The sequence below is a fragment of the Arvicanthis niloticus genome, chromosome 17, assembly GCF_011762505.2.
Source record: "Arvicanthis niloticus isolate mArvNil1 chromosome 17, mArvNil1.pat.X, whole genome shotgun sequence".
NCBI classification, from domain to species: Eukaryota; Metazoa; Chordata; class Mammalia; order Rodentia; family Muridae; genus Arvicanthis; species Arvicanthis niloticus.
In genome coordinates this window covers 59,961,632-60,023,413 of record NC_047674.1, presented here as the reverse complement: position 1 = coordinate 60,023,413, position 61,782 = coordinate 59,961,632, and the positions used below count along the sequence as shown (strand labels likewise).

The 61,782-nt window shown below is 41.6% G+C and overlaps 2 pseudogenes; both read right to left on the bottom strand.

Moving 5' to 3' along the window:
• Window positions 1-8,696: 8,696 nt before the first annotated feature.
• On the bottom strand, window positions 8,697-9,237 carry LOC117722281 (rRNA-processing protein FCF1 homolog pseudogene; annotated as a pseudogene).
• An 8,745-nt stretch (window positions 9,238-17,982) lies between these two features.
• On the bottom strand, window positions 17,983-25,001 carry LOC117722280 (gem-associated protein 8 pseudogene; annotated as a pseudogene).
• Window positions 25,002-61,782: the final 36,781 nt, after the last annotated feature.

Here is a 61,782-nt window from a genome sequence, read left to right as displayed (position 1 = left end):
GTCCCCTAAACCATAATTGTTATGATCAGACCAGCTAACTTCTCAAGGAAAGCAATATATTTCATATGTGTGTGTGTAAATATATTTTTCATGCATATATATTCATATATAATATATTCACATGAATACTCATATTATATTATATATATATATGAATATATACAGCAAGCATATATATACACACAAGGTTGTTCAATATAAATCATTTAGCTCATCAAATTTTTTAATACCTCTATGCCTTTAGAGACACACTATATGGAATTGTAGAAGAAAATGCACAGTATAAATGATACATTCTTTCATCTACCAAAGAGATATACACTTATTTGCAGAGTTCTTTTTGTAAGTTCTACTGGTGTCCTGTTCCATAGAGCTATTTGTTGACCATACAGGAAAATACTCTAAGAAACCCATCATGATTTCAAATTCAGCATATATTTTCCCCTATTTCAAACGTATAAGCTCAGTAAAACAAAAAAGTTTAAGGTGTGCTGGGTGGTTGTGGAACACAGCTGTAGTCCCAGTACTTGTGAGACAGAGGTGGGTTGATCTTTGAGTTTGAGACCAGCCTGGTCTATATAGAGAGTTCCAGGACAGAGCTACACAGAAAAACCCTGTATGGAAAAACAAACAAACAAAACGTTTAATGCCATGGACATAGTTTGGAGAGAGAAAGATGGAGAGAGAGAGAGAGAGAGAGACAGAGAGAGAGAGAGAGAGAGAGAGAGAATGTTTGCATGCATGTGTGTACATGTGTAGTCATATGTCACATGGTTGCAAGTATCAACAGAGGCCAGAAAGAGGGAGTCATATCCCCCAAAACAGGAGTTCCATGTAGTTGTAAGCTACCTGGTGTAGGTACTGAGAACTGAACCTATGTCCTCTTGAAGAGCAACAAGTGCTCCTAGCTACCTCCAGCTTTCCAATGAACATATTGCTATATCCCAAATTACAGCATATCCGTGACCAGCCATTATTACTAGGGTAATACTCTTTTGAAAGAAGAACATTTTTCAGGCTTTTGATGCTGTTATTTCTAATATTGGTTTTTGTTGTTGATGTTGTTTTTCCTCCTTAAATTTGTTTTGTTGATGTCCTACCTTTTTTCTTTCTGAGACTGGATAAAGAGTCTGTTTGGTCTGGGAAGGCATTTGGGTTTGGATGACAAACGTAATCTCATTAAGCACCAAACTTAAAACCCATAAGTGCGAGATCCACTGCCCTCCTGTCCATATCCTGTGGACTCAGCCAGAGCTTCTCATCTGTGTTCATTCTGTCCTAGAAGTTGGCTGGGATGGAGGTTGGGTTGGATGAGAGTTTTACACAGTCTGTGCCCTGCAGTCATGCTCCCGTTCTAAAGCTGCATCAAACATAAAGCAAACAGCATGAAGGTACTTTTCCCCTGTGCTTGGTACAATGAGACAGCATTGCTCGACACACTAAAAGCTCACAAAAAAATAAGAAACGGATTAGATAAGAAGGTTATTATTGCCCTGTGGCCTAAAACTTTAAGCTGGTTCACATATGTTTCCAATAGAATCTTTAATTAAGATGCCTTTCTTACTAATGTGCTTTGGCAATTATCTATATGGTGATGGACTGATATTTTCTCGGCAAGGTAATAAAGAACCTCACAGAAACGTCTTAATGGGTCACTTCTAGAGTATTTTCTGCCTTTGAATTTAATTTGCCTGGTTTTCATGAATGGCCTGATATTCAACAGAATGAGGTTGGGGTGCACCTTGATCATACTTCAGGATGAGTGTGGTTAGGCAAGAGACTTCTATTCTTTAAGAACTCAGTAACAGAGTTCCCTCATCCATGTCCCACTCCTTTGACAAGGGCAGATGAAGAGTCTAGTACACTTAGCTTGTGACCCTTTGACAGAAGAGATGACCAGCATGGCTCCACTGCCCATGTCAGATGTGTAATTACAGTGACAGACATAGACCTGCATGGCCAGGAATCAAACATAGGCCTCTGACATGTGGCAGGAAAAATTCTACCTCTGAACCACCCAGGCACTTGGGGTAACAAACATGGGCCTTTAAGTGTAGGAAGGACCCACACAGCACTAAAACCGGCATAGCAGAAACTCAGCTTCACCAGAACCTGTGAGAAGTTCTCACTGTTAAGGGAAATGTGCTGATTTTTGGGTGAGAGAATGAACTTTGTGCATTAAGTTACAATGAATATCATCCTTTATGCTTTCATGCCCCTCCCCACAAAGCCCAGCTGACCCACTATGCTTTTCTCAAACCCTCCTGGCTTTGCACTCCTTCCAGGTCCCATTCAGCCTCTACTTTCCATTGTGACATACAATCTAGCCAGTTTATTTCTTCAAGTGCATTGAACTAAGTATAAATGAAAATACAAATCACCAAAATATGAAGATGCCATAAAAGCAGTGTCTGTGGGAAATGTATAGACACTGTGTAGTGTCTCACAGCAGTGTCTAGAGGAATGTATAGACACTGTGTAGTGTCTCACAGCAGTGTCTAGAGGAATGTATAGACACTGTGTAGTGTCTCACAGCAGTGTCAGACATTGTGAAGTGTCTCCCAGCAGCATCTATAGGAAATGTACAGACACGGTATAGTGTCTCAGAACAATGTCTAAGGGAAATGTATAGACACTATGTAGTGTCTCAGAGCAGTGTCTATGGGAAATGTATAGACACTGTGTAGTCTCACAGAATTACCTGTGGGAATGTATAGACACTGTGTAGTCTCTCACAGCATTGCCTCTTGGGATGTACAGACACTGTGCAGTGTCTCACAGCAATGTCTGTATGAATGCATAGCTAGTGTGCAGTTTCTCAGATCAGGATCTATGGAAAATGTATAGTCATTGTTCAGTGTCTCACCTCAGTGTCTATGGGAAATGTATAGATACCATGTAATGTCTCACAGCAGTGTCTATGGGAAATGTATAGACATTGTGTAGTGTCTCAGAGCACCCACTTTTATCTCTGACTTTATCATCCTCCTCAGAGTCTTCCCTCTCTTCTCAACATACTCTGAGTTGGTATAAGGAAATCCTTAGATCTTGTTACAATTCATTGTCAAGTAGAACCCCAGCCTACTCACCTTTGCTGTCTAAAGCCTTTCCTCCCTTTAATAATGCCTCTGGTTTTTTGCCTCCTCTTGCCCTCTATGCTTCTCCCAGGATGTGCCACGGTAATGATAGTGGTTGTACACAATAGCTGTTAAGTATAATATTTGGAAAGTCTTACATTCTATGCCCTTGATTGGAGAATTCCTGTCTTACACCACCCTCCAATAATTTGCCTTCCCCATTAAAACTTAAACATAAAAGTGTAGTTGTTTAAAAATGTAAAGTGGAAAGGATTTAAATGAACAAAAATTGAAAATAAAAGAGAATCTTGTTTCTCTAAGACAGACTTAGATAGAAAAATAAGGTGAAAGAATGGAATGAAATAATTGGTTTGTGTTTGTCTATCCAGATGGGTAAGATCTGGAGGCATGCAAAATACGGTAAGGTAAACACAGACATTGGGGACCCTTCATTCTAGTTCCCATCTGAGATACTAAACAGACACTTCTGGTTAATCAATCTGAAGCCAGCCATGAGAAAGTCTTTCTGATATGAGATAGAAGTAAAGGGAGGGTCAAGTTTAGTTCTCCAGCATAGGCTCTGAACCTCGCAGACATGGACAAGACTCATACGTGTCCACAGGCTTCTGAAGACAGTAGACACTGTGTGTGACAAAGTGGGCCAGGAACATACAGCCGAGGTTCACATCACATATTTGGTCCTACGGTATTAGGTATTTATCACTGTCATTCGGAATGTTAGCAGGACTAGAGGAAGCCCAGATGGTACCAGCTCAGCAAGGAGAAACAGCTGTGGTCTGGCTAGAGCAAGACTGAATGGATACTTCAAAATGACCCCCAGTTTGGACACTGGTCAGCATGCAATCCAATCAGAGACTAGAGGGCTTGCCCTTTGAGGACTGTGATTCAAGAAAAAGCTTGATAACACAACAAAGACCTAAGAACTCTTTGTCCTTGATGATAGTACTTCCTTCTTGTACAACCAGATATTATGATGAGGGAGCATAATAAGACCCAAGAATTGGAGAAGTGTTTGAAAATCATCTTCTTTAAATTTTATGCCACTTAAAAGAAAGGTCCAGGATAGTACTAAAGATGGCCCCAACTGTCTGCTCTTTGGATGAAGCTTATGTATGCATACTCAAGATAAACATCAGTGTATATACTCCTGTGACCCACAGCAACTGCAAAACCAAATTTCTATCACCTCTAAAGTAGGTAGGGAAGTTGAGCATGGTAGCACTTGGGAGACAAAGTCAGACAGACTGCAATGCAGTCAAAGCCTTTATGATCTACACAGTGAGTTCCAGGACAACCAGAGCTACATACGGAGACCTTATCTTATTAAATTACGACGATGATGATGATATCGATAGGTGAAGGAAATCAACAGGTTCCATCCCTTTAGATAGATATAAAAGGATGTCTCCCTCTGCTCAGTATCCACAATTTATTGGCATTCCTTTTGATTTTTAAAATTTATGTACATGTTTTGAGGATTGCTTCCTGGTGAAAAATCTGCCAAACATGTTTGTAAATAGTATCTCTTGCCCCTATTCACACCAGCACCTGTGGGACTATAGATGCCTTTTTTCTGACATTTGAAAGTATTAAAACAGCTCTGGGGCTGAAGAAAACATTTTCCCTGTAATCTCTGAAAAGTTTAGTTGCCAAGGCGACAGAGGCCTTAGCGACCAGGTAAGCAGGCCTTGGCTCTATATTCACATGGTTATTCAGTGAAAGAACAAATGTGAAAGGCGGGGATGATTGGGGGGAATGGATGTTAGGATTTCCTGCTTCTTAAACCTAATGTCTCTTTTATTATATAATTACAGGAAACCCAAACTTACCCTTTTAAAATAGAATAGTTTTTAGAAACGATTTGCAATCTAGTCTCCATACCACCTTGATCCATTTAAATGCACACGCCATCTTCATGTCTGTCATCCATAGCAAAACTAAACACTAAATACTTGCAAAGGCTTTAAAAGATGGCAGAATAAATAACCCCTAAAAGTATACTCCGTTGTCAAAGAAAGTGTGCTGATTGAATGAGAATGTCCCCCATAGTCTCCAGCATTTGAATACTTGGTCCTCAGGTGGTAGCACTGGTTGAGGATGTTTAGATGGGGCAGCCTTGCTGGAGGAAGAGCACCACTGGGGGCAGGCTTTGAGATTAAAAGCCTTCTGTCACAGGGCTTCTAGTTGGCCCTATCTAGATTGTGCTTGTAGTTAAAGACATAAACTGTCAATTTCTTGCTCCTGCTGCCAGATCTGCTGGTTGCAACTATGTTTCCAGTTGTGATGGACTCTTATCCCTCTGGAACTAAAAGCCCAAATAAACTCTTCTTCTCTGTTGCCTCGGTCATACAGTTCTATCACAGTAACAAAAAGTAACTCCAAAACCACAAAAAGTATCTCCCTCTGCCTCTCCTCCTCCCTCCTTCTTCCACCTCTCCCTCTGCCTCCTCCTCCCCTTACCTTGTAGGGGTGAAGGGAAGACAAACAATACCACCCTAATCCAGAAGGACAAAGAGGTTGACTGATTGGAACAAGAACACAAACACAGTTTGTGATTTCCAAGATCTCCAACCAGTCTTGCTGTGTGAATGACAAATGCTGTTTGTTCCATGCTGTTTCAGCATTGAAGGGTTGGTTTAAAAAATGCAAGAAAAACTCTCCAACACTGCACTAACAACTGGTCTTAGATGTTAACCTTCAGGCATCAAAGGGAGAAAGGTTGAAAAAGAGTGGAGGAAAGATATCATACCAGCTAACAGCAAATTTATGGATGAATAGGCTTGGGCTTGTATTACTAAACAAGACAACGGTGGTGATGACATAGATAAGGATTTTCATATTCTATAATTTACTTATTATATTACCATGAACCAGTTCTTACTGCCTCATCCAATACAGTGAACTCAAGTAGTTCTTCATATTGTCTGTCCTGATTGAAATGGTCTTCCTTGGATTCAAGGAAGACAAAATACTGAAAGAGAAAAAAAAGTGAGTTTTTTTCTCCAGCCAGAAGCCAGGTTGTCTCCATAAAATGACATTTTTATCTATTTATTTCCTATTAACTTTAATGTTCATAGATGTTTGCAAAGAATTCAGTCTTGTCAGCTGGTTCATGAGGGGGTTTGAGGCCATATAACTATACTCTACAGGTGAAAAGAAATCACACAATTTCGAAAAACCGATTGAATACTAATTTCAGTCTCTTTTAAAGAATTTAAAAAATTCTACCGTGACTTATAGGCATTTTAATATTTTTAAATCACACGGTTAAACAGTAGAGCCTGTCATTGCCAGAAAAAAAAAAAACAAACAAACAAACAAACAAAAACTATTACTTGTCTTTACTCTTTTTTTTAAAGCTGAATTCTGGTTTGTTTTGTTTACTTTCAGGCAGAATCTAAGCCCGTAGCTCAGGATGTCCTCAAGATTGCAAAAGCCTTCACTACCCCATCCCAACCCGCAATGCTGGGATGATAATCAGAAGACAACACATGTACAGCTATAGTTCAAGTTCAAGTCCAATTATGTTTGCAGGCTCCAGCCAGCGTATATGGAACCTCTGTGCTCACAAGAAAACTATGTGGACCATGGACACAGGAAACCCTGGCTTGTTCTAGTGAAAATTGAAGAAGTAAACAAGAAGTATATTAGAATTATAGCAGGTACTTAATACATAATTAATTAAGTAAAGCGTAACTGATGCTGTATAAAAAGATGTCATTTCATGGCCATGTAACTCTTAGTGATTTATCTTCAAAGTTGTTTTGTAAAGTTTAGAATATTAACTTAAATTGTTTTTACCCTCTGTAATTGGCTTAGAATCCTATTAGTGAGATTTCTCTGTTAAATAAGCATGTTACATGTAACAACAGGGTTAGAGGGTGTGAGGTGTGAACACAGGCACGTGTACTTCAACTTCATAGCTAAAGATTACACTCAGAAAGTCATATAGCCACGGAAGATCATAAATGTACTAAATAATGACATCTCATAGTTCGTAGTGAAAAGTAATTTTGAGGACTAACACTCTGATAGAACAGTTCCCAAAGGATTAAAGTCAATGAGTTCCTAAGCCTGCTTCAATACTTTAACTTCTAACCTGAACTTGCTGTCCCATAGGACATTTTGTCAACACTGCAATCCAGACTTGTGTTGCAGCAGATGCTGGCCCAATACTAGTGCATCCAGAATAAGTCAAGAGTCCTTTTTACATAACCTTCCTTTTCCCTCACATAGATCAGAATTTTCAATTAAACTCCTATTTAATTTTTCTCTTCCCTTTAGAATACTAAAAGGGATATTGTTTTCTGATTCTTCTTAATTGTTCTCCTTTTTCCTGATCCAAATCAATTGAAACATCATAACAGCTTCAAATTAATTACACTATTTCCCTCTGCCTGGATGGATATGTACATATCTCAGAACTCGGTGACTGCACTCACATCACTAATAACGCAGGAAGCTCTTTGATGGCTGAGTGCTTACACGGGTCCAAAGCAACCCACCTTCCACACCGTGTGGCTTTGCGTTTCAAAGCAAGATGAAAAAGGCATTGACCATTTGGGTTTACTATGACTAAAGAATAAGAATCTATTATCTTTTTAAAATTAATCTAGGGCTGGAGAGCTAGCTCAGTGGTTTAGAGCACTGACTGCTCTTCCAGAGATCCTGAGTTTAACTCCCAACAAACACATGGTGGCTCACAACCATCTGTAATGGGATCCGATTCCTTCTTCTGGTATGTCTGAAGACAGCTACAGTGTACTCATACACATAAAATTAATCTCGTCTGAAGAGAAGCAAATTTGACTCAAAAGCAGCATTTCTCGGGTTAGTTGAGCAGGTTCATGGTCACCTCTGTTGAATATCTACAGTGAGACAGTCAAGTCACCAGGCTTCAGATGCTCCTGACTGTTTCACACATGCCTACAAGGATGTGCAAGACTAATTTTAAAGGGAAGCCATTTTAGAACATCTGGACCAACTTAGAATGGATGTTTGTTTATTGATTTGCCCATACTGTATGAGGTGGAATCCGGTTATCATGTTGTCAAAGAAGAAAAAGACCTAGAGAATTAGTTTGGAGATCAAAACTTGTTCTTTGTCCTTGTCTCTAAAATAGATATGGCAGAGTAGCTTTGGTGACCAGGGAAGGCTATGTGCATAGGAAACATCTGTGGTATCCAGCAATACAGGGCACAAATGTCTGTTTCTACTGTCAGATGTACTGTGGAGTCTTTTACAATCGATTTTCTCACAATAGGACTTTATTATTTTCAGACCAGTTTTTAAAATTAGGGTTTTATTTCTTTCTTAGAAGAAAAAGACCCAGTACCCAGAGAGAATCAAAACTACCCAAAAAATCTGCCACGTCTTTGTTTTCTCTTTTGCTGTTGTGTAGTTGGTGTTGGTGGTAGTTGTTGGTTATTTATTTATTTGTTTGTTTTTAATACCTCTGTTATCTCCTTTTCTTTACTAAAGATATATTTGTGTATATACATTAAAGTTAAATTAACCTGCAACATAGAAAAAGAAAAAAATAACAAAGAAACAAAAGTTAGGAATTTTATCTTATAAGAATTAGAATCAATACCCATTTCATCCAATATCCATTTGATGATATAATATGGTTAGAAATATACATGATAGGGCTCTAGGAATCTTCTGGATTCTTCGTTTAGGGTACTGGTCAACCATGGCCACAGTATAACATTTACGCTGAGTTACTTTCCTCCCCAAGCAGTCATCAGCATAAGTTCTTTTGTGTGTCCATGGCAACCAGTCAAATCATAGATCCTTGGCTATCCTTAGTGCCACTCAATATTTCTGCCCCTTTTCTCAGTTTCTGCCATTGCACAATACAAGGAATACACTTGGCATATAAACAGCCTACCGTTGATGGTCCCAAATCCAAATCCAGTTTAGACTTGCTAAGAAAGTTGATAAAGTTGGTGTCAACAAGGATGTGGCAAGGTGGACCCAGCTGAGTGCTGTACTAGAAAAATAATCAGGAAGGCTGTTAGGAGACTTCTCTTCCCTTCAAAACACTGGTGTCTTTCTGTTCTTCCGTTCTAAGCTTTAAGCTGCCAGCTTTCATCCTTTTCTCTAATCTCTCATCTCTTGAGACTAAGCATTCAATTTACAGCCACACGTTTTCTTGTTTTCTTTTGCTTCCCCCAGTTCATGTCACTCTCCTTTTTCTTTCAGAATCACCTCAAGTTTTATTTATTTTTACACGCATTTATTGCTTGATTTAGGGGTTCAAGGGAATGAAGTGCATATTTTACATATCAAAGCAGACCTGGCCTTCAGGTTCTCCCAGCATTCCTCAGTACCTACCTGACATACCCTGTCCCCAACCCTGAACTTTCTAGCCCAGAGGCTAGGCTGCCTCCTTCCCCCAGAGGTTCTTCCCTCTATATAATCCAGACATCATTGGTCTACCTCTTCTTCCTCTTCCTCTTCCTCTTCCCCTTCCCCTTCCCCTTCCCCTTCCCCTTCCCCTTCTCCTTCTCCTTTTCCTTCTCCTTCTCCTCCTTTTCCTCCTCCTCTTCTTCCTCTTCCTCCTTCTCCTCCTTTTCCTCCTTCTCCTTCTCCTTCTCCTTCCCCTCCTTCTCCTCCTCTTCCTCCTCCTCCTCTCCCTCCTCCTCCTCCTCCTTCTCCTCCTCCTCTTACCACATGAATGCCATTTCTTTCTTTCTCTCTCCCTTTCCTGCCCCCTTTCCCATTTCCCATGGAGACTCTCCTGGACTCAATCCTTGGGGCCAGTGAACTCACCCAGCTGAGAGCAGCTTCCCAATAAATGTGCCATTAATATTACTATTGCTTGTATTGGCTCATTTCACCAGCGGCAAAGAAATAACCTGTCGTTTATGTCTGTGTGTCTGTGTGAGGGTATGTGTACATGTGAATGCAGGTCTTTCTTCTCAGAGGTCAGATTAGGTCGGTCTATCAGATCTACCAGAGTTGTAAATCACCCAAATCTGGTGCTGGGCAGCAAACGAGTCCTCTGAAAGTGCAGAAAGAGCTCTAGACATCAATCATTTTTCTTTAATTTTTTTTTTAGATTTATTTATTTTATGCATGTGAGTTGTTTGTGTGAATGCATGTATGTGTGCCATAAGTGTGTGAGGTTCCTGAGGAGGTCAGAATAAAGGATTGAATACCCTGCACCTGGTTATGAATTGTTGTGAACTACCCTGTGGGTGTTGGGAACCAAACCCAGGTCCTCTGAAAGAGCAGTAAGTACTCTTAACTTCTGAGCCCTTTCTCCAGCCCTTCCCCAATTATCTTCCAATATAACAGCTAAGCTTATAAAAGAATGAAAGGAAATAGCAAAATAAGTAGGCAATTTTTCAAGGCACACTATACTATGATCTCTTTTTATTTGAAAGCTGAATTAAGCTCTTGGGGGTGGGGCATTGTGGGGAACAAGGCTCTGGGCAGCTGCCACAAGTGCTATTGTTTACTTCCAATTAGAAAGTTATGCAAATCCCAGAGAACTCCCAAAACAACCATAAGGGCTACTTCAGGCTTCACAAAACCCATAATCCACTATTACACTGTTTTTAAATCAGAAGTCCTATGTTCCCTGGTCCTATTAGATTATTAGAGAAATGTTCTCTCATTTCTCAGTAAATGGAAAGCCGCTTTCAAATAGAAACTCAAGATAAGACTTTAAATGTAAAGATGCTTGAGGAAAGCTGCATCCATTTGTCTTTCTGCTTCTGCTGACTGAGAGCCCATTATTTCCTGGGGAGTATGCTTGACATCATATATGCACGCTACAAAGGGAAGAAAACAATTACACACACACCTGAGATGAGCAGGCAGATGAAGACAAGGAATGAGAAAGGTCAGACCAAAGACTTGAGTCTGGAATATTCAAAAACAGCTTCTCTCTGCTATTTTTTTTTTCCCTACGTTGGTCTTTGTATCTCATGGAGGGGAAACTCAAACCTGAAATAAGGCCATACACACCCAGAGAGAAGAATAAAATAAACAAGTTTAATTAGAAATGAACCATTGGTATTCTGCTTCTGCCAAGTGTTTGGGTGGGTTCCCGCAGAAGACAGCTGTATCGTTAATATGAAATTGCTAAGTGTGGAAAGAACCCTGAATTATCTATCCTGTACTAACACACTTCTTCACCATCCTAAAAAAAAAAAAAAAAAAAAAAAAAAAAAGACACAAATATCTTGGGCATGATGACCTTCTAATTCATCTTCAGACCTATAAACATATCCCTTAGCCTCTAAATAAGCATGTCTGCTCACTCCCGAGACTTACTGATCAGCCAAGGGTAAGAATTAATTAAAGCTAGTCCAATAGATGCACATCAGTCTTAATTGTCAATTAACAATATGGTTCATCAGCCTGCGATAGGAAATCTATTTGTAACAACTGATGGCTGAGTTATAAAACTTGGTTATTTGTTGTTATTGTCTCAAACTTATATTTTGGACAGCAATTAAGAGACATGAGCAAAACAAATAGAAACATAAAGCTTTATATACTTCTATGGTTTAGGGTGGGTTTTTTTATACTAAAAGTAATGTTGGAATTTGTTATACAAATATAATGAAAGTTCACTAACTAGAGAACCGCAAAGCAATGGAATCACAAACACACTCCAACAAGGAAAAGATACTTTCTCCTCCCTAAAGTGTGACGTGGCTTGTAAAACCACAGATTACTATTCATAGGGCATGTTCTATCTGGAAAGTAGAAAAAGAAGAGACAGTGACCAAAAGTGCCACATTCAAAAGTGAGACGCAAAGACTATGAGTGAGACATACACAAGCTTGGCAGAAAAATTCTCTCTGGTTATCATGCTGAGCTCTGAAGAGGTGTCTTGTTAGTGTGGGCTGGGCTGGGCTGGGCTTTGTTGCTGTTGTTTTTTGATCGCCTGTTTCTTAGATATGTTGGTATGAGTCTTCTGGGACTTTGAAACTAAGAGGTGAATGATAAGTTCATAGGGGAGATCTGATAGCTTGCCTTAGCATGAACAATTATACAAAAAAAAAAAAAATCTATTCTAAAAAATAAAGGAAGGTAAGGCCACTGCAAGACACCTTTTAAGTGCTATGATGCAAGCTAAGAGAGTTGTCATGTGACTATTCATGGTGCCTAGTATGTGCTCAATAAATATTCTACTGGTCAACAATCAGGCATTTTTCCTATAAAAATGGGGCTAATAAAAAGTAAGTTTCTAATTTTTGAGACCCTTCTATATGCCAAGAGGTTTACTTGACTCTGAAAAGTCTTTTTCTTTAAAAAAAATATTATTTATTAGTAAGAAGTTGCCCCCATTCATTCCTCGTGTGTGTTTGAACTCTACTGTGCTCCTTTGGCTGTGTTCAGGAAGGAAGAGGTGCTCGTTCCTCTGCTTTTTGCTCCTCCACACGGACAGCTTCCATGCTTTATATAATTTCTCTCGCATAACATCCTCCTCTTCTGCGCTAATCGTATACATTAAAATAAAACAGCAAATGCGCTGAGTGAAGTACACACTACAAAGTGCTACTTGTGGTATCAAGCACTTTTAAAAGTGTATAATATTTGTATCAGGTCATCAAATACGTCCCCTGCTGCAGGAGAGTGCTTTGTTCTGGGCTCTCCTCTGTAACTGGTTTCATCTCTCACAAGAAAATATGCTTATCTCTCCTAAGCCATTCTTACATAATCTCAGGCTTGCCTCTGTTATTATCCATAAGGGAAAACAGCATCATCCTTTATGTGTGCAGAGGAGTCCTCAGCAAAACATCCAGACAAATGCATCTGTCACAGTAATGTTCTCCTGCGGTGTGTTGGGTGCAGGTCTTCGAACGCCTTTGCTCTCTGCAAGTCCCAGCTAGAATTCCTTTAAGAATGTGGATCCTCAAAACTGCCCATTAAAGGGAGGCTCTGAGTGTCGCTGGATGTCTTCCACCATGGCACTTTAAAGAATTTGTTAAAGAGAGGGAGAGGGCAAAGTCAGTAGATCAGTACTCTTTAACTGGCAGATGAACATGTGCTTGGCTTTAAGCCAAATGAACAAAGCTGATCTTAACTGACTGGTGCAGTCCTCTTGATCTCTGAAATTCCTCTTTTTCAAATACTTTACAACATTTAAGTATTCTTAGGATATATATATGGACTAGCCATCAGAACCATCCTTTATGGAGTATTTAAAGTGTTTTTTTTTTTTTCACTTTAAACAGTCGTCATCCCACAAAATATTATTTTAAGCTTGAAGATATAAAGGAGAAACCCAGCATGATGATTCATGTCTTTAAGCCCAGCACTCAGGAGACAGAGGGGCAGATGGATCTTTGTAAGTTTGAGGCTAGCCCCTTCTACGTAGCAAGTTCGGGGACAGTAGGGACTACATTGAAAGACCTTGTCTCAAACACAAACAAACAGATACAAAGGAAATAAATTAGTTATCCACAGTCCTCAATAGAACTAAAGAAAAGATTCAAATTTGATTATATTGTTCCAAAACTTTTGTCTGCTCTCTATGGCTCCCAGATCTTCTGTATTCCTTCACCTCAACTATAAATCCTGAGTGGTGTGTGTGTGTGTGTGTGTGTGTGTGTGTGTGTGTGTGTATGTGTGTGTGTGTGTGTGTGTGTATGTGTGTGTATGTGTGTGTGTGTGTGTGTGTGTGTGTGTGTATGTGTGTGTGTGTGTGTGTATGTGTGTGTGTGTGTGTGTGTGTATGTGTGTGTATGTGTGTGTGTGTGTGTGTGTGTGTGTGTGTGTGTGTGTGTGAAGTTGTATGTATGCCCATGCCAGTGGGGGCTAGACAATATCTCCACCTCTGTTTCCACATCTGTATCTGTACTACTTAGCACTTTCTTGGGGCTTCGTTCCTTTGCTTTTGTTTGTTTGTTTTTGCATGGCCCCCAAAACAATACCACTTGGAAGTTACTATTTCCAGCTCTGCTGTTGGCAGAGAGGCTCCCACGTGGCTGGTGCTCAATCAGTTTCAAACAACAGCTCCTGCACATCCTGATAAAGCAGAATGTGCCTTCTTCTTTATACTTTTAATGTCTTTACGGGCCTCTTTTCTGTTAATTGTTTAATCACAAATTTCTGTTATTGCTATTTACATGTTCTTTTTCAACTTTTGAATACAGTTTTATTTCTATTTTGTGCAGCTCCCAGAAACATCAAATTAGAAGCAAGCCTATTGTCTTTCCCTACAATCTCGTCTCTGTTAGGGATGAAAGACTCCACGGAGGAGGAGCCCTGGGAGAGGATAAAGAGTAAGAGAAGCAAGTGGAAGTCTTAGGAATTCTACCTTTAGGCCCGGAGCTTCGGGGGCCCAATTCATTTCCCCACCCCCAACCCCCGTAAGAGAAAATATCTCCACACCTATTCCTGTCCCTGAGCAAATCAGAGGGCTCATAGAGTGTATGGAACTCTGATGGGCTTTTGTGTGGGGTTGATGAATTGATTTGCTGTTTTAAGGAAAAATAGACTCATCAGTCAGTCAATAAAATTAGACAATAAAAAACATCCTGCCCCAGACAATGAAGAGTTTAAATACATCCAGCTAATGTTGTTGGTATTTTATGGTAAACCCTGTCCCATACAAATGTGCCTCTGCTTCTAACTCTACCCACAGACTAGGTAAGAGAGAGAAGCTGACCAGAGACCTGACCGGCCATGCCCCCAGAGGATTTGTCTTGCCTTTAACTTTTTCCTTCATTAATTTCCTTATTTATTCACATTATATTCCATCTTCCTCTTCTCCTCCAAATCCTACCCTTACAAACCCTTCATCCTCCGTTACCCCCTCAGGGAAGGGGAAGTCCCCTTGGGTACCATCCCACCCTGGGACATCCAGTCACAGTAGGACAAAATGAATCCTCTCACACACCAGGCAGTCCAGTTAGGGGAAGGGCATCTGATGGCAGGCAACAGAGTGAGAGACAGCCCCTCTCCAATTGATAGGAGATTCACATTCTGCACATCTGCTACAAATATTTAGGAGACCTAGGTCCTGCCCCTACATGCTCTTTTGGATGGGGGATTCACTCTGTGAGCCCCCATGGGCCCATGTTAGTTGACTCTGTAGGTCTTGTGATGTTCTTGACCCCTCTGTCTCGCTCATTTATATCCCCAACACATCCATAAGTCTTCCCAAGCTCCAATCTGATGTTTGGCTGTGGGTCTCTGCACCTGTTTCCATCTGCTGCTGAGTAAAGCCTCTCAAGAGACAGTTGTGCTAGATTCCTGTCTGCAAGCATAGCAGAGTATCATTAGTAGTGTCAGAGGTTGGCTCTCTCACATGGGATAGGCCTCGGGTTGGGCCAGTCATTGGTTGGCCATTCCCTCAGTCTCTGCTCCATTTTTATCCCTGTGTATCTTACAGGCAACACAAATTTTAGGTTGAAGGTTTTCTGAGTACATTAATGTCCCTTTCCCTCCACCGGTGTGTAATCTTTCCCTACTCATTTAAAATCTGAGAAGTTCTTTTTAAAAAAGAAAATAGACTCAATGTTTCCTTTATAGATCAGTAAGTTCTAGGAAATAAAGTAAGTAAGAAGTCCACTGTGCTGTAGATAAAGCTGGGTGGAAACATACTCTCTTCCTCTCACAGTCTGTACTCTGGTTGATATACGGCCTGTTTGGTCCACTTACAGCATCTTTACAGTTCCTGTGAGCTGTAGGGCTGTCCCCTTTGTAAGCAATGGTAAGGGAAGGTAAGTGGGGTATATCTGGGAATTTGTAACCCAAAAGTGTTTATATTTATGCCTACACACACACACACACACACACACACACACACACACACACACACATATGTGTGTGTGTATGTATATACTTGAGACAGGATCTCTCTTTGTAGCTCTGGCTGTTTTGGGACTCACTATGTAGATCTGACTGGCCTGGAACTCACAGAAATCCACCTGCCTCTTTCTTCCCAGTGTTCAGATTAAAGGCATCTGCTACCACGTCATACCTGGCATGGTGATATACTTAAAAGCCTTCTGTATTAAAAGTAAAACTATTAATACCTTCTTCACACATCTAAATTTAATTAGCTGAATACTTTGAGGCAAATTATTTTAATGTCGTTGACCTGGGTTTCTTCATTCGTAAACTAAAGACAATACATTAAGTTACTTTGCGTTCTTCCCTAGTCCTAGGAAACTGTCCTTTTATGTGGGAACCACAGGCATCAGGGACGCAACCTATGCACAGTTTCCTGTTTTCATGGGAGTGGGAGAAGAAAGGCTACTGTCACCATAGTCTATACAGTAGATGGGTGATCTTGATTGTTTTAAATAATGAGATTCTAAGAGAAAAAGAACACAAAATCAAAATGAGATGGTTAGTTCAATCTTCTGGTGGTTGGGTTTACTTTTGTTTTATTTTGTCTGAGACAGATTCTTACTGTGTATGGCTGGCTGGTCTAGAACTTGCAATGTAGATCAGGCTGGCCTAGAGTTCACAGAGATCCACTTACCTCTGCCTCCCAAGCACTGAGACTAAAAACATGCCCCACCATGCTTGGATTAGTTCACTTCTATTAAATGAGAAATTAGCAGAAAAAAAAATAGTAATTGACTGACCATCCTTGCAAACTGAGTGTGTACAGGGTTAGTCAAGTTAAAATGAGGTCATTATGTTGAGCGTTAGTCCAACATGACTCATGCCTTTATACAAAGGAAAAATCTGACCACAAAGACAGGCATATAAATGTAAAAACACAGAAATGATGGCAGCTACAAGAAGGTGGGAAAGAAGCTCCGTGCTGTCCCTCCTACACCTTCATCTTGGACTCCGGCCTGCAGGGCTGGAGCCATGTGCCTCAGTTCTTTTACCATCAAGACTATGGAGCCATGATGAACCCTTGTGGAGCTCTAGCAAACCAATGTACCTCCTCACACCTATTCACTCCAGAATAGCCTGCCAAAAAGGCCCAAGGCAGAAACAAACTAACACCCCTGGGAGCTTGCTCCCAAGCTGGCATAGTCTGGCTGCTGCTGCCTGAAGCAGCCAGTCTCCAAGAAACCAAGGAGCCACTGTCCCAGCTATTAGCAGAGGCAAGTGTTGACTCATTCTTGGTAGCTTTTCTGTATCTTGAAACCAGGCCTAAAACTAGATACCTAGACTACAGAACTAAACACAAAACAATTCAAGATCCTTATTCCCAGGGATCAAGAATCCAAAATGGCAGTACCAGAGCATCAGGGTAAGCGGGGAACGTAACTGTGAAGATCATCCCCATAAGCCCAGCCCTGAGTGGTGCCACTGTGCCTGAGAGACACTGATGCTTCATTCATTTTCTTGCCTGGATGTCTTGGTTGGATTTCTATCACTGTTGAAACATCATGACCAAACGCTACTCGGAGAGGAAAAGATTTATTTCCATTTTACTTTTTCTTTTTTTTTTTTTTTTTTACAAATAAAGTTTTATTGAAACACAGTCACATTCATTTGTTTATTCAGTAACAATGGCTGTTTTTATGTTATGAAGACAGGGTCAGGCAGCTATGACACAGACAACATGGCCTGCTAAGCTCCAAGTATTTACTCGAAGGTCTTTTATAGAGCATGTGGGCTGACACCTAGCTGAGTGACAAGTGCCACTTGTCTTACTGTTCACTTGCATCGTTTTCAGAGGGATCCAAAGAGCAACAGTCTGAGAAAATATGCGGACAGAAGCCCAGTGTGGGCGGTGCAAACCTATAAGCTAGCATTTGGGAGGTGGAAGCAGGAAGATTTAAGAATTTGTAGCTAGCATGAAAAGTGGTCTAAAAAAATGTAGAAATAAATGACATGTGGCTTAAAGCTTTTATGACATTTCGGACAGTGTAAAGAAGGAAATTAAAAATGCAAAACAATAGGCAGTATCTCTGGGCGATAATTTCAATGAACTGGACTGTTACAGAGAAAACTGTGAGCCAGTGCAATACATACAATTGTCACTTTGCCAGTGAACATTCCTTGTGTTGGCAACAGTATACCTCCTGCTGACAGAATTATAAGTTGCTGACAGACTGTATCCACCATAGTAGTATACAGGCCTCTTTCTCTGAAAAATGTCCAGGAGAAATAAAGAGGGAGAGGCTAGGAACTGTGAGGCATTGCCTAGGGTCTCAGTGACCAGGACTCTGAACTTCAGGGGAATGACAGGCCACTACTTCGGCTGCTTTCTGTCACAGTGCTTGTCAAAGCTCAGCTGCATAGCAGTCTCCGTGGCCAGAATCTTGGGAGAACTGTTCCCATACAAGCGTTTCATCTCTGCTTGGCGCCGCTCCCAGGCCTTCTCAGATGGGGGCTCCACTGGCCTGTGGTGGTTGGTGTACAGGCCACGGACCGAGTTCACATCATCATTCAGGCGCTCCGCGTCCAGCTGCTGCTGTGCCGGCTCTTCTCTGAGCCTCTCAGTCTATGTGAAGTACTGGCGGAGCTCCTCAGTGATTTTCATATTGCTCAGGTCGCACTCCACTTCATCATCTGAATCCGACTCCAGCTCGTCCACTTCATACAGTGCTTCATTTTCTCCTGTGGATGTCTGGGTTCTATTGCTGTTACGCAAAGACTGCCCATGGGGTTTTGAGATGGAAATCAATGTAGAGAGACTCCTGCCGTGCCATGTGCTGTCCTTGAGAGTTCTAAGGATGCCAAGCCTCATAAGCAAGAGAGTTCCAGGGAAGACCTCCATGAGGAAAGAACTATAGGGAAGTGAACTGGAATCCCTGAACTTTTTGTAGGCATTCTGGTGCCTACATTCTGGTGGCTTTGCATCCAAAGCATTGCATGATGATAATGTTGCCAGTATCTTGCATATACTGGGTGAGAATACCAAGATGAAGTAGACCTCCATTTTGAGGCCACTGCTGTTATCTCTGAATGCAAAAGTCCAAATGGGAACTCTGGGCATGTAGCTTGAAGATCTCTGGGCAGTGGGCAACAACGGACCTAGTTCTCGTGGTGGGGAAGAGGATGAGGCAGGAGGGGGGAGTGACACAGGGAGACATGGAGGGAGGTGTTACCTCCCTGTTTTACTTTTTTATCACAGTCTATCATCCTGCAGGAACTCAAGGCAGGAATCTGGAGGCAGAACCTGCAGCAGAAGCCATGGAGGAGTGCCACTCACTAGAATGAGCCATTGTGGTTGGTACTGAACAAGTGGTTCTTGGGTGAGTAAGCCATAGGAAGCAAGACAAGTCTGTAACATTAACTAGCCCAAATCACCAACACATCCAGTGTCTCAGTTGACAGGCTAACTCAAGTCTGAGATCATATCATCCAGGGTCTGGAATGCCTATAGTCTGAAATGGAGAGGAAAATCTATGATGTCTGATATTTCCAAGAATCAAAATTGTAAAAGAGTAAAATGCTGAATGTTGAAATCAAATATTCAAACAGTTCCTACTGGGGCAGGGAAAGTCATACAACTGGACAAGAAAGTTCAATACGCAGTAAAACAATAACAAAAGTGAGTTTGAAAATGTGTCACCTGCCTGCCTGGGCTTTTCTTTCAGTTGTCCGAATAGGAGGAGCTTGTAACGGTTTAAATTCCTATTTGGCTAAATAAGTGATTAATTCAGAAGTAATGGATATGTCAGGGAGGGTGAGACGCGCACAGTGATGATAGTCCAGTCATAGTATTGTTTCCACCCAATGTGCAGCCTGTTCATGATGTGTGAATGAGAGGATTTCAAACACTTACCAAACCACAATCAATCTCATAAAGAACAGAGCCACAAACAAGGTCACTGAATAGTAAGGGGAGTCACACCCTACGAGGAAAATGGAGAATACTCATAGACATTCAAGACTGCACTGCACAGCCCACTGTACAGACGGCCTCCAGGTCACTGTCCGAGCACTCCTCTTGTGATACACTGAACTATACGTAATTATGTTAAATTTTCCTTTCTAGTTTACTATCCACTTTCTCTCTGCATTATCATCAATACCCAAGGCATATATAAAAACACTTAAAGGGTTAGAAGTTATGTTTTGTGGTGTAGTATTTTGTTTTGTTTAGATTTGACTTTGCAGACATAAGTCATCAGGATTCACATCACGTTGCTTTGAGGATTTAAGGGTAAGCATTGTGGACCTTCAAAAAACCATGGGCATCCCCTTAATAAGAACAGATGCTGTCCTAGTGAGCATCCTGTTGCTGTGATAAATACCACTACCAAAGCAACCTGGGAAGAAAAGGATTTATTAGGGCTTACACTTTCAGATTGAATATCTTACAACTTCCAATAACGATCCATTATTGAAAGAAGTCAGGGCAGGAACTGAAGTAGAAACCTGAAGGCAGGAACTGAAGCAAAGACCACTCTGGAGCACTGTTTGTTGGCTTTTTCTTTAGGCTGAGCAGCAGCTATCTTTCTTATACCTCCCAAGACCACCTGTCCAGGAGTGGCACCGCCCACAGTGGGCTGGGCCCTCACACATCCCTCAATAATCAAGACAATGCCCCCCCCCCAGGGACTTATCTACAGGCCAATCTGTGGAGGCATTTTTTTTCTCAGGCGACATTTCCTCTTCTCTGATGGCTCTAGCCTGTGTCAAACTGACATGAAACTAAGCAGCACAGATGTGTCCTTTTGTGCATCTATTTATGTGGAAGGTAAAATTACTCCCCTGCTCAGTTCTTCAAGCAGCTGCATAGACACTGATACTCCAATGTGGGTTTTGCTCACTTTCATCAGAAGACAGGCTGTCCCTCAGAGCATTGCATGGGAGCATACTTCCATGTAGGGTATACACAGTTTCCAACTGTGTGGATTGATTTGAGTATTTTCTTTTTTGATCTATTTCATTTTGTCAATATGGCTCTTCTGCTTGAACTTTAACTCTTGTTAGTATATCTGAGTGTTCATGCTTACAAAAGTTATATTAGTATAGCCTACTGAATTGTTCAAAATGGTCACAACATATTCTGTGCACTTCTGTGTGTGTGAAACAAATTCCTCTTTTAAAAATATAACACATTTGAGAGTGTAGATTTAGGATTTTCATACATAGGATTGTAACAAACTATGCATGACATTCAAGATTGTCATCCAGGTTTTGGAGCAAACTTGGCACTGTGTGTCTAAGATAAAGACAATATAAGCATTGCCCTTTAAACTCCAAGAGAAAGACTTCACTGTCTGAGAGTAAAGCTGGAGTAGACCCTTCACAGGATGGACTGAGCTCTGCTAGGCAGTTATTAAGACAACCAAGAAGACATGCTACACACAGAGCATATAAATTAAACACAAAAATGCACATCTTAGAAACATGGACAGCCTCAGTAACTGTAGAGACATATGAACCCTTTGGGGAGTAAGTTTCTATAGTGAGTGGTTGTAGGTTCGGTGAGATGCTTCAGTGGGTAAAGGTGCCTCCAGGCCTGACGACTTGACTTTAATCTCTGGAACCCATGTGGTGGAAAAAGAACTACTATATTTTTTTTTCTGGCTTCCACAATTTCACTGTGACACATGGACCCATGTATATACACACACACACACACACATGTACACACACACCACAAAAATAAATAAATAAACAAACAAAATACCTCCCAAAAGGTGGTTGTAAATCAAGAAGCCTTTTCTTCCATGACTGGAGTGCCAACAGTGTTTACTTACACAGAAGATCCAAAAATAACTGAAATACAAGAGTCACTGCAAATTTATTGATATGAATCTGACAATGAATGGGACCCTCCTCTAAGATGTTTGTGAAACTATCTTACCAAATATTTCTTAACATTAAGAATTATTTTATTCCCATGAGGAAAAATGTACATGAAACCCCCTCTTCCTTTGGTCCTTCTGACAAGCTGGTACTTCCTTTGATATAGCATAATGATTTACAATTATTCATTATTACTGCATCTTCCCCAGAAGACTGTGAATCCTTTACAGTGCTTTCTACCTCCGCATCTGGCATAATGCCTGCTTCATGGTGAGTGCTTAGTAAATATTTGTTGAATGATTTAATAGAGATTGCTACTATGTGTGGTTGATTTTGTTTAAATACTTCTGACCAATCTAATCATAAAGGAAAGGTGTTCAGGAAAAAATTTGAATGAAAAAAGAAAAAGGCTTCCACAGAGACAAGGTTGTTGATAACAGCTAATTGAAATATCTTCAGATCTGCTCCATTACCCTTACCCATGATGCTTTGCTTCTGCTGGTTTCATCATCTTTCAATTCCCTTGGCCTTCTGGTATGTGGTTGCAGTTACATAGCAACATTATTTTCTTACTCTTGGCAATGGGCAATTTTCCAGTGGATCCACCCTACAGAGATGAAGATGAGGCCCCCAGGTTGTGTTTCGCTAAATCAACACCATGACAATGTGGGTGTAATAACGCCCTCCTGTGCAAAATGTCTTCCCCAAGTTCAACACAAGGATGTGATCTTCACCCCCTACACCTCGGCACTTTCTCTACCTGTCAACTCTGAAAAGTACTTTCAGTGTTTCCCTGTTGTCCTGGCTTGTCTGAGGTAGCTCTGTGTGGATGTCTGTGTGTACACTCATCCATCCATTCATTTGTTTCTTTTGAGAATAGATTTGATGGAGCTTTAACCTTGGGGCTCACTTCAGAGTGTGGATGTAGGAAGCATTACCACTGCTGAGATGCTTTGTTGTTTGGCTTTCAAAAAAGAAGCACTCTGACATAAAGGGTTCTAACTATTTATGTCGATAAAAACTGCCTGCAACAGGGGCTGGCAGGTGGGAAGGTTTTAGATGGGGTCATACTGTGTAGTGGTATGTGAAGCCATACCCTGACATCCAGTGGACCAGAGCATCCTCCAGCTGCATCCTGGGCTTCACGGCACTTACAAGGAGCGATCTTTAATCATTTTGATCTCAAAGCAATTGGAATCAGGGTGAACGGCAGAATAGAGTTTTATCGTTTAAAAAAAAATGTATTTCTGTGTATAGTCCCTTTGGCAGGAGACGGAAGAAAAGACATTTCTTGATAAAGGGAGTGCAGCAGACTAGATGGGAGCTGAGCATGAGAATCTGGACCTCAACTAGGTGCTTAGATCAGGGGTTCACTTCCTCCATCAATCAACATCCACCAATGAAAATGGCAAGATTTCAAAAAGATTAAGCAAAATAACACCCTTAACAAAAGGACACAAGTACTAGTTAACAAAATTATCAGGATGGGTTTGGATCCAGATGCGGGAAGTGATTTGAATTCCACTTTGCCCAGCAGTCTTGGATGTAACTTTTCTTTGCCTCAGTTTCTACATTTATAAGGTTGTGCAGAACTCATGCCCAGTATGAATAAGAGAATAACTAAATAAAATGTTTGACTGAGTGCCTGGTGTATATGATAAGCCCTCAGTAAATGTAGAATGCTATTGTTGTTACTACTGATGCTAAGATAATTCAAACAGCAGGATCAGGCTTCTCTGGGAGAAAGGAAAAGGGGCTTCTTATATAACCATGGTACAATAATCAAGAGGGAAACTGATGTTGGTACCATGCCATTCAGATGCCCCATTTTTCTGTCATTTTTTTTTCCACTCTGTAACTCATTCCTGAGTTGTCTCTTGTATACAGTTGTGTGTTGTCTTAGTCTCCTCCAACCTCTTGATGTGTCACTGACTTTTCTGATGAGGGCTTACTGAAGTGAGTTGGCCAGGTAATCTGTAGAGCATCTGGGGCTGCTTTTGGTTCTCTAGAAATTAGTCTGTAATTAGACGTAAGGAAGAGTGTCATGGAGACCCCATGTCTCTCAGAGCAGGTGCTCATTGGCTCTAGATCTCAATGTTCTTCAAAGCTGGGAAGATAATCTCATTGGACAAATCTCTTCTAAAACTTTAATGTATACACTAATTAGTATGTCCCTATTGGTGACTTTCTTTAGTTTTCTTTAACTTGTTTTGAGTGACAGATGTGTACATATGTCATTTGTGTACAAGCATCTAAAAGGGCCAGAAAAGAGTGTCTGAGCCCCTGGAGATGGAGTGACAGGAGGCTGTGAGCTACCCAGTGTGATGCTGGGACCACACTTGGAACCTCTGGAGAAGCAGCATGGGCCCTTAACCACAGAGCCGTCTCCCCAGCCTTACCTTTATTCGCTAATTAATTCCCTCTAATAACAATGTATGTAATATACAATGTCTTCTGGGAGCTTTTACCTAATACAGTTACTCTTTATCTTTTTGTGGCTCAAATTGTTATAATTTCATCCACTGGGGTTCATTTTTATGTCCTTGACTTTTCTTCCCCTCCCACTTGCTCACTTGCTGAAACTGAGGTCAAGCTCAGCTCTTCCTCTGGGGACTCCCATCATCTCCTTCCTTCAAAGAATGGTATTTAGAAATCAAGCCCTAGGTGTGAAATGTTTTCTGGCTACCAGGCCTCCTCAGGGGTACATTTGCAGTAATCAATGACCACAGACATCTACACATCTCAATTTTTGCATCTAACTCTACCACTATTCAAACAAATGTGAGCTGACGCCAGTGTCTCTGAATCTAGTATAGTACATGGCAAACTTCCTAGCTCTCCCTTGCTTCTTTACAAACTTCTTAATCTTGAGAAACCTGGCCAATTCCTTCCTGTAATGTGTGTATTAATACATTCACTCCTACAGAACCACTAACCAATATTACTGTGGGAGACATATTTATCAAATGAGGTGAACAATTTCTGGACTGTCCCTTTTGGCTTCAACTTCTACAGTTGCAGTTACAATGCTGGTCTCCAAAGCTGCGCATGTCCACCGGCTTCCTCACTCTCTACTACCTGCAGTTATTAGACTCCGGACTTACCTGTCAGTCTGTGCTCCTTCTCTGTTTCCCCTATCACTTGGCTTGTTAAAAATTGGATAAATAGTTCACCCTCTGTGAGGTGCGGGTCTATAGTTCTGAGGGTCATATCTTTATCACTAAGTATCATTTGTAACTCAGTCCTCATTCCTTCATGCTTCTGCTCAGTAGGTTCTATCTGCCCACACCCGACTTCTGTCCTTTTTTTGTTGCTGCAGTTTTGCCTTTTCCAAAACACTGAACAAATGAGGTCGCAGTACATATGCAGATGTGTGTGTCTGTCTTCCATCTTGAAGAAAGTGCATCTAGAACTCATTCATGTTGTCACGTGTGTCGACAGTTGCTTTCTTCTTACTGATGGGTATTAGCATATTTGTTTCTCCATGTTCCTGATTTTAGTGATTACACGTGAGTCTGTTGTAAACATCTATATATGTGTGCAAGTGTGAGTATCAGTTCTCGATTCACTTAGTCATTACCAGTCATGTGCTCAGTATCTGCTTAATACTTAAAGTCCATAAACTATTACCCAAAGTATCTGTCCCATGCTGCGTGCCCACTAAACTTCGGGTTCTCTCTGCTCACCCTCATCTTATCCATGGCATTGGGGCTGCCACTTTTATGTCCCTTTGGCTATCCTAGTATAGTGATATTTCATTTTGGTCTTTACTTGTACTTTTCTAAAAACCCATGATTATATTTATACTTTATATGTCATCTTCAATAATGTGTTGGTCGCAATCTTTTGCAACTCTCTCTCCCGAACAGCAGTGAGGATTGAACTTAGGCTCTCCCACATCCTCTGGAAGCTTTGTACCAGTGAACTGTACTTCCAACTTTAGCTACTTTTAAGTGAACTGTTTGGTTTTATTGTTGAGTGTTAATGTTTTGTCATGTCATGTGTGTTGAATTTTAAGATTTTTAAAAAATATCTCATGAGCGTATCTTATTGGGAGTGCATCTTGCAAATACTTTATTCTAATCGTTGGTCTTTTTATTTCCATTCTGTAATTAGTGTTTTTCCTATACTACTGGTAAAGCCTCAGTGCATTACACTTTCTCTTATAAATCGGGCTTTTGATTTCATAACTAAAATACTTGGCAAACCAAGGTCACATTAACTTTGCTGTAGATATTTTACAGTCTCATATTTTATATGTAAGTCAATAATCCATTTTCAGTTGTTCACATGTACCAACTTTTTTTTTTTAACAAATGGATGTCAGATTCTCCCTGGCCACTCATGGAAAGACCATTCTCTCTACTGTAAGCTTTCTTTATGGACTTGCTTAAAAACATGTGGACCACATCAACGTGGGTCTATCCTGAGCCTCACACTTAATTCCTGTGCCCGAGTTTGTCTTTCTGCCAGTTCCACACTGCACGTGTCATCCCAAACATGCTTTCAGTCCCTCTCTTGGTCTCTGCTGTAAGGTTCACTTTACTTTGCATTTGTCATACTGTGGTTATTGGAAGTTTCTCGTCTAATGAGACTCTTAGCCCCGAAATAGCTGTCTCATACTTGAAGTTAAGCATTGGCTTCCTTTTTGCAGGACAGGTTGTGCTAGAAGTCCACAGGAAGGAGTTGGAAGTCCATTGTCCAGAGAGATTTGGGACTGATATAATCCATAAACGTTAGGCTTCTGATCCTGATGGTGATACTGGCTCTTTAGTCTAGGGTTAGCCAGACTAACACCATTCTCTCAGTATCCATGTCCTCTTGAATTTGCGTCTTTATTTTGTGCTGCTCTGCAGAGAAAAATCTGTCCTCACAGATCCCCGCCCATGTTTATTCTAAGACCACTACTGAACATTTGTTAGTCTGGTGTTGAGGGATGGAGGGGTGAGGTCAATTCTCAATTCTAAGCATGAAGAGGTTTGGGTTCTGGCAAAGATGGAGCACACAAATTCCTGCCCTAAAGTGGGTGGAGCTTGTCCTGCAGTGCACGCCCACCCCACCCACCTTATTTCTGTTTATCAGTTCTCTTTCCCCAGCTGCAATCCATTTCCACCAGGGTATCAGACAACTTTTCTTCCCTTATCACAAACTCAGTTTTGTTTCTTTTTTTTATTATTATTATTCAAGAGATAGTTCCAGAGGATTTTCCACAGAGTGCTGTTCCCTGCTCACAGCAAACAAGTTAGAAAACTTGGGACAAGGAGAATAAGGAGAAGGTTTCAACAGTAAATCAGTAACAAGATGAAGTTCATATTTAAAAACATATGGAGCCTGTTCTGAAATCAGAAAAGACATGTAGACAGGTTATGAAACTCTTCTGTACAAAGTGAAAGCAAAGACCGCCATCGTAGCTGCCTAACCAAAAATTCTTCCACAGAGAGAAGTCCCTGGACTGCTACAGGGAGCGAGAGAGTGAAAACTTGGCTGGATTTCTTTACGGAGTATAACAAACTAAAGTTGATCTTGTTTTTGTCTGATGAGACGGAGGAACGGGAGCAAGCAGGCAGGGAGCAACATATAAAGTGTCTTTATGTCAGTCAGATTGTCTAAAACAAAACAGAGCAACTGTGTTGCTAGGGTACCTGTGCTTTGAAACTAACAAATGTAGCCAAAGAGCCAGCGTTCGAGCAAATGTGAGGCAGCTTGGAACAAAGGGCAAAGGCTGAGCCCCGGGTCTGGATCAGCTGCCTGATCCGGCAATGGAACAGGATAAGGGCCAGAGAAGACATGGAGGAGAATATCAAGAGTTAATGCAAATCTCACCCCTGACAGACTATTATAAAGGCACCCAAGAGACCCCATTGGATCTTTCTCAAGTCAAAGCACGTGTCTGAGACCCTGGGAATAACTCATAGTCCAGTCCTTTAGGAGAGCAGGGAATTTGGGACCCATTTCCAGGAATCTAGAACCCCTCATGAACAGAGTACACAAACGAGGCACGTTCTGCATGAGAGCTAATGTTAACTATATATTTGGGGGTGGGTTATTGCTGTTATTGTTTGGTCGGTTTTGCTTATTTGAAACAGGGTTTCACTGTGTAGCCCTGGCTGTCCTGGAACTCGCTATGTAAAACAAGCTCTGCCTTCTGAATGCTGAGATTAGAAGCATGCACATCATGATAGTCAAATACATGTGTTGTTAATATAAATACATGCACCTTGACAAAGACACATCGATTGTGTCCCAACAGGCTTCTCTGGTGTCAAACTTAGCAAAAGAAAATGTCAGTATGGGTTACTCATTCAAAAGTTACTTAACACACTGTTACATCTCTGAAGAAAGGAAAACAGACAGTTGAGGGGTAGTACAGAATTTATTAATTGTTATGTTTTAAATGGGATTGTTCTGCCCTAACAGGAAGATTAGATGTTTTCCTGATGATCTGAAAAGAAAAGAGACATGATGTGAAAAGTCTTGCCTCCAGGAGGCTCAACTACTGCAACACAGGGAACTTCTGCTCCAAAATGTGTCCAACAAAGGTATTGAAGTCCTGCTGCAGATAACATCCCGCAAGCAAAAGGCAAATTGGGCACAAAATACCAATTATTTCACACCTGAGACACAAAAGAAAGACATGTTACAAACAAGTGTATTTTAGGAGATTCTTTCAAAACAGTTAATCACTAAGTTTGGCTCATAGTCTGTTGTATGAACTTCAGTGGCAAACAAGAGGCAGTTGGAGTTAGTGTCAACAACAGAAGCACTCCATAAGAAAGTCGAAATTCTTAAAGAAAACCTCCTGTGCATTTATGTTGTAGGAATACTTCTTACAAACAAGGGAGAAAATGTCACTAAAAACTCCAGGTATTATTCTGGGAAACACTCACGTTCACATTGTCTTGTTTTACTTTCTCAGCTCCAAAATATCTTGTGCCCTTTGTTGAAACTAACAAAGACAAATTTCATTCTTCTGAATTCCCTTGAGCTTGGTCTGTCATAGAGAGAGATAGCATGCCTGTGTCAATCCAAGTACATTTGACAGTGAGAAATTTCAAAATTAATCCTGATAGACTTGTTATGCTAGATTGGGTGTGCCGATGGGTTTCCCAGAGGCAGAACATATTGGGAGTTGTGAACATGAAGTCTATCTGGAATAGGATCTGGGACCCCTTAGGAATAGTAATCCAGGCAAGGGGTGGGGGTCAAGCCAACAGAGAGGGCACTGTTGAGCTGACACAGCAGATAACTGAGGCCTTCCCAGGGGAACTATGGGAAATCGAGTATGACATACCTTATAGCTATCCCAGTTTGAGGACTGCGTTTGACAGAGCTTATCCACTGACCCCTGAAAGCTCAGCCCTGTGTGAGTCCCTCAATCTCCAAGAATCAGAGAGGTGTCCTCAGGAGACAGCTGCGAGGAGGATGTCAAAAGGACATATGCTCTCCCAGCATCCTCCAGATGCACCCAAGCATCTCACGGACAAAGCTTAGAACTGTGAAAGGAAAGGGTGTCTAGATAGTGAGGAATTCATTCTTTTCAATAGTGATTCTGAAACTCTCTTGGTTATCTTTTGGCTCATCATTCCAGGGGGTTTAGTTCATGGTCAGCTTTAGACTAAGGCAAAGCAGAATATAGAAAGGGGGAGCTGAAGATAAGATAAACTCTTCAAGGTATCCCCTTGGCCAATCGTTTCATCCAACGAGCCCCACCTCCCACAGTCTCCACCATCTCCCAATAGCCCATTCAGTTAAGAACCCATCAGGATATCAACTCACAATGGCCAGAGACTTAGGCATTCATAAAATTATGCTATTTAATAAAATGAGAGGAAATTTGCATGCTAATGATATGGGTGTGTCATCTTTACATGAAGGATTAACTATTGGCTGAATATTTGATAGTGTAGGATGTGGAATATCTTCTATGATTTTCAGAATTGACCAATACTTTGATTTTTATAATCATCAGTGCCGACAATGGTACTTTGCACAGTATAAGACGGTAGAAGTATGTTCACAGTCATGTGAAAAACAGAGATACAGTTGTACTCAAGTCAAAATTCATTAAATGATTCTTAATGAAACTCAAGTCAGCCACTCAAACAGCAATTTTTAAAATCAAATATTCTAACACGATGCAACACAAAGATATTCTAATTAGATGCCTTACCTACTAAGGAAAATATTACAAGTTTTTGTTTTCCATAATTACACCATGAAGCTCCTATAAGAACAAGAAATTTGGGCGTACAATGCAAAACCCTGCAGATGAGCACACAGGCTCACCGCCAAGCTGAGGGACTTCAGGTACCACTGTTGGCATCACATGTCCCAGTGGCCAGTGCAGCACAGCACAATGATGTTCAGAGCAAGGCTGTATGCAAGCCCTGTGACATCAGAAACCCTCTGGATTCATTAAATACTTGATTTGGAATCAAGTGTTGGTCTTTAGGCAGTCGGGAAACTTTTAACCCTGACAACATGTTTGTGCCCCACTCCTCCACCCCCAGCCTTCAGTAATGTGACTAAACAAGAGGCCATGTCCTTTAGTTTCAGAAGCTATGGGATGAAGAAGTCAGAACACCATTCATGGTGACAGGGAAAACAGGTTAAGAACTGGCTAAGGCATGTGATGGTGCATCCCGTACACTCACCCAGGGCTGGAAGAAAGTTATGTAGGAGGCATCTGGAACATCAGGGCATGAATGAGTTACCCAGTGTAAGGCCCTAGGATGGATAAGGAGTGTGGATCCACCCTCCACCAATGCTAGTTACGGGAAGTTCTATGTGCCACAGACATTATTCTACTAGTTTGCATCACACACATCAATCATGCAAGTACCTATGCTTATGAAACTTAAGAGTTTCAACATGTGTGTTCCTCATGTCGGGTGATGTTTTTTCCTCTTTTAAAAGCATATATTTTATATTATAAAAAGCAAGAGTCTTTCTGAGCCCCCAGGAGATCTGTTCCAGGACACTCCAGCCCTCTCAGATCCTGAAATAAGTGGATGCTAGCTATCCTAATCAGAAGTGGTACCATCTTTGTGTGTATCCTGCACACATCTTTCTGTGTAGTTCATGTGGCTAATCCATGCTACCTAATTCAAGGTAAACACTATTCAGATCTTTGTGATACTAGATTATTTAGATAATAAAAAAATAGAAAAAATGAGGTCTATATGTGTTCAATAGAGACATAAGAGTTTTTAAGTTGTTGGTTTTTGATTTTTGATTTTTTTTTGAATCTGCATTTTGCTGACATCCTACATAAAGAACCTACAGATTTGGAGGGGCAATTAATATACTTTTCTTTTAAATTAAGAATTGTCCCATTAGGATCAGGATTTAGCATAGAAATATCTCAGGATAGAAACAGTTATATCAAAACTTACTATAGGCTCTTAAGATGGGCTGGGGTATTTTTGGTATCCCCTGTGACTTCTGCAAGTCATTGGCTAAAGCAACAGTATGTCATGCTACCCTGGCCAGTGAGACTTGCAGGGAAGACAATGAAGAACTTTGGGGAGTTTGAAACGTTACGTGGACTCTCTGCCCAGTGATTATGTGAGGCCACAGAACGGAAGCTGTCAGCAAACTGGAGGAAGGAGGAAGGTCAGAGAGACAGAACCTGGATCATGAGATGGTCTCTGGCCATGGATTTAATAACTCTTTGAGCTATCAGTTTCCTCCATTCCAGGTTCATGAGCACACAGACTCATGCCGTTCAGTCTGAACAATATATTCTGTGACTTGCAGCCACAAGTGCACCCTGGCCGCCTCGGAGTCCACAGCATCAGTACCATATCTTCAAAAGCTCCAGTTCTGCAATGAAAAAGTTTGGCTTTTTACATAGAAGATCTCTCTTTATTTCAAGTGTTCCAAATACTGGGTTTCCTTGGTTCAGCCTCTTTTGAAATAGAACCCTTAAACAATCTCACCATACAGCTGTGAGAAATAGGTATAACTTTACCACACAGGTGTCAGACTGATCAAAATTAGCAGCTGATTTTTCTTAATGTCACAATAAGTTGATTAATAACTCAAGCCCCAGTGTTCTGGAGACTAATACCAGAATCCCTTATGGGAATCTGTCATTTGTTGCCAGTGCCTTTCTGACCTTGCAGTTCCTTATTCCATGAGCTTTTGCCCAAACTAGAGCAAAAATGAACCATCTTCCTGCCTAAGTTTTCTATATTTTGAGTTACACATATGCATGTACACACACACACACACACACACACACACACATGCATGCATTCATGCTTATCAGACACTCTGCCACACGCCTCTTGCAGCCCAGTTTCCGTGCTGCTGGCCAGTCCCTCCACAGGATTACCCACCCATGTCACCTGGAAAAGGGAGCATGGCGAATCGGTAAGACAATTCCTTACTATCCCTCTGACCTTACTTGTCTTTATGATTCCATAAATTAAACAAGGAAACTCTTAACACCATTTTGAAAGTCATATCAAAAATAGAAATCTTTTGGTAGTCAGATTCTTTCCCTGTGAGCTTCAGTGTTACACTGTGACGACCTTTCAAGGCTTCCCACATAAACTATGTCAGGAGGAATCTCAAAATACATCATAGGATCTGAATTGTGGATGACAAATGGCCCGGATTTCCCATCATCCCAATGTTGTCAATTTGGCCTTCCTTCTCACTGACTCAGGACAGACAGTGGGACTCCAGCTTCAGGCCTGCATTAAGTATCATATCCAGTAAATGAATTTATTTCTTTTACTATTATCATTGAATCAAGGAGACATGGGGACGGGGGGGGGGGGCGGGGTGATGGCTTGGAAGAACATTCCTGGTAGCTACAGATACAGCTACTTCCTTCCTGTAGCCTTAATAAAAATGAAGAATAAAAAGGAAGAAAAGTAAGATGAAGACAGAGGAGAACTTCCTTTTAGTCTTGCCCACCGACCCTGTCCCCTGTCACCCCTTCCAGGCTCTCGCTCATCACCGACTGTGTGATGAAATCCAGCACCTGTTCATACATTCGACAGTGTGGAGCCGGTGAGTAGCCTCTACCTGTTCACCGCTATCACAGCCTCGGAGTTCACATGTCGTTCTGCACAAGTATCTAAGGTGTTGTGTGCCAAGGCTCCTGGACCAATTTATTCCTTCCCCGAAGCTTCCCTCTACCTCCATGGCAATCACACCTCTCACCTTCCTCTTCTTGGAGCCTTGTTAACTTTTCTGGTTTGTTTTCCCCTGCTTAAATAATCCAAAACCTGCTGCTGTGTAGTACCTCGCAGAACAGATGCAGTCGGGTGCACCTGGGGACAGCTGCGGTCTGGACTCCCGGCCGCCATCAATTATCACCCCCCTTACACTCACCCGCCCCCCTTCGTCACATTACCACCTGTGCTTTGTGTGTTCCTGAGATTTCTTGGGGAAAAAAAAATGCAGTGAGTGGCGTGCTGGAGTCTCTCCGATTCCCACATCGAGTAAAGGCACCCCTTCCAGCCCTCCCTTTTCAAAGAGCTAACTGTAAACGCAGACACAAAGAAATGCCTCCAGAATGCACAGGCTTCAGCCCAACAGACAAAGGTAGAGTGGCTGCCAGAACTCCAAACACTATCCAATCCCATTCCAGAATTGGCTTGGAATTCCTTCCTGCAGGCTTGTCTTCAAGGGCAGACGGGCCCAAGCAGGAGGCAACCACTGTGTGTCTGAGGGCCACCCAGCAGTGTGAGGTTCCTCCAATATATTACAATCATTAAAACGCCTGTGCTAAATAACCTGCTCCAATCTGAAGTGTTCCTGAACCTCTGAAATTACACATCTTCTAACTACGCTGGCTCCATTGATTGCATTTCAGGGGGTCCTAGAAACCCCGGGCAGAGCCAGGTTCCAAGCTCTCGAAGCAGTGTCTCACCTGCACTACAAAGCATGACACCTCTGTCTTGAAAGTTCTTCTTATTCTCAGCAGTGCTGGTGGAAACTCTCCCGCTTTAAATGGGAGAGGAAAGCAACCAGAAGCAGCCCACAGAAACCAGCTGAGGCAGGAAAAGGCGCTGCTGATCCCTGCTGAGTGGAACAGGAATCTTTTCTACTAACTTTAGCTGTTTCGATGAGAGCCCATACAGAGAGGAAATACGGTATTAAATAAATAAAGTCCTTCCTGCCTCTCAAGATGTATTGAGTGCCCATGTCATATGCTTAGTCTATTTTCAAGCAGCTGGTCACTTAAATCAAAAACCACACAGATGGATGAAAAATTCTCATGGGATTACGAAATGCCTTTAAAATATCCATGGCCACATGGGCACTGTGGCCATTGGCAAGACCAGCTCTTAAGCCTTCCTGCCGCCGCCGGCAAGCGCACAGATCCTACCATTCATGTTAAATCCTGGCTCACGCAGCGGTATTGCTTTCTTCAGATGAAGTTTCTTCTTTGGTCAAGAGTTTGCTTCTAGCAAAGCAGAGTTCCATTCTACTATATGCCAGTGGTTTAGGGATGGACAGATGCCACACGGAGGCTCTGAGGAAAACCTCCTTTTGTTTGATCTCTAATATAGGACATGCCAAGTCTGATCTTACGGGGCACCGATGGTAATGCCGGGACTCAGGTGTGGTGTTGAGGCCAGTAGTATTTGGATTCACACTTGAACTACATGAGCACCTCTAGAATTGTATCGAGGGAGACAAAGGCAGCTCAAGTCTATTCCAGAAACCCTTGACTCGTTGCCATGGAGTCACCTGGGGGGAATAAAGTAGATGCCATCGATGTTTTGAAAAGCTTCTCTCTAAGCAACCTGTGACATAGTCATTACTGTCTTCCAATACCTATGTTGAATGAAGTCCTTTATTATCTCATTCTTTTCTGCCAACTGGTACAGAAGATACTCTTGGCTTCCCTTCTCTGTACATGAAGTTCAAACGTGTGGTAATGAAGAGTCAGAGCCCTCAAAGCAACAGAGTTAGTCAGTTAAATTCCAGAACCGGAAGTGGGTCCATATACCTTAATGTGTGTTATTTGGGGTTGAGTGCGGGTTATTTTGAGTTTTAATTTTGAATTTGTGTTGTTGTTTGTTTATTTGTTTGAGACAAGGTCTCAGTCTGCAGTCCAAGCTGGCAGACCTTCACTGTGTAACCTAGACTGACCTTAAACTTGCTGTAATCCTCCTGCCTCAACCTCGAAACTATAATGATTACAGGTGTGAGCCACGTGTCTCACACCTGTGAGTTGCACAGAATCAACATGCAGATGCACACATGCCATGATGCATGTGTAGAAGTCAAAGGGCAACTTTGTGGAGTCATTTCTCTTCCTCCCGATGTAGGTTCTAGGAATCAGGCTTGGGTGGGTGGTCAGGCCTGCACTGCAAGCACCTTTACTGAAGGAACCAACTCACCAGCCCCAAGCATTATCTTATTAAAAGTCATGCTGAGGTGAAATTAGAAGATACTTTGTGAATTTAAAATTATCCCTTTCATAATACCTCTTTTTCTCCTTCAGGTTCCAGCATGCTCTCATGAGTAGGGTGATGGCAGCGGTTAGAACTCCCATCAACCTGTGGAAGTGGGTACCACCCACAGCTCATGTTATATGAGGGGCAACCCATACTCAAGGCTCCATCAGTTGGATGAAATCTAATTATAATGGCACATCTCCACTCTACAGGTGAATGGAGGAGGGAATGAGGTATTTGTATAATTTGGCCTTAGACTCCAGGTCAAAGTCTGAGCCTGGTACTATCTGCTTGTGAATCAACATAGCCTTGTAGAAAGTTGGAGATATTTAGACATTTTCCAGACCTGATGCTAAGACAAACACCCCCTTCCCACTTCCACAGTTCTTTGTACTTCCTTGATGAGCTACCTAAACTGCTAGCATTTTAAGCTGTACCCACAAAGTAGACGACTCTGGTCATGACTCCTGCTTTCTACCCATTTTCATTTCTTACGCAGATTTCCTGAGATAAGAGTACAATGTTCTCCAGGTTCCAACCAGTATATTCCATTCTGTGAACTCATGATCTAAGTGTTGCCAGTTGCCTAAGAAAAAGTTACAGCTTGACAAAAACATCAAACACACACATTTATTTATGCAACAATACATACATACATACATGTACACATAAAATATATGGACATACATACACATAAATATGCACACATGCACATGCAAACAAACATTCACATACACATAAATGAAATATATTTTTGTTCAATGTAAAAAAAAAGATTGAATTTCAAGCTCTATAGCAGAAGGCCACTAAGATATTTCAGGATCACAACATCAAGCATTACCTAGCATGAAGCTATCCTGAAACAAGCATCCTTGGTCTGTTCAGTCCTTCATCTAAAAGATCTGTTAACTGATGCCAAGAGGCACATTCTTTGACAAGATCAACTATGCTGGAAACAGGAAAGCCTAAGTAACTGACAATTTCTGACACAACAGAGCTGAGCATTCATCAGAAAGTGAAAATGCAACAGTCCGGTTGAAAACGTGGGTTACAGCTCAGATATAAAATATTTGGAATACGTGTCCTAAGCTGACAAATGCCACAATCTATTTGCATGCTGTTATATCAGGGTTTTCCCATAAAAATAACCCAAGCTTTTGTTTTGAAACACTGTGTACAGATATAAATGTTTGTGTTTGTTTGGATGGAAATAATCACATGTTTGTTTATGTGTGCCATGTATGTGTTTGTTTATGTGTACCGTGTATCTGTTTGTTTATGTGTGCCGTGTATGTGTTTAAGGACATGTGAAGGTGGATGGCATCATATGCTATGGATGGGTCAAGATTCAGGCTGAGGGTCAACCTGAAGTGACTGCATACAAGACTGTGTTTTGTTACTTCAATGATGATATTCAGTGAACCCAACATGCAGGAGTGTGCAGTCTTGTACTAAATGCCGACAGAACACAAAATAGACGTTTTGAAAGATGTGCACTTAAAAGGATCTCTGTGAGCATGGTTCTTGAATGCTTCCAGCTCTCCAGCTGACAGCTATAAGAAGTGGCTCTAGCTGTAGATCCTTCAAGACCATCACATCCTGTCATTTGTGTCATATTGTCAGCCTCCTGGTATGCTGTGTTGCAAACGCTCTCGCCACAGACTCCTCCTTCCAGAATCTGAGCTGTGTTCTTGCCTTCCTGACCATGACAGACTAAAGTCCTCGGAAACAGTGAATCTAAGTAAGCTTTTCTTCCCACTGTGAAGTTGTGGTGACCACTAGAGTACAAGTGGAGGAGAATCAGATCACAGTGAACTTAGGAGTCAACTGCTGATGAAATTTAAGAAAATGACAATACAGTGTCTCTTGCACCGTACCCAGGATTCTCCTGGGAAGAAAGCAAATAAAAAGCATGCTTGTTTATGTTTTTCAGGTTACACTGAGCCTCACTCGAGTTGCTGGCAAGAGCAGGATGGGAAGAACTTGGAAATGGCTAGACCCTGAGGAGGCATTCAATTACAAGGTGTACCATCAAGTTAATGACAGCTTTCTAAGGAGGAAAAGGAGAAAAAACCACTTAGCATGCACATTCTAACTTCAGCAGCCAGACTTTCTAGATTGTGCAGAAGAAATGTTTCCTCTTCAAACGTATAGCTTTTTTCCTATTGGAGGAGGAGACTTTCATTATGTAAATAGCTTCCAATCAATATCATCACAGACTTACATTCTGGCTAGACAATCTTCTGCAAATGGAACTTAGAATAACAGACATAGGAGTGATGCCAAGAGAAGTAAGAAATTGGAAGCAGAAGGCAGGAGACCAGGAGAGGTTGAGTTAGGTTACAAAAAGAGTAGACAAGGGAAGCTGTAATCTCACCCTGTGTGCTGTAAGGGAAGAGTGATCAGAAGTTCAGGGTCAACTTTCTCAAAAGAGAAGAGAAGGGAAGGGAAAGGAAGGGAAGGGAAGGGAAGGGAAGGGAAGGGAAGGGAAGGGAAGGGAAGGGACCGGAAGGGAAGAAGGGAAGAAGGGAAGAAGAAGGGAAGAAGAAGGGAAGAAGAAGGGAAGAAGAAGGGAAGGGAGAAGAGAAGACAGGAAAAAAGAAAAGGAAGGAAGGAAGGAAAAAGGAAGAAAGGAGGGAAGGAAGGAAAAAGGAAGGAAGGAAGGAAGAGAGGGAGGGAGGGAGGAAGGGAGGGAGGGAGGGAGGAAGGAAGGGAGGGAGGGAGGGAGGGAGGGAGGGAGGGAGGGAGGGAGGGAGGGAGAGAGGGAGGGGAAGAGAGAAGGGAAGTTGAAGGGAGAGGACAAAATGCGAGCTCTGTACTCAACAAGGGAGACAGGACCAGCATAGAAACCAAAGATATACCATGAACACATCTGCTCCCCCAAAGCACACAGATGTTTCTATGGCTTGAATGTGTCCCCACAAAACAAAGTGTCAAAAATTTATCCCCCAAGTGAGATAGTTGAGATAGTGAGATGAGTCGAGAAGTTTAACCTTTAAGAACTGACTAAGTGAGGTGGGCTCTGGCCGTGTGCAAAGATTGAAGTCACGACCTGGGGAGTCCATGTTACAGCGTGGGTGGGGTTTTATCAAAGTAGGTTTGGACTCCTCTGCCTCTCTCCTTCTCTCTCGACACCTCTGCTTTCTGCCCCCCCCCCCCCCCCCCAATGCGGAGTGCTCTGCCTAGAGCTGTAACCAGATGCATGCCTAACTTCTAACTTCCAGGACTAGAGAGTAGCACCTGGTCCTTTCCAAATCATTCAGTTTCAGGTACTCTCTTATAACACCGTAAAGCAGACTCGGACATGTTTAGGTGTATCTGGTGTCAGCTTAGACCTCTGGTTCAAAAGGTTCTTCCATCATTAGAGTTGACACACTCAGTAAAAGGACAGCCTATTCGCAGCTCTTCTGTCCTCTCCTTCTTGTTTGCCACAGCTGTGTTTCGAGCTCTCAGCTTAAGCGTCTTTGCCTCCACCCACTGACTGCAGTTAGTGCAGCTAACTGAGATGCTGACGGATTCCGGCTTGATCATGTGCAATAACGTCAGCTGCAGCGATTCCAAGCCCTGCACGCAAGACAACGTTTTAGACTCTGCCCCATCCTTTGGCTCTTACACTCTTCCCCTAACACACACCCCATTCCACAATTGTCCCTGAGCCTTGGATGGGGGTGGATATCAATGTTTTATTTAGGGCAGAGTAATCAACAGTAACTTAGTACACAACAAAAACTTAGTCTCAGCACTGCAACTAGTTATGAGTCTGCAGTAGCCTCTGTCCACTGCAGAATGAAGCCTTTCTGGCCAGCATCAAGGCAGCACTAACCTAGCCCACGGCAATGTTTAAAAGCATAAAAATTCTCAATCCCATATCTGTATCAGCACTGTCTTCAGACAGGTGTTTGCCTAACCCTCCCACAAAAAAAAAATGGTTATTTATTTCCTGTTTGCCAATCCCTCAGGAGGGAAGCTTGACACTCTGCCTTGTCTGTTTGCAGCAGGATTTTACCCAGATGTTGCTTACACTGAAGAGAGACCTATATTTTCATGGCAAAATGCAGCAACCTTGACGCAGGAGCCTTTGTTCAAATGTGTACTATATTTAAATAAACATGTCTAGGTGGCTGACTTTCTCCCAGCAAATGCTTGACATCCTTCCATTCTTTCTCCCATTTGTCTGACTCATGACAAAAATAATAATCATCGTTCTTTGCCCTTTTTGTCCAGTTTGTTACTCTGCCTCGTTTTTTTTTTTTTTAAACTAGAGAAATCTAGTACAATATGTTAAGCCTCAGATTTTAAATGTTGACTGTAAACCTCTCCAAACTGATGACTCCTGTGGCAAAAAGAGAGCGGTCACTGCAGGAGAGTCACCATGTTACCATTTTATGCTATATAACAAAATACCACCCTTGAGAAAGGGTCAGACTTAATGTTACTGTGATGACTAAATTTCTGACATTTTGCATGTAGAATTTCAAGGATGTTGGTTGCACTGTATAAGGTTGTTTAGAAAAACCTCACTTGGGTGGTGGACATTACAAGTTCTCACTGAGGCCAACAGAAATGGTTATACCATCACACAGTGAAATAGACAGCCACCTATACAGGCTGCAAAATGCTAAGAAATCGATTAAAATCTTATTTCTTTTCATTGCTGTTATACTTCCAAACACATATACACAGTACACGGCACTGGGTATAAATACAAATAAAACATAAAGAGAAAACATAGGAAATCTCATAAATATACAGTATCCTGCCTTATCAATATTCATTTATGCATATCTCTGCACTCTCGCATTAATAAAAGCACATATATTGGATTTGAATGTGTGAGGGATGGGGTGGAAGCTGTAATCAGGACGGTTGGGCTCTCCTCCTCGTGGCAAAGGATTACATTATCTCTCCCAGCCTATTATGTTTTCTGAAATTTCCAGATGTATGTTCTGGCCTCTTCAACTTTAGTCTTTTGCATTTAAGTAATGAGGAAGTTAAGCACAATATATGTATCACTCAAGGGCATTACAGAGAATGCTTGGATCTACTTAGAGCCTTTAACTTCAGAGCAAAGGCCTGGTTTTATGTGACCTTAACGTTTTCAAATTGTTTAGTTTCAATAAGGAGAGCGGTATCTACTTCAGTGAATTAATGTGGAACTGGCATCTGCAGGGGACACCATCCCAGGGGGACCACAAGACAGGGCTTCTGAACTCCTTCACACATATTTTTAAGAAAGTGTTGCAGTTTAAGGCCAGTTAGTGAAAATTTGAAAAATGTGAGGTTTTTCCAGCTGTGTGTGTGTGTGTGTGTGTGTGTGTGTGTGTGTGTGTGTTGGGAATTAATAGTACATGTCTAGTTTGTTTTCTTTTTTCCAAAAATTTAGAGTTCTGAGACATTTACGTGAGAGATGTGAATGTTTTCCTCAACACATTCTTATGGTGGTGGTGTTCTCCAGGGAATGTGGGGGTAAGTGGATTGTAGTGGTGTTTTGTTTGGTGACTGTAAATACTGATCCGAACCCAACCCTGAGATAAGTCATTTACTGTTTTCATGAATTTTGTGCTCCTGAAGTACCTTGTGCTCCTGTAGCTTTTATTATCACTTCAGTGACTGTGAGTAACACACCAACATTCTTAGGAAGGCCTGCTTATTCTCTACAGTGTTAGGTTGAGTAATTAGCAAATTCATTAGAGCTACCCTCCAATTATTGAACCAATCATCTGTATAAGCAAGCTGTCCTTAGTTTATAAATGACACATGAGAATAACTGAACTTCTTCTACTTTTTTTTTCCTTTCTAGAGGGTTTGGAAGAGGCATTTGAATGCCATGTGACATGTTCTTTCTTAAGATTTGTTTTTATTATTTTTATTTATGTGTATGTCAGTGGGGTGGGGTATGTGCATCTAAGTTGTCTTAGTCACTGTTCTATTAATGTGAAGACACACCATGACAAAGTCAATTCTTATTAAAAGAAAACCTTTAATTGGGCATTTGATTACAGTTTCAAAGATTTCGTGTCCATTATCATCCTGGCGGGGAGCATGGTAGCATGGAGGCAGGTGCTGGAGCAACAGCTGAGAACCACATCCTGATCCTCAGGTAGAGAAAGAGCCTAGTGTAGCTGCAAGTTTAGCTACACTGCTTTGGATCTCAGCAGGTCACACATTCACACTCACCCAGGAGCAATCTGGATTTGCAAATGAAAGACACACACACACACACACACATCAGTTCATTTTTGATATGTCATGACAAGCTTAAAGACTAGGCACTCCTAAACCTTCCCCTGCTACCCCAGGCCCAATGGGAGAAACGGTCAGTGGCCACTTACCCAAATTCTTACATGGCTGGTTGGCTTTCTCGCCTGCAGTTCTTATGTCCCATCCTTCTCCCCCTCATGGGGATTCTCTCTCCCACTTGCCGTTGGCTCTTTATTGATCAATCAAAAGCAATTGGGGACAAAGGCCTTCAGCGTTGGACAGGCAGATTCCTGATTTGGGGGGCTAGATTAATTCAAAGCATTGGAACCAATCCCCAACAGCCTAGGCCTCGCATGGACCTTTGATACCTCAAAGCACACCCCCACTGACACACTTTTCCTAACAAGGCCACACCTCCTAATCTTTCTAATCCTTTCAAATAGTGCCACTCCCTGGTGACTATTCTTATTCAAACCACTATGTGAGTGCAGTTGGGAGGAAGCCAAAGGTAACAGGTCCTCCTGTTGTGGGGTTGCTGGTTGCAGGTTGTGACCCACCCAACATGGATGCTAAGAACCAAACTCCAATCCTCCAGAAGAAGAATGTGCATGCATAATCACTGGGTCATCAAAGCTGAATGCAGGTAACTAGGGCCACAGACTCAGGAGCCCAACAGAAGGTTTGTAGGAAAGCCTTAGAAATATCCTTTAATAAAAATCAATCAGTGTTCTAAGTTTTTACCAATCAGTGGGTGTGCCGTTCCAAGTGCTTCTGAGTTGTGTTTTCACCTGCAGAAGAAGCATTGCTTCCCATCTTGTGCAAGCAAGATGATGAGCTCAAGTCCATGCAACCAGAATGGATCCAGCACTGAACCCAGGCTTCCTAGTGCCAAAGCCTGGACTGCTTTGTCTGCCTTGATTACATCAAGACTCTTAGAAAGACTTAGTACTTCCAGCAGAGAGATTTGGAAGTGCCCCCCATCTGAGTGTGGATATGAATCAAGCTTTCAGAACCTTGAGAAACTCTTTGTCCTGTAAGCCTGAAACCCAAACTATACCCAGTGCCCTTAAATCCAAGATTAAACAACTGCAAACTACCATTATGAGGCTTAAGTAATGGAACAATTTTGTCACTACAATTTTCTATGCTTTTTTGTTATTAGTAAGAAAATAATCTCTTATTGTAAGAAATTTGTAAATTCTAAAACAACCATTCCTAATGGCTACGCCATGTTAATTATCACTCCTGGTGGTAATGCCAAGGTAATTCAGACTATAACATTTGCATACATTACAAATAGTCATTGATAATAATGGATAATTCCAATAAAAAAATCAATCATATGTCTAGGACTATTCTAAGCTTGTGGGCAACTTTCTTTCTTACTTTACACCATAAACTTCATGCAATTTATTGTATTTATTTCTACTTCAATGCCCAATCTTTCATTACATATAATATTTAACTTAGTTTCAATTTATAACTTTGTCTTTTCTCTCTTTATAGTATTATAGATAATACTAAAATGAACATCTTTTATATTTCTGATGATTTCCCATAAACTCAACACAGTTCTAGACACACAGTCCTTGGACAAGGGCTAACCTATTTCAGGTTCAGTTTTGACACTTATTGTCAATTGCCCCCTGCCCCCAGAACCTACATGTGATTAATGAATGCTACGTGCTTGAAGCATTTAACAAAGTGGCCATTCTTTGGAGAAGAAACAAGATGGGATAAATAAATTGTCAAAAGTTTCCCAGAATGAAGATTCACTATTGTGAGCTACTCAGAACAGTCTTAAGTCACATGTCAAGAGTGTGGTCTTGGCTTTTATTGAGGACAATCAAAACAGAGTACATGTGAAAAAAATGTTATAAGCAAACAGAATCCTCTAAATAAGAAAAAGTTAGCTTTGTCCTGCTGGCTGACATATATTTTACCTTGTTCCCTTAGGGGGGAAAATACAATTCCATGTTTCAGGAATAGTCTAGAAACCCAGCATTAAAACATAAGTGAATATTATTCGGTGATCAACAAAATACTTTTCCAAGTCAGCAATCTTCCCACCATGTTGGTGCATGGTGGGCTCATTCTCTGACCCCACAGCTCCATGCCCCATCTCTTTGTGTTTCATCGCTTGCCTCCAGCATCCTCCTTATGTATACAGACATTTCTAAAACCCATTTAGTCTCACTAGCTAGTCTATCTTCTTTAGTTGCTTTTCTAGATCCAACTTCATGACTAGGTCATAAACTCTCAGAGGACCTCTCTCGTGTTTGCACCCTATGAGAATTCTTCCAGGAAGGGGCCTCTGGTACCTAGGTTTCCTTTTCGATCTATATGGAGCCTGTTGGGTGCTCTCTAGGGAAATACAGTAAAACAAGAAGAGCTGATCAGTGTCTCTCCAGAGCCCTGAGGGGCTTCAAATCCCTTTACATCATAATGACCTCTAATAAAGGCATACTCACTTAAGCCAGCAAGTCATTTTCCCGTACAATAGAAACATAAACTGCTAAACAGCTCCCACTCTCATTGTTATTACTACCGTTAGCACATGATCTCAACTAGAGTGCACTGGGTGGTTAACAGAAAGAGTCCAGTGTTGGCTCAGTAGTCTTGGTGCATCCCTGTTCTCTTTTGAAAATCAGCCTCTCTGAAGACCCCCTTTTCAATTTTTGTAAGTGTTTGGTGTGTTCCTTCCATTAGCTGCCTCCCAGAAATCCTTCTTAAGCAGCCTTTCTTTACTAAAACAAGTGTGTTTTGTAAAAAAACTTCTTTGGAGAGTGCTTGTGATCTGTATGGAGCCATTATTTTTCACTATAGAAGCTCAACAAACTAGCTCATGCCCTTCTGTATCCCCTCTCCAATTTCTAGAATTACTTGAAGAAAAGTATTCACTGTTCAAACCTTTCTTTGTTGAGTAACAATTTGACCCTTATGCCTCAGCCAAGAGTAGACTTGTAAAATGTGACTAAACAAGGCACTTCAGGAAGCCAGTTTAGGGTCAACCTTCAGACCATCTCGGAAAAGGAACAGATGCACTGAGCAGAGTCAGCAGGTAATAAGAAGGTTGAAGGCAATTGAATTTCATCACTAGAGAAATCTTAAACTCCTGGGAATACTAGCTAAGGACAACAGACTGTTGACCCAAGAGGCCCTTTAAGTCCTTCATGCTTCAAGTGTAGAAATGCCCAAACCAACCACCAAGAGAGAATGGGGCAGCTTCAAAGCAGACAGGAACAATGTTTCTGTCTCATTTTCCATCAAAAACCTACAACAAAGAAAATGCAGAAACCATCCTTCAAATCCTAGGGACCGGGAAGTAGCTAATGGAAGCATGTATTCATCATATTGATTGGTCCATTGATTTTGCCTTTCTTAAGCGCCCATTTCTTGATTCTATGCCAGACATGCTTTAAAGAGCTTAAACAAAACTTACACCAAACCTTGCCAACAGCCCCTAGGGAACCTGAAAACCAATCTTTTCTCTTGTCACAGGATAAGTACCTAGGTGATTCTTGCACAGAAGAAAGTACAGAGTTCTTGATCCACATGCTACCTGATTAAAAACTCTGATGGGAAGGGCATATAGATATAGATATAGATATAGATATAGATATAGATATAGATATAGATATAGATATAGATATAGATATATAGATATATAGATATATAGATATATAGATATATAGATATATAGATATTGCATGACATCATACTGGATAGCCTGGTCTAATGGACTCAAGGAAGGAGCATTTCTCGGGTATCCTCAGCTCATCGAGAGTAGCAAATTTTCATCTCAGAGCCAGGAACATGACTGTATCAGGTTAGCTTTCCTACCACCTGGAATGATCAAGTCTTTGATTCCTTGATTAGCAGACTCTATTGTGTTTGAGATCACCAAGGGCATTATATTAAATGCAGTTTAATCGGTCTTCCTTCAGAGATTCTACTTCAGTGGGGAGCAAGGACTTAGAAGCCACAGACTGATTCTTGGTAAAGGGTGTCTTTGAGCCAAGCCTGGGAGACATAGCAAATGCCACTATATCTGGTGGCATTGTTGTAACAGAGCAGCTGGAAAGAAACCTGATAAGTATTTGGAAGATGAAGAAACTATCTCTTTATTCTTTGGTCTGTCACACACAGCAATCCAGAGTCTGTCACTCACCCTTTAAGATCAGAAAACAGAATACTGGCATTGGCCAGACTCCTTAGGGTGCAAACAGCAAGCACCAACCAACCTAAGTCCACCCAAGTGAATCACAACTCCTTGTAATTTTTGTTGTTATCTAAAGCAGAGTCTGGCTCTGTAGCTCTGGCTGGCTTGAACTCACTGTGTAGGCCAGATTTGTCTCGAACTTGAAGTAATCTTACTGCCTTTGCCTCTGTAGAACTACAGGTGTGAGCAATCAGATCCTACTCGATGTAATTTTTTAAAGTGAATATGGTGGCATTCCTAGTTCCATGACTGTGTCTAATACTGAACTCTGAAAACTGACCACAGCTCTACTTCATATGGTCTTGAACAGACAGAATATTATCAGTGGTTGGAGCCCATACAGCAAGGGAAGTGTATGTGAGTAGGACTTTGCTGTTTATCACATCCGTATCTCTTTATTTTGTGCATGTTGTATTTGTGTACATGTAGAGAAAAACACACTCGTGGAGGTTGAAAGACAACCTGTAGAGTAATGTCTCTATTTTGACCATATGGGACCTGGATATTGAACTCAGATCACCAGACTTGGCAGCAAATACCTTTGCTGACTGAGCCCTTTCACCAGCCCATGACATTCAATGTTCAGACTTGTACTGTCAGTGCTAAAGGTATGTTTTAACTTTAAATTACTGTGCTTACAACATCTATCTTTAAAAAAAAAGTGCCTCCAATCTACCTGTAAGCCTTATTTTGTCTGAGGACAGATGACTTCCTGGAATGGGGGGTGGGGGGTGTTGTTCATGTAGTATAACAACCATGTGTTTTCAATCCTATAAACAAGGTTGGTTGTTCCAACTGCACAGAATGTGCTTGATCACACAGAGTCAGGAGGTATGAAGGCAGGAAGTACATAAATATGCCCCCACTGGACAAAGACATGAGGTATGAAGCCCTGTAGGTTCTGCCTTTATAAGTGCCCGGTTAATGTAATTTGTGGCCATTCTCTGGGAATCCTGGGTATGGACCTGGCCAGTGTGCATCTTCCTGGCCAGTGTTTAATAACGTTTGCTTAAAATTTGGCTCAGAAATATTGCAGCAGTGGTCTTATTCTTACCTGGTAGGATTAACAGCACCTTCAAGACTTTTCTTCTGCAGGCCATTTTTTTTATTCTGAACAACCATGTGTTGCAAGAAATGACACCAAATCTAGTCTCTTAGCGATGAACAAAGAACATATCAACGGCTTATTCTTAGAAGAAAAATCAAATGGATAGACTTTAGGTCAACATATAATTGTCAAAATAGATTAAACATTTCTTCCTTTTCTTATCTTCTCATTCCAAGCTCACCACTTCCCATATGCTGGAAGCACATCTCTGTCAGGGATCCCCACCCAAGATGTGGTGTGTGTTCAGGTGACCAGTCCCTTACTCTGGGAGAAAAGTTCACCTCACAGGTCCATCCCAGTGACAGAACACTAGCTTCTTTACCCTCAAAGGGACTGCCTTTTCTTGAGGCAGAAGTCATGGGTGTTATTACTGAGTTTAGTGAGTTCCCCATTTGGCCAATCAAGCAAGTCCAACTCAGTATGTCTGGGAATCCTGACCTTCACGACTGGCATATTCATAGCTACGCACACAAAACCTCCACATATTTGGCACTCCATGACCTATTTGCCTGTATCAGGAGATTTTTCCGGTTTTAAATATTAAAAGAGGTGAAAAAGTTCATTTCCGTGTTAGTGAATGGCAAACCCCATGGTAGCCCTGTTGCTACCCGAACAGAATTCTCTTTCTGAAAAGATTCCTTGCCAGAGTTTGAAGGTAGGGGTCTGGGGGAGAATAAAGTCTGACTACAGCTCTGCAAGCTGGCATTTCTTACACACTGTACTGCTGAAAGGGATTTCTATCCACCGAGGGTTTCTACCTGATGCATGTGCTGCCTGAAACTTTTCTACCCTCTGCGAATTCACAGCAGAAAAGACGTCACTCTACACTGCACCACCTAGTGGCCAGTGTGGAGAACAACAGTCAGAGGCAAAAACCATTTCAGACTTTAGGGAACACGAATTCTCAGGGCACTCTTTGGAAAGATACAGTAACTATATGAAACTCTTGAGAGAACTTACCTGTTGGACATGGAGGCACACACTTATAATCCTAGTGATCAGAAGACTAAGACAGAGGAAGTAAATGTGAAGTTAGTCTGAGCTACATAGCAAAGCCTAGTCTCAATAATAAAAGAATGCAGCAATTAGATGACCATGCTGTTTTCTGCAACTGAACCTATCAGGTGATGGTATTGGTGTGACAACTAAGAGACAATGCTTTGAAGAGCAACAGATACAAGTGAAATCCTGACTTCTCTAGTCACTGGAGCCCTAATCTTTGACGAGTTTCTCAGTTTCTTGGGTCTCTGGAATGGAAGATAGCAATAGCACCTACACTGTACCTTCGTTTTTTTGAGAAGTAAAGAAGGAGATGACATTATGCATGTGGAGGGGTTGGAAAAAGTTTAACTGAATGACATAAACACGATGCTTTGTTTGTGAAGCCTTGTTTCCCTCTTAGAAATCAGAACCATACTTTTATGTATGGTCATGCATCTGATGACAGAGTTGCCTCTTGAAGGAGCAGCAAGTTCTTTTATTAAGTCAGGACATGATGTGACTTTTGTGATTCTTGGGGGTCAAGCAATCAAATAGAAAGAGCCTTGCAGCTCTATGAAGAGGATGTCTACCTGCTGTCAGTGCAGACTGAAAACGCTTCTCCCCTCAATCTTTACCAACCCATGTGGTCAATTAGCTATCTCAAACTATTAGAGGTACATGCCAAATCTGTAACCAGTCCCAGAACCTAAAGCCATTGTCCATTCAGGAAAAATGACTGATCACTTCACAGAGCACGTAGTGATGGGGGATTGCAGCTGAAGCAGCTCACTCCAACCAAGAGTCAAATATTTCCTGCTTGTTTCCTATTGTGGTGGTTTGAAAGCGCTTGGCCCATGGGAAGTGGCACTATTAGAAGGTGTAGCCTTGTTGGGAGAAGTGCATCACTGTGAGGGTGGGCTTGGAGGTCTTATGTGCAAGCTTTGCCCAGTGTGGATGAACTGCTGTTCATGGCTGCCTTCAGAACAAGATGTAAAACTCTCAGCTCCTTCTCCAGTACCATGTCTGCCTGGATGCTGCCATGTTTCCTGCCTTGATGATAATGGACTGAGCCCCTAAAACTATAAGTCAGCACCAATTAAATGTTTTACTTCATAACAGTTGCTGTGGTCATGGTGTCTCTTCACAACAATGGAAACCCTAAGACACCTTATCTTATTCATCTCTATTTTAATATTGATTTTGTAGATGCATTTGAAAGCTTCACTCAGACCAAAAACCTTGGCATCAGGAAAATACATGGACAAGCTGTTGAGGAAAAGACAAGTCATAGAAAATTATTTTCTGAACCCAGGAGATTAGCTTTGAATGGTTGCCTAACAATAGCTCAGTAAGAAAAGGAGTACTGCCTGGTGTCTTATATTAATTCAGCACACACTAGAGTCATCAGACAGGAGGGAGCCTCAAGTGAAAAAAATGCTTCCATAAGACTGGACTGCAGGCCAGTGTGAAGGACACTTTCCTCATATAGTCATTGATCGGGGAGGCTCAAGCCCACGATGAATGGTCCTACCCTTGCCTGCTGGTCATGGATTCTATAAGAAAGCAGCCTAGGCAGGCCATGGGGAGCCAGTAAGCAGCACTCCTCCATGGCCACTGCATCAGTTCCTGCCTCCAGGTTCCTGCCCTGACTTCCTTCAGTAATGTACAATGATGTGGATGAACATATTCCTTCTTAAGTAGCTTTTGGTCATGGTGTTTCATCATAGAAATAGTAACCCTGACTAAGAACAAAGTAAATAAAATTCAAAGGAAAACATATTGGAAGACTTGGGAAGATAGGTAGGTAAGTAGACAGACAGACAGACAGACAGACAGACAGACAGACAGACAGAAGAGAGCTTAGGTCCTAGGTAATGGAGAATGACTATTACTTAGTTGACCTATTGGAATATAATTCATGGTACAGAAACCATATCCAAAGAATCAAAGGAATACTTACATGTTGAGTCACCTATATTTTAAGTGATAATCATGAAGCCATCTTTCCTGATTTTATTTTGTACAGGGCTATAGGAGTAGGTGAGGTGAGAAGGTTACAGAGTTTCCATCTCTACTGAGGTGCCCAATGCATCCTGGTGTCTGTGTTTAATTCTGAGGAGTGTTCATTGAAGGGTGGCATAATATCCAATAACTGTAAGGCCCAATTGTTGCACCATACTCTACAATGCAAAAGTCCTCTTATTGTACGTTGTTTGGTTTGTTCTTCACAGTAATAAAATGTGATGGAAGTTCATCATTGACAGATGGGGCTCCAAAAAACTAGGTGACTTGTTCAGGTAATCTCTTCGAGGGCTGTCCATGACAAGATAAGACAGTGTTCTTCATGGTATACATGTGATACCAAGGAAACTTACCCAACATCTTTCCCTGAAAGTCTTCCAGAAACAAGCTATATGATCCTCTAAATCAAGTGTTCTGATAGTCTGACTTAAGTTACAGAAGATCGGAAGCCCCCGTGTGAGTTTTGCTAGCCCTGTAATTGAGATCCTTTCTTTTCTCTAAATGAACAGTGATAGTAATAATTAAGCTTCAGGCTTCTGTACTTCCCTTTCATCCTGGTTTTTCAACCAGACAGGAAGGAACCACCCCTTTTGTATGACTGGGCTCTCTTTTCAAGTTAGCCCCTGTCCATTTGAGCATCTACACTTTGTTTTCTGGTAAAGAACTGTCTTAGGGAAGCCTCATGGATTGGAATCCCCAAATGCAGTCAAATCGTTTCAGAGTGGGGTGTTGTAGGTATATCAAACTTTTTGAATAAATAAAGTTGCTGCTCTTACACATGATGATGAAGTTAAGCTAAGTCTCTAGTCAGCAACATCTGCAAGTGTGACTGGGAGTCTGAAGGCAGAGCACAGGCAGAAACGTGAACAATCCACTCTATCCCGCCTCCTCCCTGCCTTCCACCTGCAATAGACTGTATTCATATCTCCCAGAGGAAATATGCTATTACTGATAATATGATCACTGAAACACTGGGAGTGGTTAGATTCCAAGCTCTGGCAGTGGGTTAATAAAAGGCCTAATGAAGAACAAAAAATTCTGCCAGTCGCTGTAAAAAAATATTGCCCTTGGGAAATTATAAATCAGGCACCATGGTGTGAATATATATATATATATATATATATATATATATATATATATATATTCTGTACTGGGTCTGTGGTAAATTCACCAATGGGCAGACTGGTGACAAAATGCATATGTCACCACATGCCCTTGAATTCCAGCTCACCTCAGCATGATGCAGTTCAGTGCCCCTAATGTCGGGCCACAGCCACACTTGCTCAGCCTTGTCGGATACACTGCTCTGTACAACAGAAGCTGGATGCCCGGACCGCAAATTAGTGGCAATTCCCATAGCCTCACTTGCTTTTCCCTTTTTATTTTTATCTTGTTTTTATTTGTTTGTTCGTCCAATTCCACAGCATTGATCTCAACAGACTCTTAAATGCTGCTTGTGGATGGAGACCTGTATTTAGGGTTTTCTTAATACACCCACGTTGAGCCTGTCTGCAAAGGACCCAGTGGAAATCACTTTTATAAGCAGCCTGAACAATTCCACCTGATGGATATAGGAAATGTGATGAATGAAATGGGGAGGTCTCCCTGACAAGTCACAGCCGCACCTTATCTCTTAGCTAAACTGCCATTGGCTAGAAAAGAACAGGTCCCTCCATCCTAGAGACAGTAACAATTTCACCCTGGTCGTGAAGCCCACCCCTGTTCAGTGAGGAGCTGGGGTACATGTGCTTGGCTTTTCCCTTATCCTGAGTCAAGAACCAGGAGCTTGGTTCTTCAGTCCATTGCCCTCTAACCATTTTCCCCCTGGAGATCATGCCATGTGTGCCAGCTTCTCCCATGTTAGGTTGTACCAACCATCAGTCTGTCTGTACCAGAACCAGAAGTAGCTCCAGTAACCCAAGGGAAAAGGGCAATGCCTCAGAGGCATCTATGCCAAAGAGAACCCACCACCACCTGATGAAATCTGCTTCCTAACTCACTTCCTGAAGCAGCTGGCCTCAGCATACCCTTCAAAGTAGTAAAAACATACCAACATGTTTCAGAACTCAGTTCAGATTTTGAGGGTTCAAGGCTCAAGTGCTTTACCTGGAGTTACCTCAAGGGAGGATCTCTTTCCCAGCACTACACAGGAGCCTGAGCACACTCAGACTCCTTAAGGTACAGGCTCAGGCCAACAAGTCCCACCCCTGTGTCCCAAATACAGGATTTCCTTTTCATTTCAATGTCAAAATATCATGTTCAACGATTGCTTCTGAGGCCCGTCCTCCTTATCTTTGAGAGAGAAGCACTTTCTGGCAGATGCCGCCAAGATGCTATCACCAAGTGACTCTCCAGGGTTTTGTTTTCTGAGTTTGATATTGCCTCTTCTTTTTGCTTTGCTTTGGGACAATTTCACAGTGTAGTCTCAGCTGCCTCAACAAACTCACGGAGACCTTCTGCCTCCAAGTGCTGGGATTAAATGTGTACATTACCATATCCAGCCCCTCCAAGATTTTGTCCTGTGACCCCTTTCCATGAACACTTGATTATGCTATTATGTTTCCTGTGTTGTGCATATCATCAGATGGAGCTTTGCAATGCCACCCGACGTTGTGTAACTGACATCTGTGGAATAAAGCCCCTGACAGAATCTAACTATTTAGTCACTTTTGTTTATGAGTCAATTTATAATTGTTATCTCATGATAGCAAATGAATAATCCAATCAAATTAAATTATCTAATGTTTTATTGCTCAATAAGTTATTTGTAGATAGATCTTAATTACATGTAAAAGTGAAAGTTTATGAAATAGCATGTTATTCACCCTTAAGAATAAATGAAAGGGAAGGTAAGCAGATCTCTGTGAGTTTGAGGTCAGCCTGGTCTACACAGTGAGGTCCAGGCCAACCAGGGCTATGTAGACCCTATATTTTAAAAAAAAGTTAAAATTTAAAAATTTTAAATTTTTATAAGGACAAAGAATAAATGAAAGGACTTATGTTTAGTGGGGAACTTTCTGCCCAAAGGAGACCCCAAAATGAGACTATGAACCATCTTTTTAAAGAATCAACCTATTGAAATCCCTAAGCTACTAACCAATGACCTTCTCTACAGACCTATACTACCTTAGAGCTATCTTCTTTTGTTATTCTTAGGCTTTTAGCTAAATTTTTTTACATATTTCCACTATGATGAAAGATCTTAAAGAAGAACTTGAGTCTATACGTAAATTAGGAATACTGAGAGATTAGTCTTTACTTGAATTATGAGATAAAGAGATGTCCTGCAGAGGCCCCATGCTGCACCGTAGCTACTGGGGAGGGGGGATGATTAGCACTAAGGGAAATATGTATCTTGGGGCTAGAGACAAGCGTCTACAGGTACAGCCACCCCGGCCCCCTTTTCCGAGATTCAATTTTAGAGAATCGTGGTTCTATTTTAATAAATGTGTCCCTAGATGCTACAAGATAGTCAGTGAAGAGAACAGAAAATCGATCTTTGAAATTGGTACCAGGAAGTGGGTAGTTTTGATGAAACAGTTGCAGTGAAGCGGCAGGAGCAGAACCTGTTGAAGGTTAAAGGCAGCGAAACTGGAAAGTGGCATTCACTGACCATGCGTGGAGAAACAGGCTCTGAATGCACTTCGGGGAGAGGGCAGTAGCAGGAAGGCCTGCTTCTTCAAGGACTTGTCAGGAGGGAAATGATACAGATACTGTTGTATTACGGTAATGAAGATTTAGGAAAGATAAAGGCGGATCATGCGAGAGTCCGTATTAACAGGAGAGATCTGAGAGGAGAAGGGGTGTGGTTCCGGCCTCTGCCTTTCCTCTCCAGGTGTCCGGAAGCCAACTGCTCAGACAGGACAGGGCAAAGTCTGGAACAGGTGGGTCTACAGTCTGGGCGGGAGACGCTTCTCCGAGAATCTTAGTGTCGTGGCTCAAACAGTCTTTAGTGAAGCAGTTCTCTGAGTCGATCTTAGCTTGTTTGTATTTCTTTATTTGCTGTGGGTTTGAATGCATACACTTTACTTGAGGGTGAACCAAGGGTTTTACAGTTTAGGGGGAAGGGTGTGACACTATCCAGGGAGAGGGAAATGTCATTGGCTGAAGGCTAAAACTGCTGAGGCGCCTCATTTGCATGGAGAAGAATTCAAGTGCCGGGCTAGGTGACTGACTACCTGTGACCACCTAGTTGAGGGTCTCCAGGTTGCAGGCTCCAAGGCAGGGGGCGGGGAGCCAGTTCAACTCCTGCCTGTCTCAAGTTTTGAGAGTTCCAGGATTTGAACATTGTCTAAATCACCAGTTCCTCTTGCGGCACAATCCACACGCTACACAAAGGGACACATTTATCTCTCCTGCTAATAATAAGAAATAAGCAGAGGCTGGAGAGATGGTTCAGTGACTCAGAGCCTTTCTTGCATCACAGATACCTATAACTCCAGTTCAAGGGAATCCACTGCCTTCTTCCTGCCTCACTGATACCTCCGTACATGTGGTATAGGTAAATACATATACTCAGGCACACACACACATTTAATGTATATCAGATAAATATATGTTTATATTTAAATGAAAGAAAGAAGATGGTTATCCTCACAAATAGACTGGAGTCACTAAATGTGACCCTGAAGAAAATAATAAGGTTCTTAATGACACTGGTGTTCCTGACGACACTAGGTGCCCGGCTGAGACAAGGGAGAGAGCAGCAATGTGAGGGAGTTAAAAATGGAGTTAAAAATGGTGTGCGCAGATGTTGATTTTACCCTAACCTGAGCCTCCTTTTCTTGTGCAGATGTGGAACTCGCAGCAATGCTAGACATTTGTAGAGCAAATGGAAAAAGAACGTGAGCAGTAAGAGAAGAAGAGAGAGAACAGAAGGCAGAAATCGGATCCTAGATCCCCACACTGGAGCAGGAGAACAGGGATCAGGGAGTAAGCTTGGAGAAGAATGGCCTGCAGCGCACCACTGTGGGAATCTTAGACCAATGACAGAGCTGCCAGGGAGAAGAAAGCAAGCATTTGGGTTTTGGAGTGGGTGGAGATGAAAATGTCACTATGGAGAAAAAGTAAAACACACTGGCAGGCCAAGTTCTTAGGAAGATGTCAAGGGCAACCATGACGAAAGATCTGATGTGCCTGAAAGAGATCTGAGAGCAGTGGTCACGTGGAGAAGCTGGAATGACGCAGGGAAAGAGGAAGGAAAAGAATACCGGTCTGAGAACAGCTCAGCAGAGTGAGGCAATTGCGTCTTCGTCTTCCCTCGCCCTGAAAGCAGGCGGCAACTGCCCTTTAGAAGCCAGGGCTGCTGGGTAGTGAGGTCTGCAGAGGAAACAGCTTTCAGCCACAGCAGTGAAATGGCATTCATTTGGGATATTAGGCTCTAGGGTGTTTACCTTCCAAGATGGATGTCAAGAGTCAATGCCAGTAAAGTGCTGGGCTGAGCTCCATGGTCCGGGATGAAAGTTCAAGCAGAACCATTGCTAGGGACTGCTTCTTCTCTAAACATAGCCAAAGTGATTGCCAGGTATCCCCGGTATACAAAGACTGCATCTTCATCGCCTTATCTAAACATCATAAAAATCAGTGAGACAAGTTGCCTCCTTAGACCGTCTTAAAGAAGAACTTGGGACTTTAAAAAGCTACAGCAGGGCTAGAGAGATGGCTGAGCAGTTAGAGCACTTCCTGCTCTCATAAAGGACAGCGTTCTGTGCTCTGCACTCACTTGGGGCGAATCACAGCTGCCTTTATCTCCAGCTCCAGGGCATCAGACACCTCTCACCTTCACAGGCACCCACACTCCTGTGTGCAACACCCCTCCCAATGAAAAGTAATGAAACAAGTCAAAAAAAAAAAAAAAAAAAAAAAAAAAAAACCCCACTACATCATCTTCACCTAAATAAACAGCTAGCTTACCTAACCCAGTTCTATGCTTAGTTTGGAGTCACAGATAAACTCCTGAGTGAGCAGATAGCAAAATGATCTTTTTGTAAATCAAGTGATGGTCATAATTTACCAGAAGAACTCCACAGTTCCTGTAATCCTACCATGAATCCTCCAGCAAATCAAAAATGGATTCTGCAACTACCAACCTCTTCCATAGGTCTGGCCCATCTCAATTTTCTTGCAGCATGAGCTCTTGCCATTGAAAGGTACACTTACGCATGACTGAAAGGATTTCAGACCTTAAGTTGCCCCTCTGATTAAACAAAGGTGGAAGCACGGAGATGGTCAGTGACAATAGCAAGCCCCCCCCCCCGGGGGGGGGCACTGAGACGCTACCCACTGGGGCATACTGCCATCCCTTCCTCATTAGCATGGGCATATTTCAAAGGAGGATATGCTTCAAGGAGAGAACAATACATACGGGTTCGTTAGTCTTGCTCTTTTAAAGATAAATGCTGTACGTGGGATAAATGCTGTGAGCAAGAAATTATAAGCAGGTTCCCATATGCTAGATATCTATTTCCATATCGCCTATCATCATGGTTTCTGGGCACTTTGACAGAGGGATGAGGCTAATTCAGGCAATGCATTACACTCGGGGAAGTAGGTGAAAATTCTGTCTCCTTAACTCTTTATCACAAACAGCAAGGACTCATTACAAAGTAAGGAGGCTCGAAGATCTTTATAAAATAGAAACCCAAGGGGAAAGTGGGAAGGTTTCAATATTGTGGTACTAAGTAATATAATTAATGCATTAATTATCCTTTGATCAAAGTATATGTGAATCTACCGTAAGTAGATAGGCGTCAATGGAGAAGACATATGCTAATCACCCCAACATTTTATACGTAAAACTGCAAAAGCAAACCAGAAAGAAAAGTGTCCAAATGTGGGAGATATTTTAAATAATTTATGGTGTATATTTCTGTGACTATGATGCATTGTTAAAATTATATTTGTCAAAATCGTGGGATTATTTGGGGAAATCCTTATGATCTCATAATATTATATGAACAGCCTGCTAGCTGTTAAAAGGAAAAGCAGGGAAAAAAAATGATTGGAGGCTGAAACAGGGAGTCATTTCTTTTATTCATTTAACTTTTATGTATTTTTTTCAAATTTCCCTTATGAAAAATGTCTTTATTTTTAAATTCAAGTGATAATTTCATGATCTGGATTCCTTCAAAGCCCCAAATAATTACCCTTTAAAAACTAGGCAGCATAGGTGTGCAATAAATATGTCATCATCGGCTAACCATGAAGTATTTTTGCTACCTGACATAGTTAACTCCATTTGTCAACTTGACACATCTGGGAAAAAAGAACCTCGGTTGAGGAATTCCCTCCTTAGGATGAGCCTGTGGCATGTCTGTGGGCCTTTGTATTAAGTGACATAAAGAGACCCGGCCCACTATGGGCAGTGCCACTCTTAGGCAAGTGAGCTTGATCTGTGTAAAAAAAAAAAAAAAAAAAAATTAGCTGAGCAAGCCAGGGGAGGAAACACTCTGTTTTCTGCCTTGCATACTTTCTCTCCTTTGCCTCTCTCAACGATGGACTCAGAACTATAATCCAAATAAACCCTTTCCTCCTCTCAAAATGTTTTTAGTTAGTGTTTTATTACAGCAACAGACAGCAAACCAGAATCCTAATCTTACTTACACTAAGATGTATTACAGTATGGAGACTTGGGTAAATTCTGACAAGCACACACCAAAGACAAGACAGAGAACATGCCTGCTGTTTCCAAACACTCCCTTGTGTCTCTCTCAGTAAAGCTTCTTCTACATCCCTGAAACAGACAGCTGCACACTTCTTTTCTATCATTATATATTGTAAGGCCCCCACTAAGGGAGGACCTCACCCAAGTCTCAGGAATTCGAGGCCACCCATTAACTCACAAGACACCGAACTTGATGCAATCAGCAAGACGTATATTTCAATCAGTATACTGAGGTCAAGACCCATGACCCACACAGGGTTCTGACCCTGGGGCTTTGGAGACAGAGAGAATTTAAAGCCACAAGTTAGGCAGGGAAACCACAACCCAGGGGGAGTAAAGGAGGGCTATTGGAGAGCACCTGTGGAAAGTCCCAGCCCATTATTCAGTTTGTGACAGGGTACAAGGAAGAGTCATGGGGGAACATTTTGTATAGGCTATTCTCTAAGAGCCTGTACGTAATCAGCCATCTATCTTGTGGTCAGCCAAGTTCCTGAAACACAGAGCTCACGACCAAGCTGACCTGCACTCTTGGTTCTGTTCAGTCTGCTAGGAGGTTTTAAAATTTTTTAACCCTTTCAATATTATTAATATTTTCAGTTCTTGTGTTAGATCTAAGTCCAATTGTAGTTTACAGTCTTTGGAATCTAGCCCTTTCCATTCAGAAGGTTTGGGGTGAGTCAATGTTGTTTCATGTGTCCATAACTTGTTCCTTTTTCTGTTATTGTGTGTCTGTATATGTACACTATATGTCTGTTCCTCCCCCATGTTTTAGGCATATATTTAAATATTTAAATGTTGATCACTCTGGTTGTTTCTACCTAAGGACATTATGAACAAAGATATTATGTTTAGATCTTTCAGTAGATGTACATTCTTATTTCTTTGTGGGTAAATCCTACCAGAAGACTTTTTATTGTTGTATGATAAGTATATGTCTAACTTACAGGGAAAAATAACATATAAATATTTTCCAAAGTGATCTTAACCATAAAACATCCTGGAGAAAATCTTTCAACTTTAGAAGACAAAGGAGCAAGAATGTAAGACAAACAAACCATAAATATATTTTTACAGAGAGATCATCAGCATTTAATGTTCTATTGTAGAGACAGTGGTAAGAAAATCAAAAAGTAACAAACATGCTGAGAGACAATATTTACAATGAATACCCACATGGATATGAAAAGGGACTTGCATCTGAATATGTAAAGATGTATAACTCAATGATAAGAATTAAAACACCCAATAAAAGCCTAGGCAAAAGGTTGAACAGATATTTCATCAAAGAAAGTAAACTGACAACAACAACAACAAAAAAAAGCACATGAATAACTGCCCAACATCATCAATCACCAGAGAGATGCAGATGGACGTCATGAAGGGTTCTTGCAATGTCACCGCACTTGTACTTGAGTGCTTAATGTCACAGAGATGGTTAAGGACTAGTGACTTTACAGAGCAGGGGGAACTCGCAGACACAGTGTTATTTTATTAAATGTCATTAGTTATTTTGTGTGGACGTATGATATGTGTTTGAGAATCATATGGTGCATGTGTGAATAAGCGTGTGTATGGAGGTCAGAGGACAGCTGTCAGGATGATCTCACTAGTGTAGCCAGGCTTGTCCACCATGGATTCTAGGGACTCTCGCTTGGGTTAGTAGGCTTGTGCAGCAAACACTCCTATCCACTGAGCCACCCCACAGACCCAGACTTGATTTTTGTTAATAAGTTGATTGTTTCACACTGATATCGTAAATAAGAAGAGAACTGTTGAGTCAGAGCCTACACCTCCTTCCTAGTACATAAATCTGGTAATCCCTTTGACCAAAAGATGAACTACAAATGGGAAACAGCAAATTCAGACATGACCATCAAGCTATGCATCAATTCTGAAAGCTGAAGTTTCCCCTGGCTCCAGTCAAGTTTTGTGAACTCATTCACCCAGAATATCAACTGTGCCCCTTGGAGAGTGTCAACAGTGGACTTGGAAAAATTTAAATATGGTCTTCTGTACTCTAGAGTCTTATCTTCCCCAAAACACCAACCCAGACTTAAAACTGGTCCACAGTAGTCTGCCCTGCCTGCAAAATATGCTAGGGTTACAGTGGCACAGAATTCGTGGAAGTAGCCAACCAATGTCAGGTCAGCAAGCACAGCAAATCTGCTGTACTCACAGAACAGTACCTATTCAGCCAGCATCAAAGAAGCTCCCTCTTGCAGCAAATGAAAACAATACAGAGACCCACAGCCAGACATTACACATGTGCAGAAAGACAGAAAGAGACAGAGAAAAGGAGGGAGGGAGGGAGGGAGAGAGAGAGAGAGAGAGAGAGAGAGAGAGAGAGAGAGCTTGGAACAGTCAACTCTAAATGGGATAAATGGGATGTCTTAATCAAATCCCTCCCCTCACAGCTCAGAGTACCCAGACAGAGATCATCAGGAGAATAGGGCCCTCTAAATCAGCATGAGCAAAGCTCAAATGAACTCAGAGATTGAAGCACCAAACACATGGCCAATACAAGTCTGTGCCACATCCTCTGCATATGTATTATGGTTTTCAGCTAATGTTTCCATCTAGCTCGTGAATGTATGAATGAGTGGGTCTCTGATTCTTGTGCCTTCTCTTTAGGCTCTTTTCCTGCTGCTGGTTTGACTTATCCAACTTCAATGTAATGGTTTTTGTCTTATCTTAATATGTTTGATTTAGTTATACATCTTGTTATCTGTTATCTCTTAGAAACCTGTTCTTTCAAATGATAAGAAAAGGAGTGGTTCTAGCTGGTGAAGTAGAGGTAGGGGAAACCGTGATCATGTTATAGTGTATGACAAAAGAATCTATTTTTAATAAAAGCAGGGAAGGGCAAGGGAAGGGGTTATCTTATTCAATGGTTATTTAAGGAAAAAGAGAAAAGTTTCCTATTGTTACATCTTTTAGTGGTGTGTTTTCTATCCCCTCTTCTAACTTTATGGAAATATAATTGACAAAAAATATAAAGCTCAAGTTATTCAATGCCATGACTTGATAAGCATATGCATTAGAAATGATTATTACAAACATCCATTATTAACCACACATTATTAGCATCTCCTTTCATAATATTATTTCTTTTAACATGGCCATTTATTATTATAATATTCATAATAAAGTTTATGAATACACAGGGAGAAAGACTTACTTTCTGACATCCTCTTGGGCTGTAGGATGATGGCTCAGTTAACACTCGAGCTTTGCTGATCTCGCCTCCCGATGAGCCTCGCTCACTCTTTCTGCTCTTGTGTCTCTCCAAACCTAAATCAGGTATTTCAGATGTGCCAGGAGGAGGAGAATCTGACTGACATTGTTCACACAGCAGAGTATGAACTTCCCACGGTGTTCGGATGATTTGTGGAGATGACGACAAGGAACGCTGCAATCCAGTGTCTTCCTTTCTCCGAGCACACTTTGCTGGAGCTGCAGTCACACCCAGCACCTCACAGCCTGCAGCAGAATATTCTCACTCTGTAGTATTAGAGGCCCAGTGCTCTCTGGTGAGCTAAATTTCTCAGGCTTAAGTGTCACATACAGTTTATAGTTTTCAAATTTGCAGTGGATGCTTCCCTATACTGACAAGTCCCCCTTTTCGGAACCAGTATTGATAGGCTCTGCTTCACTGCTCACAGCTTCTAGATTTCTTTAAAATGTAGCCACATAGAGATTGGATCAGCTGGCAGAAGTGTTCATGGTACAGCCTGTACCTTCTTAGAAGAGCATATTTAATTAATTAAGAAAAAATAGCATTCCACAGGAAAAATGGGGGAGGAAGCTGTGTGAGATCAAACTTTCCGATGAACTCCTTAAGCCATTATGAATGACCCTAAACCACAAACAATGCAAGAGTTCTTGGGAAATTTTGCTTAACTGGCACTCCAATGCATATTAACTATGAAGCAAAACCCTGCCAAAAATATCAACCAGTCGCTGTGAATGAATGGGAGAAGAAAGCACGGGCACAAGAAGAAAAGCATGTTTTGGTGTCAATCTTAAATTTCTCAACAGTGGTGAGAGCAGTTTGCTGAGTTTTACAGCCGAGACATGTACAGAGGAAGATGCACACCTGGAGCACATAGCACAGCTGTCTGTGGTGGCACCTGCAGCTCAGTCAGGTAGGACTATGCCCGGCATTCGGACTGATTTATGGAACCTTCTAAAGCCAATAGTGCAAAAGGGCCAATCCTGGTCCCATGTTAGACCTGCTAGCTTGCTCAAAAAACCCAAACTCCCTCCTTCTGGTCTATTAAAGAAGATTCTGTGGGCATGGGATCTAGACAACTCTAAAAAGAAAATGTCTGATAACTCAATTGCATGATTCGATCTAAAACACCACATACTGAAACAAGTTTTGGCAGCTGTTTCCAGCTCACACT